The sequence below is a fragment of the Ammospiza nelsoni genome, chromosome Z (genome assembly GCF_027579445.1).
Source record: "Ammospiza nelsoni isolate bAmmNel1 chromosome Z, bAmmNel1.pri, whole genome shotgun sequence".
Classification (NCBI taxonomy): domain Eukaryota; kingdom Metazoa; phylum Chordata; class Aves; order Passeriformes; family Passerellidae; genus Ammospiza; species Ammospiza nelsoni.
In genome coordinates this window covers 11,198,882-11,259,829 of record NC_080669.1, presented here as the reverse complement: position 1 = coordinate 11,259,829, position 60,948 = coordinate 11,198,882, and the positions used below count along the sequence as shown (strand labels likewise).

Here is a 60,948-nt window from a genome sequence, read left to right as displayed (position 1 = left end):
GTACTAACTGAAGGAAGGGAAACCTAGGTTAGACATAAGGAAAAAAATTCCTTACAGTGAGGGTAGTGAGACACTGGAACAGGGCCCGAGGAGGTTGGGAATACTCCAAACCTGGAAGCGTTCAAGGCCAAATGGAGCTCTGAGCGACCTGATCTAGTGCAAAGTGTCCCTGCCTAGGGCAGGAGGATTAGGAATCACTGAGATTTCCAGTTTTTAACGTTCTACGACTCCATGGCTGACTGCTGCAATCAGCGTGAGCACTTTAATCGACGTTTTATACCTCTGTTTATTCATTCAGTTCTTACTGACTCTGCAATGAACGTTCTAGGATCTGCACGGCAGAACTCTCCCGACTCATCTCGGAGGGCACCGAGTTTGCTCTTTGCGTGCGCTCGGCCACAGGAGCCAGCCATTGCCAGCTACAGGGCCTAGGGGGACCCCGAAAAACTTTATCTGCGGACAACAGCGCGGAGCGGACATCGAGGGCCGGCCGCCACACGGCGGGAGGAAGGGGCGAGGCCGCGGCCGCGCTCCCCCGCCCCTTCCCCGCCGGACGCCCGTCCCGGAAGCGCTCCGGGAAGGCGCGGACGCTTCCGGGTGCCGCCGCTCGTCCCCTCGGCCACGCCGCGTCCCGCCCGCGCCTCGCAGCCCCGCAGCCCCGGCCGCCCCGAGCCCCTCCGCCCCTGCTCGCCTCTCTCCGCGCCGGGCGATGCCGCCGCGGGGCTCCCGGGGGCCGCTGCCGCCCTTGCTGCTGGTGTGGGCGCTGGCGGCCTGCGCGGCGCGGGCCTCCGAGATCACGTTCGAGCTGCCCGACAACGCCAAGCAGTGCTTCTACGAGGAGATCGCCCAGGGCACCAAGTGCACCCTCGAGTTCCAGGTACCCCTGGCGCCGCGCTGGGCCGCGGCCCCGAGCCCTAAGCCCGGGCCCCTGCCGGGGGCTCTCCCGTGGCTTCCTTCCTGTCGGGAGCATTTGGGAACAGCGCCCGGCCAGGGAGTAGCGGCTGGATCTAATGAGAGGTTTCCAGCCTGACCGAGGAAAACTCTGCGGGAGCGGATGGGAGGCTTCCGCGTAGTGCAGGGCTGAGTGAGTGGGACACAAAGTTGGTCCTGAAAACCGGCAGCGTCCGTAACCTGGTGGCTCCCAGTAGTGCCCATCCAGAACCGCGCAGAGAATACTTAAAGCGCGCCTGACCAACACGTCGGTGTGCCGCAGACGTAATTGCCTAGTGGTTTGTGAAGCATCGAGAGGATGAGCACGGTGCCTCTTAAGAGCTAATAGTTCGTGTTTCAGAGTACAATTCAGATTTGGCTTACATACTAAACAGTGAAAGGGTGATAGAAGAAGGGTGTGGTACAGCATCACTGTTTTGGTGCCTCTGAGTGTATCAGCAGGGCTGGAACTTTTCAGTCTGTCACTTTAGTAGATGAACTCACTGATAGTACAGCAGCAGGAGAGAAAACTCATGCCCACTGACAAAAATCACAGTTATCTTTGGGGGCTTTTGAAAAGATTGTGTAATTTTTATGAGCTGACTTTTCTGGCTGAAGTCCTGTGCTTTCTAGTTTCTCAGTTGCTGTCCCATCTCAAGTATATTTGGGGAATGTTGCTCCCACATATCAGTTCTTGTTACTCTGTCCTGTCTAGTCTAAGTTCTGGATATCTTTTTGTCTACCCAAATGTTTCTTGTCTCTGACTGTTTATTCCATACAGTCTTTTCTGTGCAGTACTTTACCCTGCAGTTTTGAAGTGGGTATTACTGGACAGGTAAGCATGCTGTTGCCACTTTTATTGGTGACCAGAACAGGATTAGCACTGCTAAAAGAAAAGTCTGGATTTGACCAGCCACTGGCAGCTTGAAGTGCTGTGTGAATGTCCTTTGGCAGTATGTCTCAAGGGCCAACAGGAGGCACAAGCAAGTTCAGTGGCAAGGAATCCTAGGGGAGCTTTAAAGTTCTGGCCAATCTTTACTACCTCTGTGTAAAAGCAATATTTTCAGGGTGCCTACACAACTGAATGCAAGTGACTTCCATGAAAAAGCACACCCTTATCAAATTGTAGATCATATTTCAAAAATGAAGAGCTGTGTTATTGCTTGCCCTCTGGATGCTTTTAAAATTTTGCCTTTGTGGAGGAGCTGCTGCTCCAGTCTTTTGTTTCAGTTGTACCACTAATGTAATAATTTTAATAACCTGGCACTTGAGTAAATTGATGAGCATTTAAATAATGCCATGTGGACTGAAGTGTAGATACAGAGATACTAAAATATTTCAGTGATTTCTGCACACATATGAAATAAGTCTCTTCCTCCTTGAAAGTAAAAAGTTTGCAGCAAGGATAAAGTGTACAACTGCTATGGTAAGAGTCATCAGATTACCAAGTTGTAAATACCTAAACTCCTGATCAGTCTTTCTGGACAATCCAGGTAGTAATACGCTATAGACAAACAGTAATCAAAGCTTCAGAAATCCCCTTGAAACAGTTGTGAAGTTTTGAGTCAGTTGCAGGCATTATCCAGATGTGCTCATTTTTGCAAGAGCTCATGTGTCTAACTTCAGAAGGGAGGCAGCAGGTTCCCCAGAGCTTGCTCTGTTGACAGCAGCTGACAGGAAAATGGACAGATTGAAGCCAGACAGTTCGAAATTCCTGTTATACTGGTCACACACCATTCCTGCAGCCTAATGCAGCTGAGATACAGCAGGGCAGTTACACTTTCCTGGCCACAAGAAGGGAGTGCCTTGCTGCATGTTAGCAGTCTCAGCTGGATGAATTAATTCCACGGAGGATTTGAGTGTACAGCAAATGTCAGACTGTCATGTTGTTGCTGTCCCATGGAGCGTCATCTACTGTAGACTTTGCTGTTGTACAGTTAGTAACAATAAAGTAACTAAAATTGTTCTCATAAGGGTTTGAAAATACAGTTGACATTGCAAATGCTGAACCAGAAGCATTTTTAATTATTTTCTGTGTGTCGTTCATAGGAAAATAATTTTGCAGACTTGCTTTGAAAGATTCTCAAATGAATGCATTATATTTTACAACACCTGTCAAGGCAAAAAGCTTTGCAGTTCCATCTGCCAGACCAGACTTCTTAGAAGAAATATATAGGTGTCCATATTTTTAAAAAGACAATTTCTTGGTTTTTGTTTCCAGGTGATCACGGGGGGTCATTATGATGTTGACTGTCGGTTGGAAGATCCCGATGGCATTGTGCTGTACAAAGAGATGAAGAAACAATATGATAGCTTCACATTTACTGCATCCAGGAATGGAACATACAAGTTCTGCTTCAGCAATGAGTTCTCTACTTTCACACACAAAACTGTGTACTTCGATTTCCAGGTTGGAGAAGATCCACCACTGTTTCCTAGTGAGAACAGAGTAACTGCACTTACCCAGGTAACTGTTGTTTTTGGCAAAAGTTGTTAAGTGAAGGCAATTTTTCTTCAAGTTCAGCTGCTTTAGTTATCTACATTGCTTTTGAAAATTCATTAAGTGAAGCTGAGTAGGAATCACCAAATGTTTAAGAGGAAATTAGGACAGAAACTTAAGGCCGCTGTTGTTTGGGGTTTTGTTGTTTGGGTGGTTTCTGGTATTTTTTTGATTGTTTTCCATTTGGTTGGTGGGATTTTTCTAAAGTTTCTAATGGAACATCCTTTCAATGACACATTATTGTGTCTCTTGACATGTGGATTTCACAAAATAGATATTGGTGGAATAGGGTTTAAAAAATTTCCAAGGTCTGGAGAAACTGTCAGAATTATTTCTATATTTAAAACAATAGAGTCTTTTTTAGCAGGAGAACTCGTGTAATTATTGTTTTTAAACTGGAGAAGGAAATTCTAGCAAAATAAATAAATAAAGTCAGCTATATTTATTTGGCTTCTAGATATTTGGGCTTTTTAAGTCTAGAAAGTGTCAGAGCATTATTGTTACTGTGTTTTCAGGATTTTATAGTTTTGTACCCCCTGTGCACAATCTAAATACCTTAAAACTTTCTTTGGATCATTTCATTAATTGCTGCAGTGCTTTTATTTTGAGTCCGGATTCTTGATACTGTATCTCCTAGTTTCTTTTTTTTGCTGCTTTGGAAGGAGATTCTTTTTGCAGTTCTGGTCAGGCTTATGGCATGACCAAATTTGGGTAGCCTTTCATGGAAGCAGTTAAAGGTAAATCCATAAAACCAGAGTGACCTTATGTTAGATCCCTTGTGCAGATCAGGATGTTTCTACAATTTACAAATAGCAAAACTTAGTTTGAAAAAACTCATTCTGAATTTTGTCGAGATTATCTTAGACTTGTTCAGACACATGTCTTGAAAGTCATCAGAATGTGGTTAGATACAGATTTAAGGGACTCAGAGCAGCCCTACAAGGGTGTTAAACATTTCCTTTAAAATAATTTGTGCTGTTTGATCTTCAGGAAATATTAATCTTAAGCCATTAAAGAGAAACTTAAGTTGTGAGTAGAAAATAAGTATTTTGAAGATCTAAGGACTGTCTCTTAGTGATCAAAACACAGTTAGGAGTACTTTTACTTAGAGCAGATAAACTAAAACTGCAAGAAGTTTATATAAAAAATTATCTAGGACTTGGAAAACCAATAATGCATTTTGTTTTTTTTTTTAATGAAAAATCATTAAATTGGCCAAGTTGGTAAGTATTTTTGTATGAATAAGGCATTGAGTGTTCAGGAGCACTGAAGGATAACAATTGTCCCTTCTCTAACCAGTTATGTTAGATGAGTAAGAGAATGGTCCCTTGACAACAGAGTACATGTTGTACAACTTGAGTGAGAATTAATCAATGCAGAATGTCATATTTATGAAAATTGAAGCACATAGTATCTGCTCTGTGTATCTTAATATTATAAACAACTGCTTTTTTTCCTGTGGAATTAACAGCTGGAGGATCAAGGACATTTCAAAAATATTTCCGAGGGTCATTTTGAATCCAAGTAGAAATTTGGAATTTGTTCATTAATTCTCAGAGCTTGTTGCTTTTTATTAGTTCTGTGGTTTTATCTGCTTCCGTATTTAACAGCATCACATTTTTGTGTGTAAAGTTTCATCAGTGTAAGTTACATTTTACTGTATTTACACTATTTCTGTCTGACATTGGTCTGAATTAATTCTTAGCTTGCAAAATTACATGACTCCATTTTAAATATCAAAGCACAAAATCACTAGAAGGGTTCTTAATTCTGTGTTGTGTGTTTGTTTCTCCAGATGGAGTCTGCGTGCGTTTCAATTCACGAAGCTTTGAAGTCTGTCATCGACTATCAGACTCACTTCCGCCTGAGGGAAGCGCAGGGCCGCAGCAGAGCAGAGGATTTAAACACAAGGGTGGCCTACTGGTCAATAGGGGAAGCAATCATCCTTCTTGTTGTTAGTATTGGGCAGGTATTTCTCCTTAAAAGCTTCTTCTCGGATAAAAGAACCACGACAACACGCGTTGGATCGTAACCAGTAGCGGCAATGCTTCAGGTGTGTTACTCACTAAGATTAGTGGTTCTCCAATTTAACTGTAGGTACAGAGGTCTGAATATATGCAACACTCAAATGTGTTTACTCCTCATCTCTTAAAAATCACAAAACAGATCCAAAAAGTTATGAAAGGGACACATAATTTGAAATATTTTTAAGGATCCTTCGGAACGTAAATATTTTAATTCCTGTATTAAAATATCTAGCAGTGTCTAGTGTCTCTTTATTTCTACTGATATTAATCCAAACCAAGTTTGATTTTTACCACTACAATTAGTCATCTGCAGTGTAAAACTTTAAAATAACACAACAGTCTAGTGTCTGATACAAGAGATCATATATATGAAAATCTCGTTTCATTTTAATTTTCAGGCTGAATATCTTGGATTACAAAACAGAAAATATTATTAACTGTAGTGCACTGGTTTGATTTGCTGTTTTAGAAAAATGGAATCATACCCATTGCTTTTTTGTAAAATCATTGAAAGCTTGGCACTACATTGTGGTACACATTCTTTATCAGCCTGGAAAGTCGTCAGAATTTGCTGAATTTTATACTTCATTATGATTGCTTAAACATCTTCTGTATTAAAATAAATACATTTTCTCTTTTGCAATGTTTGTTTTACTGAAGAAATTGTAAGCTGAGACTAAGACTACTCAGGAAATCCACTTCTGCATACAAAACAAAAAATCCAAGTTTCCAAGTTTATGTAAAAAATGTGCAGTAGAATAGGGAGTCTTCTAACTTTGTCATTGAACCTGTGCAGTACTATACATGCTGCTGCTGCTTTTTGGATTTAAGACCAGAAGTAGCTTGGCTTGTTAAGCAGCACAGCACCAGCACTGGATGAGGTTATATTATGTGTTAGGCACGTACAAAGCTTTTTACTAAATTGTTTTCCTAGTAAGAGGGCAGTTTGATATTGATACTGCGTTGCACAAGTGCTGTAAATATTCCTCTCTGTGTTGCACTGAGACATGACAGCCTTGTGCATCTAATTGCCACTCTATTTTGTTAGTGGTCAGGAAATGTTTTAAATATTTCAGGTTATCTTTTTGGTAGAGTTATTAGAGTTACATTGCTTTCACTGCTCATGTCTTCAGTAGCTTATGTGCTGTAAAATTCTCTTTTATTTCGTTGTTGAAGGTAGTAAATGTATGTACATGCCCATTGTTTGAATTGAGCTGGTCATAGTAAGGTTAAACTCCTAATTGCTCTGGGGAAAAAAAAAGTATGCTGACCAATTCTTTAATGCATACAAAATAAGCTAAAGTAAAAAATTTGTCATATATTACTAGTTCAATCAAAAGATGCTTCTTACACAAGTTCTTGGCAAGCAGAGAAAGAGTTCTACACCCTTATAATTGCCTATAGTATTTCTAGCAAAAACTTGAAATTACTTGTTCAGGTGACACTTGAGCAGTCTGAGGAATTGATCTAAGATGACTTGATTTTAAAATCATGTCATGGTTGAAAACAATAAAAGTGCCCCATCTCTGTTGTGAATTGATTGACTGCTCTTTTGGAAACTGAAGGAAAACATCAGACAGCTCAAAGACTATTTAGAAGGTCATGGAGGTATTAAATTTCCTTAAGTAAAATTCAGGATGTAAAGTTTTGCTATCCTGTACTGAGTTTTGAATACTGCAGTCTCATTTTGGGATGCACGTTCCCCAGAAATAGTTAGACCCACTAATACAAGAAAACAAAAGTCTGCTTTTGTCTTGCGATACAAAGCTGTGCCTGCATACAACATTCTTGATTGTACCTCTGTGCTTTCTTCTTGTGCTTCAGCAGCTGATGTCTAGTACTTTTTGTGCTGCATTGCACACAGTAGTAAAGCAAGTGGTACACTTCAGGTGCAAGTGTCAAATGAAAATATGATTTACTTTTGCTAGTGTTCATTATTTCTGGAGTTTGAATATTAGTTATGTAGCTTTAATCACAACAAAGGCATTTGGTTGAAGGCTTGAATTGTGTTGGGTTTTTTTTCTACTGAGTTGTTCTGTGTGCTGGCAAAAGTGGTAACTAGTGCTATAAAACTGATGATGATCAGCTATTGCATACATGTCTCTTTATTCTTTCACAATGTTTGAATGTGTGAAGTGGACTGTTCCATTCAATGTTACTCCCACAGCAGAGGTTTAGTGGACTTGACTTTTCCATTAAAGTTAGGTGTCTGAACCAGTGGTCTGGCATCCTGCTGCATAATGTGCAGCAACAGCTTAAAAATGCCTTCATTTTTGTGTTGTTAAAAACATGGCACAAACACACGTTTCAACGTAGCTGTATATAGTTTTTAACTGACTGAATAGGATATAATAAAACACACATGCTAACACGCAGTGGGTGAAGAAGTGCATTGTGACCTTTGGTTAAAGCTGCACCTTTTTAATATACGAGCAGTTTGGTTAATCTTTGGTGTGATACACAAGAGAACACCCTGCGTTAAAGGGGATATAACTGTGTTTTTAATTGCTAAATGCTCTGGGTTTCAGCTATGCGTTGGATGTTTTATGTTTACAAGACTTCTTTTTGTGTCCTGAAATGTCGGTTCTTTAGTTTGAGGGTATGGGTGGGGAAATTTAGTTTGAATAAGACAAAAAGCAGACCCTGTGAATATTGTACGGGAAAATAAAAAATTAATATATGAATGTAGTCCAATTGTTTTGTTTGCATATGGGATTGGGGAACATTATTCTTCAAAAAAATCTTTGAATTATAATTTGAATAGTCAGCTTGTGTTTTAATGTACTACAGTTAATCTGCCTCCTGACAGTTGATCATTACTTCAGCCATGCTTAGCAAGGTAGTGTGATTATTGGCTCTTTGCTCAGGACATCCTTAATGCAGGCAGACAGTCATAAATCGCTTCATGTTGGAGTAGAATTCGAGGTACTTAATTGCAGGTGCCAGGAATTATTTGGGACCTATTGCATGTTTTCACATTAATTCTGTAGATACAGAGTTACAGAGGGAGCTGGAAAGGTGCCTTCAATTACTATTTTCCAATTACAAAATATGAACTTCAAATAAATAGTGACTGAATGTGTGACTTAAGGTACTTTATATTGCATTGCATAGGTTTAAAGAACAGATATGGTAGGCATCATTGTTTTGTGTGGACACCTTCCAGAATTACTCTTCTTGCTAAGTCAGTTGCTAGATATTCAAAAATTTCAAGACTATACAGCAGTTGGATTAAGGAAAGCTTTTGTCTAGAAGTATGGGTAAATACTTCTTTCAGTGATGTGTTAATATTATGGCCAAGTAGTTGTCTGGGGCTTTTTAAGGTGCACTGCACCCAGCACTTTGAAGCACTTAGTTGTGGTCGGTGGTGCTTTTCTGCTGAAAGGAGATAATCGTACCAAAAAAAAAAAAATTAGACAAAGTGAAAAGATGAATCATTGGATCAAGTGACATGCATGATGATGATGAAGGCTTTTATTAGGAAGGGAGGAGAAATGTGCTCTGGACCCCCACAAATGTAAACAATTCCTGAACTACTAGGCCACCAGAGGGCACAAGTGCAGCAGCACAGTGCAACCACCTCCTTCCGGGGTGAGATAAAACCAAAAGTTTAACACAGGTCCTAAATGAGATGGATGAAAAGTCTTTCACATTCTTCCCTTGACTTGCATAATCAAGTTCCAGAAAAGCAAGGTTATGCTATGTGCACACTGAGGGTGCTACTGATTTCCATCAAGTTAAGTGTTGTGAGACATGAAGGAAAGTAGCGACTCAGCTTAGCTTAGTAGAAGCTCCAGACAGTAATAGCTCTCAAAAGACTCATTATTTGTATTAAAAAGGCCCGGTTGCACTCCACAGGGCAAGATGTTATGTAAATGTAAGGTGGTTTCACTTTTCAACACTTCTAAGCAGATTGATTTGACTCATGCCTTCTGACAGGAACCAGCATACACATGTCAGAGGCCTGGTCAGCATCTATTGTGTGCAGCACATTTTTAAGCACGTGGACTGCCTTGTGTGTCCATGTTTTATGTTTCTTATTACAGGCTGTTTTGCTAGTGAATTAACAGGAAAGGCAGTGGCATGGGTTGTCGTTTTGTTGCCAGCCTCCTGTTTCAGGATGGAAGGTCCTTAAATGAGTCATCAGAACTGTAGTTTTATCAGAGTGCAGAAACAAATCCTGACAGAGACACCAGGTTCCTTAATTTCACTGTTGATCATTGTGTGTTCAGTTGTCAGTAGATGCCATTGAACAGAACTTTCTTCTTTTTGTGATCTGAACATCATTGTGAGACACTGTCAAGTTCAGAATACAGCACATGAGACGCAGTACAGCAGGATGCCATCCCTTCAACAGCCTGCATTGTTCAGGTGCACATTCTGTAGCTGAATGTATTTTTTTATTTGTTTCCACAAGAAGGATGCAGTGACCTCCTGCAGACGTGTGACAGTGCATAGTCCCTTATCAGCTGCATATTTAAGAGGCCTCCACTTGATGGAGTATTCCTGGCTTTTTGTTAGGGATGGTTTCTATGCATATCTTGGACATTCTTTCCTAAATTATTGTACAGGGATTTTCCTGGCACCAAGGACAGTAAATTTATTCAGACTTTACTGTAAATGAGTATTCTTTATAAATAACCAAAACAGAAAGTATATTGATATATTTGATATGCAGGATATTAAAAACCAAAGACAAGCATCTTCTTCCTGGAAAAAAATCAAACAGGAAGAAAAAGGGGTTGGGAAGGATAAAACTGATGAGAGACAAGAGCTTTTTTGGCACAGCACTGGCTTTTGCTCTGGTGTTTGGAGAACACAATACCACTAGATGTCAAGAAAGTAACTTGACAGGGAGAGAAAGGGGGTAAAAGTGGGGAAAGAAGGATGAGTTAGGGTGTATTAAAAGGATAAAAAAAAGAAGAGATAGGACCCATGTGCTGGGTTTGTGAGGCTTAAGGAGTGTCTAGTTTGCTCCCTATGGTCAGGAGGTTGCTCCATCTCCAGGGGTGCTGGTGATCTTTGGTGGCTGCTACCCCCAGTACAGGTTTGCAGCACAATCTGCAAATAGCAGCTGAAAATCAGACAGAGTCAACTCTTCTAATGCATATTGGCACACACATAATGAGGAATTCAATGAAAATTACCCTGGGGAAACTCAGAAGAAACGTGTCAAAGGGTGGGTGAAAGTTGGAAGAGCAGGCAGCTGCTACAGGGAGGGAATGTGAAGAATGGAGCATGGTAACAACCAAGGAAGTGCTGCCACCTGTGAAATACTCTGCCTCGCCTAAAAACCAGTCCTTAATGCACTAACACAAACCCACAGTGACTCTTCATTTCTGTATCAGTGATTGTCCTGAACTACTGACTCAAGATAGCTGCCCACCCATTCTGCATGTCCCTTTCACTCACAGAGATGCCTAAGACATAAAAGACCTCACTTACCACCACACCACACTTCCCCTTCTCTGGAACAAAAGCCATCAGAATCCAAACATTCACAGAGCAGAAAATAAGTCCATATTTCATGACTTGCACTAATCCTTAGATCAAGCCCCTAGGGAGTTAGATTTCATTAAGTGGAATTGTGTAGCAAATGGAATTTTACCCTCCTGCAAAGAAATTTTTACCCTCCTAGAAAGAAATTGCTTGAATTTCAAAATGCAATTAACATCTTAAAAACATTGGAAAATAATGCTTTTAGGCAAAGTATGTGGCATTTCTGGTCTAAACATTGCAGTTTAATTTCAATTATAGACTGTTACTGTTTACAATATCTTGGGACACAGCACATGACAGGATGCCTAAAACATTTCTTTCCTCCAGGTTATAATATTTTCCTGCAAGAATATTCAAAACCAAAATATTCCTTTTACTTTTTACTCCAAAACTCCAAGAGTTGAAAGCTGAGCTGCTGGCAGCCAAGAGTCCTGCATGCAGTGTGGTCAACAGCAGAGGAAAACACTTGAGGGTGTCCTGGGTATCTGTATCACTCTGTAGGGTTGGGCTCCAGATATCTGTTTCTTTTCCATAATATTTTCTCATGACCTTGAGTGGAAGAAGGACTGCTATAAACTAAGATTGCTTCTGAGCACTTGACTGGAAGCAGTAATTTTACTGAAGCATATATTTGGAAGTACACAGAATGCAGAGCAATAAAGAAATAGGATGAATGGCACATGTCTGCAACTGTAGATCAATACACTTCATGAATGCCAAAACAAAACATTGCTGCCTACCTTCAGCTCATCTCTGTAGGACTGAACTTTCTTACCATAAGTCCTGACAATAGTGCATGGTAAAAAATCCAATTAAGTACAAAAATTAAATAGAAAAATTGAACTCTTGGTAGTCATACAGGTAAAATTCCATATGGGGAAGGATAACTGATTTAGGGCAGGGAGTGCTAATAGATGTATTGGTAACTCATCTTCTTTACTAATGCATAAAGAAAACCAGTGTCAGTGAGTGATAGGAACCAGGTTCTGGATTGGAAGGCATTCAGAAATTACAATATTGGGGTGTCTTGCTGTAATGTGAGAATTTCAACATCTGAAATCACTGCAGAAACTATACTTCTGCCTTTCCATTTACTGGTAGACCAAACACTGCATTCAGTCAAGAGATCCCTGCTTGGTGAATACAAACTGTCACTTAACAGTCTCACTGCCTTTAGCTGTTAGGATAGGAAAAGCTCTGATGGGCTTTTACCATATTCAAATAGTGATAATTATAAACCTCTTCATCTTTGTCATACCTGTGGTACATACTGATACAGCCTAAATTCCCTTGGACCAAAAGTAGTTCTGAAGTCATAACAAAAGCCCTCAGAGAGTGGGGCTAGCCTGGCACTTAAGCCAACTGGATGTGCCTTCTCTTCTTGAGGCCCTACTCCCTCCTCAGGACATCTGTGCATTTCATGGCACATAGAACCATCCACTTCCCATGAATTCCTAGGAATATATCAAGATAAAAACAAGGATCATTTGGATCACTAAATCACACTCCTTCAGGTGCATCAACCATGAAATGAGCATTTATGCAGGAAGGGCTCAAAGAACATCCTACAGCCACTACAGCCTTCAGCACTCAATAGCAAGCAAATGGCCTGTCATTAAAATACAAGCTCAAAAGTCTCAAGATTCCCCAGACGGTAGTCCACTGGAGAATCTTTAGGAGATCTTAAAGAAAGGTCACTGATGGAAAATAAAATTGAAGGAATGAAATTCTGAAAGACCCAGAGCCATCACACCTGCTCATTTAGTTCTTTTAGTGAGTTTTAGACGCTGTGCTGGAAATAGCAGACCAAACACAGCTCTGCACACAGATTTAGAACTCCATGCTTTTAAATTTTTTGTGGGTATCCTTCAGAGCTCTTAACAATCTTTGTCCACATCAACCAGATGTGGACACCTGGATTGTGGTACAAGATGGGCAGAAGAAACAGGTGCATTTGAATGGTTATTTCCTTGCCACATGATTAACACTAGCTCCTTTTATTGTGGATTTGGAGCAATAAAGGTTCTTTTTTTCCCATTCTGCAGACTAGGCAGTGGATCTGAGGAGGGCAAATCCTTCTGTCTCAAGTTCCTCATTGAACTTGTGGAAATAACTCCAAGGCAATACTTGTGTCAGGATATGGAGCAAGACTCACAACTCATGTCAACTTCTAGACTCCAGGACAGCACAGAAACCTTCCTACCCACCTTGTGAAACCTAATAACCCATGGTCTTGTTAATGCTTTCAGCCCACCCAGGCCTGCATGGCTGGTATCATGGAAGTGAAGGCACATAGTGGCCAGGGAAGAAGGAGAGGGAGATGGGAAGTGCAATAGTTTGCTTCCCAGCACTTTGCCATGCATGCAGGAATGTGGAGGATCTTTGAGTCTGTGGTGATTGATGATGGTTCAAAACTTGCACAGTGTCTAGTTCTAGCCTTGAGCTGCAGGTGTGGAAGCTGACACACAATCTAAAGGACAGAAGACAGCACTGGACAACCTGTTCGAGGTGCTGCACCCCAGGGATGCCTTAAGGCAGAGCAGGTGGCTGCTCATTAATTCCAGCTCCTCAAAAAACCCCATTCATTTGGAAGGTTTATTTTTAGTATGTCGCCCTTCCAGTTTGGCTGATTAGGATAATGGCTGTCAGGATTTTCCTTCACATCTTAATTTCCAAAAACTGCTTTCAAGTGTGAAAGAAACACAAAATTTTTGGTCTCTAACATTAGTACTGTAGGACAGCAAGTGGATGCAAAGAGTGAGCTACTAATTTTTCTGCCAACATTGAAAAACTTTCAAGGACAAAAACTGTTGCTAGATGGCTTATGCAACAAGGTCTGTGAGATAACACAGTGTGGCAGCAAACTCCTGAAGCTGAGTAGCTGGGTACTCTGAGCATATCTTTACACTTTCTAGACCAATAAATAATACTTCCTGCGCTCTACCAGGCCCACTGAGTAAAGGCAGGGCTCCATAGTTTTTATGTAGCTCTGAATTTGAGTTCCACATGAGTTCCCTTGCCCTTTCCCCTCCGAATAAGTGCTCACCCAAGCATTGAAGTTGGCTTGGGTGCTTCAAAACTACAGTGCCCTTACTGTAGTTTTGCCTGCCCTGTGGCTGGGCTGCAAGACTTCTGCTGTGAGATTATTGCACTGCATTTGGGACCCAAATGAAAGATAATTGTTTCCATGTCAGTAGCCTAAAGAAAAAGACTTCAGTGTCATTCTAGAAAGTGGAGAAGGAGAGCAAACAAGTCAGCCTGGCAGGTTTGTGTAGAGGGGCTGGGCAGATGGAGAACACAGGTAAGTATAGGCAGTGTAGAGGCTGCAAGGCCAGATCTTTCCCAGACCCAGGCAGAAGTAAAGGACAGTAACTGAGCAGCACTGGGAACCACAAACAGGAAAGTTCTATGGCCATTTGCGCCAGGTAAGGTGTGAGCTGAAGGGATAGGACAACAAATTAGCTGAATTGGTAGAACTACAGAAGTTCAGTCGACACAAGATATCCCCAGATGGCACACTCAGGCATTAAAGAAGATAGGGATCCCCCAAAGGTCAGCATTGCAGGAGTTGGGATTACTTCACAAGTGACAGTTTCCTATTGGTGGCTATGGGACAAGAATCTGCTGCTTGTGCAGAGAGAATATTTGTTTTCTCAGATGGAGAGCTCTCTCCAAATGGCAGCAGCTGAGAGAAATGCAGACACCTTCAGTGGCAGTCCTCTAAAACTTATGCTCTCCTTAGGCTGTCCTAGTTTCCTAGGCAAGAGAGCAAGGATTGCAGTGCACCTTGGAGGAGCAAAGAGCATAAGGAACAGCAAGAAGCAACTTGATGCTGTCAGAAAATTCTGTTACTAGACCTGGGTAGCTGTGCTTGGGAAATTTAATGACAGCCAGCTGCTGGTCACACAGGCAGCAGGCTTTGTGCAACATCAAGATGTGGGGCTTCAGGGTCACAAATTAGTATTTTGGTCCACGTTTGTTGCATTGATGCAGGTCAATGGAAGGGACCAAGTTTCAGCTGTCAGATAGGCAGCTCAGGATGAGGACGTGACACTCCATGCAACATTGTCAATTGGATGCATGAAGACAGGAATACATAGAAATCCTAGCTCTAAAAAAGAGTCTTAGTGCCCAAATGAGATACAGAGAGCAAGGTCCATGGAACAGGAGGAAACCACCTGGGACAAGAGGAGTTTGAACAAGAGGAAAAGACTGCACTTTGATCTTAATGAAGTGAGGTTTTTGGCCCTAAAAATTCAAAGGCTCCCAAAGTAATATTGAAAGTAGAAGCTGGGAGAAAGCAAACAGGCACAGAAGAGCATGTAGTGTAGATGATGTGATGTTAAAAAGTGGATACATCTAGGGTTCAATGCCTCTTGTGAAATACCAGAAAGGAAATGAAAATAAGAATTGCAATAAGTAAGGACAGCAAGTTAGACCGCCAATGCCAGTTCATTTTCACATGCAAAATTAAACGTTGGTGTCAGGACAAAACTGGCACATCCTTGCACGGAGCCTGGAGAAACAAGTTAGGGATGCTGAAATGGTTACCTTCACAGAACAATGGCCATCTCAGCAGCTGGAATATGGAGGATCAATGGCATTCGGTGTTACCTTGCTGACAGTTTTCACGGCAACGAAAGAGTCAGGGCCCTCCCTCCCCTCTGCAAAGCTGTGGTCAATGCCCTCCTATCTCCCTCCGTACCAGCAGAATACTCCCCATATCCATTGAGTGCTGTTCTGCCCCTACAGGAGCGCTGCCTGCGCCTTCAAGGCCCATTTTCCCTGGCACAGCTCCTGTGATGCCAGCTGGTGCCTGTGCCCAGCAGGACAGGAGCAGGTGGAGAAGGGGTGAGGGCCAGTGACCCCAGTGTCCACAGTTCCAGTGAGCACCTCCTTCTCTGAGCAGGTCTGGGGGCTTCCTGTGATGCAGGGTGGTAGCCAGTGCCCCCCTTGTGCAGCACTCCCCATGCCCAGGAGGCCCAGAGGGCTGTCTCTGGCCCGGGCGCCTACTGCATACAGATGAAGCCAGCTGGGAATGGTGGTGGGATTAAGTTACTGAAAGGCTTCAAAAACCTCCCACACACATCTCTAGTGAGTCAACTGACAAATGTGGGAAATGAAAATCTTCACATAAAAGAGCGGGGCCAGCAGCAGCAGGCAGTGATTGCCCCCCTATGCTCAGCATTGGTGAGACCACAATTGAGTCCTATGTTCAGCTGTGGGCCTGTTACCAAAAGTCAGTAAAAATAAAAACTCCTTAACACTAATGCAGCATTAAGAAGACAGCATTCTTTATTGAGCTGGAATGCATGAGGGGATAGCTCCTCCAAAATCTCATTCATGCTGAGTACAGAGCTCTAGTTTATGCACTGTATTTTACATACACATTGACAGGATTTCCTAGAAGAAACATACATATGAGAATCATTTCTCTGAAGTCCTTAACATATGTTCCCTCCCCTTTCTCCATGTGTTCTTCTGTCTTGGGGGTCTCTTTGGTGGTCCCTGGTGGTCAGGGACTCCAAAGTCATAGCTGACAGCCTAGTGAACTGGCAAAAGTTGGCACAACTGGGCTGGTTGCTTTCCAATTCTTCTTCCTACAGAATAAGCATTGGGCAGTTCCACAGGTCAACGGTTTTTGAAGAATAAGCATTGTATTAACCCACCCACTGCGCAAACAATTCTTCATCTGGCAACAGGCCCCTCTCTGCAAGAAGGATATTGAGGTGCTGGAGTGAGTCCAGAGAAGGGCAACAGAGCTGATGAAGGGCCTTGAGCTCAAGCGCCCTGAGGAGCTGCTGAGAGAGCTGGGTTGTTTAGTGTCAAGAAAAGGAAATTCGGGGGACTTACTACTCTCCACACCTGCCCGAAAGCAGGTTGTAGACAGGCAGGGGTTAGTCTCTTTCTCCCAGGTAGCAAGTGACAGAACAAGAGGACAGCCTCAATCTGTGCTGGGGAGGTTTATGTTGGACATTAGAAAGAATTTCTTCACAGAAGATCTGCCCAAGGGGGTGGTAAAGTCAGTGTCCCTGGAGTTATTTAAGGAGAGACTGGATGTGGCACTCAGTGCTATGTTTTTGTTTACATGGTGGGATTCGTGGGATCGGCCTCGGTGATCCCAGAGATCTTTTCCAACCTGCCTTCTTCCGTGATGCTGTAGCAGCTGAGCCATCACAGCGCACACTACACAGTCCGCGGTCCTGGCGCGGGGGCACATCGGTACCGGCGGCGCTGCTCGGTTGGGCCAGCAGGACGAGAAGGGAGGGGGAAAAGGGGGGATTTCCTTCAAGTCTCGTCTCTACCTGGAGGCAGCGCAGAGAGCGACTCCTGGGACAGGTCCGCCCAGCGAGAGGAACGCGGGCGCGGCTGCCGGCCCAGCCCTGCCCCTGTGGGCGGTGCTGCGGGCGGTGCTGCGGGCGGAGCGGCTGCCGGCCATGCCCTTCATGTGTGGCGGCGGCCATTCGCCAGGGCCGGTTCCGACATGGCGGCCAGCGCGGTGTCCAACCCGTCCCAGCTCCTGCCGCTCGGTAACGAATTCCCGGGATTCCCAGCCAGGGCCCGGGGCGGGGTCCCTCTCCGGGGGTCGGGGCGGCTGCGGGCCCCTCCAGGGGCCGAGCTGCGCCGGCGCCTGGCGGGAAGCGGGAGGGCGGGAGCGCCAGGCGGCGGGGCCCGCGCGCGGCCCGCGAGGATATCGGGGTCTGGGGCCCGCGGAAAGGGGGGTGTGAGTAGGGGATCGGTGTGGGGGATGAGGTGTGGGGCTGTGGGACTGTCTGAGGGAGGCCGGTGGGAGTGGGGATGGATGTAAAGATGTCGGGGGGGTATGGGAGAGTGTCTGGTTTGTGTGGGAGGGTGGAGGAGGGGTGTGTAAGGTTGTGTGGAATGTGTCTGTTTGTGTAAATAAACTCAAGAAACCCCGTAAGGCACGAAACCCTTGCTTTGTAGAACGTATACTTTTCTGTGTATCTGCAGAACTTGTGGACAAGTGCATCGGTTCACGTATTCACATTGTGATGAAGAGCGACAAAGAAATTGTTGGGACACTTCTAGGATTTGATGACTTTGTCAGTATCCTTTTATGGACGTTTAAGGCTGCCTGCTTTATGCTCTGGCCTAAGTAATTTATAGCTCTTCAGAGTTTTGGGTTCACTGAATAGACCTTTTTTTTTTATGGATCAGTTGTATTCTGATATTTTCAAATTTAAGGTAAAATCACATATTGACATAAAATGAAAATAGCATTAAATAGTCTAGTTGTAAAATCTGGGGCTTATTTTCGTTGAAACTAGATTTTCAGATATGGTGCTGGAAGATGTTACGGAATTGTAAGTATGTTTTCTGCCTCTTGTTGCTGTTTATTATTTGGTTCACTGAGACAAAGTACTGTGTAAGATGTGTAAAAAAGTGTTTTTACAGCTGTGGAATACTTACCAGTTAAGTAGTTTAACATTGCACTTAAAACAATAGAAAGTGATCTTAAAACAATAGAAAGTTCAGGACAGCCATGTCATAGAGTAGCTATTGTGTTGTTTATACTTGTATGGGGGTCCTATTCGTAGTCTTAATTTTGCATGGGTTGTGTGGGAAACTTTCCAGTAGTTAATTTGTTTTTACACTTCTTTAAGACCTAGGCTAAGATTCAACAAGGTAGCAAACTTCAATATTTTTACTTTGTCATAACATGTTGATATATCATATTCAAGAAGTTGTTAAGCTTTAGAGGGTGAATACACATCTCCATGTACTGAGTAGAAGAGACCTTTTCAGTTAGCTTTCTGTACCTAGGTGCTCCATTTATCCAGGTTATGCTGCCATGTAGCTGATTTATTTGTTAGTTCCAGCAATGGGCACCTTTATGCAGAGATTTCTGTCCGTTCTGTGGTCAAATCTGGAGCCATTGTCCCTGGTTCTGTGTTCTTACTTACTGTTTCTAATGCTCCTTCAGTGAGATCACACCTGAGGGCAGAAGAATCACAAAGCTGGACCAGATTCTGCTCAATGGGAATAACATAACTATGGTGAGTCATGCATGTGTTGACTTTCTGTGCCTGTAAATCGATCAGGGATTGTATTCAACTCCTTTAAGCCGAGCTTTCCTGACAGTTCCACTACATCAGCAAGTTTCAAGTAGCTTGCATGCATAGCTGTCCACAAAGCCTGGACTTCCAATACAAGGGCATTCCTAATTTTGTGGGAATAGGAAGGCTGAAGTGGAAAGATCTGAGTCTAATTTGGCTCTGTATGAATGAGGAATAGTCTCCATTGTGTTTTTTACCTATCTTGCATTGTGTGTCGGAGCAGGTGCCATTCTGTGTTAATTTTTAAGCCTTTTTTCTGCTTTGGTTATTGTTCTGCATGTTGAAAGGACAGCATATGTTCTGACTCCTTGTATGGGGTGAAATTCCTACCATCCAGTTAGGCTGGGCCTGTGTTGCCCTTGAAGAACCTGGTGAATTTTCAGCAAGATAGATACATTTGTGCATTAGATCTCATGTGTCTTTTGGTAATGTATCTTCCTATATCAGGAAGTCCATGACTTAGGCTTTTTTTTTATTTTGATCCCAAAACCAGTGAAGCTCTTTCTCTTTAGAAGTGCTGAGCTGATAATGAAAAAGATACCAGTAAAAGTAGTGGTTAATCCTTTTTTTCCCCCTCATGTTTTGTCTTTTGTATTTCTTTTTCTGTTCTTCAGTTCTTTGCTTTCTTCACAAGGAGGTGCTATGTTGATTTACTCCCTGCTGCTTTTTTGGTTTGTGCATTTCTGGCAATAACTGACTTCATCTGTTGGGAGAGTCTGAAAGCCACTTTTGTGGTCTAGCATGAAGTCTCCATGTCCTAAAATGTTTCTTGTAAAGTAAGAGCTGTCGTGTATGGGTTTATAAAGCTTAACTCTATGGAACTAATGGAAAAATGTCTTACTCTTTTATAGCTGGTTCCTGGAGGAGAAGGACCTGAAGTATGAAGACATGATATTCATATGTATTTTTTATATATATATGCAAAATCTAAATAGAGATTTTGTGGTAGAAATGTTTGGGTATGGATCGTTTGCTTTGCTTACACAATTGACATTGTACAAAAGACAACTCTTAAGGAAGAGTGCTGGTGGTAATGTTGATTTCGTAAATTGAAATCATGTCTTTCTTGTAAAGACGTCCGAACCTCTTCTGAATAAAAGGCTTTTTCTTCGTTGGTTACTGTGTTCTGTTATGTGAGTGCACACGTTTGATAATTGTATAACTACTTAATGGAGTAGAAAAATGACGGTTGTGTTTTGGTTGCCATCAGTCATCATTTTTTCTACATCTGTTGCATTTGTTGCCACGATTTTGCTGTGGTTTGGCATACATGCAGATACTGAACTGGATGTTTTGTTCAAAGTCTGTCACTGGAAACCATGTGGCAGAGTTCTGTAGAGTTCTGAAAGCCCTTCAGGCTGGGTGCATCTGTTTGATGCTCACCGGCACAGGGCAGGAGCGCTCAGAGCCTTCGGCGGCTGCAGCGAGAGCGGGGGTGTCAGAGCCACAGCGAGTGTTGTTCCACCTTGGCTGGCTCCAGCACCCGTTGTTCAAGAGCCCGATCCATCCACTGAGTGGAGGTAATTATTTACAGTTCTGTGCAGAAAGGGGGGCTCAGGGACAAATTCACAAATCCAGCAACACGAGAACCCAGAATGTTTGAGTATTTATACATTTGAGCAAAGAAAGGAATCAGTGTTCATTGAATGCAAGTTCCCTAGTTCTCTTCATAAGGAGTATTCTGTCTGCTGTTGGGTAATGATCCTCTCACTTCTTATGCTCATTAGTCTGCAAGCTCAATCTCCCCTTCTTCTCAGAGTTTTCTTGAGTAAAAAGCTGGAATGGCCTTTTACTCTGCTGGAGCTGATTCAGCACAGTTGCTGCATTGCCTTTATCAGTTTGTTCCTTTTTTCAAGGATTTGTCCAATTATTCTTGTGCCCATAAATTCTGCATTTTTTGCGTCCACCATCAGTGGTGCATCCTTCTGCCCAAGCCTTGCTGACCTGCCCTGTGTCTGAGGTCACTGAAGCCTGTCAGGCCCTGCACCTCCACAAGGCAATTCAGCCAAGAAGTCACCTGCCTTTCCAAGGCCTGGCCATCGCTTCCAGCTTGTTGGCTACTTCTTGTTTCATGGGAATCGTCTCCCTTCTTGTTGATGAGCCTTGGAAGCCACAAAGGCCAAACGTCCAGGAACATGTTTTCCTAAGAAAGATTTTACATTTTTCAGATTTTCAGCAGTGTGTGTGTGGGAGCGGGAGCAGCCGAGGCAGAGCGGGATGGCGGAGCTGCGGGCCTGGGCAGGATCCAGTGAGTTCCGCAGGGCCCCAATCCGCACTGCGTCCCGCAGGGCCCCCACCAGCACTGCCATGCCCGTCAGGGTGAGCCAGAGGTGCCAGGAGCAGCAGGTGAGGGGCAGGTGTGGGGCTGTGCGGGTTGGCAGCGGGCGGGGCTTGGCCATGGTGTTGGTGTCAGGTGCTGCTGAGCCCGCGGGACCTGTTGGGCAGGGCTGGGGCCCCTCTGGTGCTCCAAGGGCCCTTTGAGGCAGCTGCCCAGGGGGAAGCGACTCATGGGGATGGCACGGAGGAGGTGCCAGTGGAACTGGGAGGTTCTCTGATGGAAGTGGCTCTCAGGGAATGATATGGAGAAAGTGCCAGCGGAAGTGAGAGGTTGCTGTAATGGATTCAAGTGGCACTCAGGGATTACACGGAGGAGGTGCCAGTGGAAGTCAGATATTCTCCATGCTGTGACACTCAGGAAATTCATGCTCTGGATGTGGCTCGTGGCCAAAATGCATGGATTTCTCATAGTTCCAAGTTTGTACTGCACTCACTGAACATCTGTCATGCATAGTGGAGAACTGCACCCACATGCACACCATTTCAAAGCTTTTCTAGTTACTGGTGCACATTTAGTAAACAAAGACATTAATCTTCATTGGTTCTAAATTAAAGAATTCCTTCCATAGAGTAATATTCTGTGTTCTATTGGGTAGTGATGTCTCCCTTCTCATGGTAATTAGTCCACAAGTTTCAGTCCATTTATCATAGCTTTTTTGATTTTATCTCAGCCAATTTTGCCTTCAGAATGAAGCAATTGGTTTGCAGTAGTGGTTTTTGTTAAAAAATATGCTTATGCCAATAGACATTTGAGTGATTTTTGAGTTCCAATGGAATGTGTTACACGCTGTACTAAACGATGATTTCAGCCAGGCAACCAAATTTTGAATTAACTTAGGATAAACTATTTCCTATAACTTAGGATAAACTGTTTTACATCTATGGAAATGATTGCCTCTAGAGCTGAGGAAAAGAGAAAGGATTTTGGTGCCTGTTACAGCTGAAATTAATATTTTTGCAGTTGAAGTTGTTCTTGGAGTTGACTCCAGGATGTGCAGCTTCCTTAGTGCCAATAAATCCCAGTGTCAGGTACTGCCCTGGCTTTCAGATCTTTTTGTGAGCCTCTCTGGATTTTTAGCTTAGCACTGACCAGTTCAATTGTACTCAGGGACTTGATTTCAAGGGAAGCCTGTGCCTATAAATTCCAGCAATTGGGAAAGGATGACTTGCTACTCCAAGGCTTGGCTGCATTAGAGGCTGAGTGAGGGTGGCTCTCTCAGGGCACTTTTGTAACCAGCTGTTTTCAGAGTGAGAACTGTGTCAAAGCAGCCCTTTTTGGTGATGTGACAGCAAACCTCTGCAAATACAGCTCTTGTTTAAAAAGGAGGGCCTAGTTAATCAGCAGTAATGGAGAGTAGGCTGAAGATTTTACAGAAAATTTCTTTCCCATTTTAGACAAATGCCAGTGAGGTGTTGCACAATGGAAGTACACAGGATGTCAAATCGTGTAACCCACTTGGAGGTATGGCTGCTTTTCATATTTTGCTCAGTGTCTGTAAGATTTTCCACTTGGTAATTAATTTTTGTGGCATGTTCATTGGAAAGGGAATCTTTTGTGTTCAGAGATCTCAACCTGGAGGTGGTTTGCCCTCAGACCAGACTTGCAGTCTCTTGTCACAGCATTCAGCCACTGGTTTGTTTTCCCCCAAGAAAGTCTGCCAGTCCTTCCTTGTTCCCATACTGCTTGATGGGTTGGATTTTGGAGCATGGAGGTCAAAGTTTGGACCACCTCATGCACCTATATTCACAGTCTTGGTAGCTAATGTTTTGGTTTTGGAACACCTAGGCACTGTCATTATCCATTAAATCTAATTGGGAAATTGAAAGAAAATGCCCTTCAGAAAGTTGCATAAAGAATTTTATAAGGTCAGCATGGGAAAACCATGCTTGATTTAATTTTTTATCTTGGTCATTAATAGCTTTGTGAAATTCTGCATTGGGTTCTTTTGAGGAAAATAGAAAGGAAGATATTGATGTCATCTTGTCCATGGATTCCAACATTTCCCACAAAGCACAATGTGCTTAGGTGGTGCCATTTGTATTAACCTGTTCTGAGTGCAGTTTCCCCAAGGAGCCTGGCTCCAGGCAGACACCAGGTGCACATTCCCCTTCCAGGCACTCAGTGGTGCTGCCTGCGGCAGGGAGCTGAGCCAGGCACAGCCAGCTGCCCTGAGCAAAACAGGCTCTGACCTGGCTGTGGCTGCAGTCACCTGCCTGCAGGGACATCCCTGCCCCTGCGAGTGCAGCTCTTGCTCTGCCTTAGCCTAGTGCAGAGCATTTTAAGGCAGCACCATGGTGGCTTCTGAAGAGACAAAACTCAACTTCTGAACTTCTCATTGGGGACTTTCTTTTTCACATGTGTGATTCTTGCTGGCAATCTACATAGATCCTAAGGGAATATTTAACACTGAATACCTGGGGTGTTAGGACTGGCAGTAGTGAGAGAGTTGTGGAACTTGGTGCTGATTTTGCTTTGAGCTGGCACAGAGAAACTCAGGTGAGACAGGACTAGTTGCTGGTAGGGTACAGGTTTCCTTTCCAATATGCTCCCTACAGTACCAGTTAGGGACTGGGCTTTTTCACAGAATCAGACAATATGTGAGTTGGAAGTGATCCACAAGGATATTCAATATCAGCTCTGTCTCCAAGATATCCATCATCATTTTAAATCAACTGTTTTGCCTTCTGCCAACTTCCCATTTGACACTTCTTTTTCTGTTTTCCTTTCCTTTGGGAACACAAACAGATGTGAGAAGAGTCAAATCACACACTTCATGTCCTGCCCCTGAAGACAAGAGAAAAAGCCCATGAAGCCTGCAGAGAGGGAACAGTGCTGTTTATCAGCGACCCTACAGGGACAGGGTGATTCATTTACTTGCTCTGAGGGCTTACAAGAAGCCAGAGTTGCTTGCTCACTTGCAGAGAGATGGAGTAATGCAAAAGGACAAGGGCAGCCTTGCAAAGATCCTTCAGCAGGTGTGGAAGGATATATCCTGTGGAGTTTGTGACAGCATTATTTCCACCACACTATTCTTTTGTTCCTAATTGTCACTTGTTCCTCCACTCTTTAAATTAGATACTGATGAACAACTTAGGAAATGCTCCCTGTTAAGTTTTTCCATCAACTTCATCCAGAGGTCTCAAGCTGCAGGTCCATGTGACAAAAAGAAAGAAAACTTCAAAACTATTGGGGCATTGTTGTTTTTCTAGAATAGCTGGCAATGAGTAACAGTTTGTAATGTTGTTGCTCCTCTTGCCTTATTCCATTCTCTTTCTTTTCCCTGCACAGTTTAACTGCTTCATTGAGTAACTTCCCAGGGATTCCTTGATTGTGTGAAATGGTTTGTCATGGCACTAAAAATTTCCTGGGAGAAGTTCTGGAGCAAAAATTTCAGGAATTGCAGAGGCCTGTATTTCATTTGAACAGAGTGGGTGGCCTCTCAATAATACTTGGCTTCTGGTGGGATCTCTGGGGATTGTCTTCCAGGGGTGTTCTAGGCACATCCTCCATGACAGAGGTGGTAGCCAAACTTTGAGGAGAGGGTTTCTTGTCATATGAATTAAATCTCCATCTTCCTTGGAACTCTTTTATTCAGTAAATTCTGAGTGCTCCTCTGAATTCCATGGTTATTTTGTTATTACAGCCAGCAATAAGATGCACATGCATTGAAAGATGCAGTGGTTCTTTCCTTCCATTTCAATATTCACTGTTTCCCTAGTCTCTTACTGAATTATGCCAGCATTATTATATCAAGTAGAAACATTTCTTCTTTAGCTAGGAAACCAATTTTTTGAAAGCTAGTCAAGGGAGGAAAATTTAATAAAATTTCAGTTGATCCCACAGTGACTTTTAAGAACTCATTCACTGAACCTGTGAAGTGTGTTGCTGGGTTTGCCCAGGGCAGTGGCAGTGCTTTTTTACCCTGAAGATATTCACAATATAATGACAGCCATGTTCGGCTGTCCCAACTGCACGAGTCCTTTTAGATTTCAAGTTGATTATGAATTTTCAAAGCTCAACTCCTTAGAAGGTAATGAATGAAAACATTTTCTCCTGTTCCATTGCAATGTTTGAGATTTCCCTGTAGTCAATGTGCTGTAGGAGATGTGAACTGCCTCAGGGTCCAGGTTCGCAATCTGAAAGTTCTGTGTGAGCAGCCCTGCAGCCTGAAATGCCTTGCTCAGGCTTTTGTGGATATCAGAGCAAGTGGGGGTTTATTTTGTAGAAATCTCAACTGGGCAGTGTGAGCTTGCTGAGATCTGGTACACACACACTTGCTTCCCTTCCAACACAACCTGAGTTCTGCTTCTGAGGAGTGAATCCCTGATTCTGGGTATCTTTGCTACATCGACTATTTTTTCAGGTGTGTAAAAATAGACATCATCACACATGTAAATTATCAATGTTTATCGTGTTTTCCAGGAGAAAAGTCAAAGTTGTGACAGATGTTAGTGGTGTGTTATATGTGTTATTCAGTGTGTTGCAGGGGTCAAATAGATGAAGACTTTCCCAATGAGCTTTTCTGTGGAACTCTGAGCAGGTGTCAGTTGAAGAAGTCTAAACCTGAACTTTTGATATCAGTGGTCTTCAGGTTTTACTACTACAATTTACTTTTTGAGGTGACTTTGTCTTCAGGAAGATATGAATCTCATTTCATTTCAAAGGAATTACAGCAAGGCATGTGCATGGCCTTCTCATGGCAGAATTTTTCTGGAATGAACCCTGGCTCTACCACATGAAGAGGGACTCTGGGCCTATCCCCCTCGCCTTACACATTGTAGCTCTCAATGTTGTTTTCAAAGGAACACTTGGTAGATATGGATGGAGATCCTGGGTTGTTTCCAATTGGTGAGACATTAATATGGCTTAAAACTCATGTGACAGAGGAATAATCAAACTCTGTACAAAAAGATATAATTGGTTGAAACTGGGTTCTCACAAGCATCTGTTCAGGACCCATCATATTTCTGTAGTTTGCATGCAGCTAGCATGATAAAGATTTGTTTTGCTACATGTCTGCCTGTAGGTAGCCAAGTGGAATGCAAAGGATAATTCCTTCAGTCTGAAGGAACATCTCTTTCAAACCCTTCAGACTGATTGGCCTGGCTACACTGAAGTAGACAGACAGAAGTTGAAGTTAATACTCTCTGGGTAAGTTCAGTCTTTCAGAGAAAGGAAAAAAATATTCCTGGTTAATGAAGCTTAGATTGTTAGAATATGGTGAGGTATCAGGGACCTGCCAGGATCCTGGCCCTGCACAGGACACCACAAGAATCACACCAGGTGCTCAAGAGTGTTGTCCAAACACTTCTTGAAGCCTCCTGCAGTGACCACTGGCCTGGGGAGCCTGTTGCAGTGCTCAAGCACCCTCTGGGCCATGAATGTTTTTCTGCTATCCTGCCTAAAGCTCCCCCAACTCGGCTTCATGCTGTTTCCTTGAGTCCTGACACTGAAGGTCTGTCTCCCCTGCAAGGAAAGAATTTTGACAGTTGATATTTAGGCCTTGTAACATGAAATATTGGACCATCCATACAGAAAATCAGCTCCCTCTCAGAACACCACCAACACCAGCCAAGCGACATCTCCGGGGCCTTCTGAGAGAGATGCTGCAGTAAGACCTGCTCAGGTATTTTGTGCATTTTTAACATTCTGGACTGTATGGTAAATTATAGCAGACTTGCTGGTGGTGTAAAATTGTCATGTGAATGTGCAGGACCTTCCCTTTTGGGGAAGCCTTTGATGGAGCTCCTGAAGGGAGTGTCTTTCTCCCAAAGCATTTTAGCTACAGACTTGAAGTAGGATGGGAAAGTGAGAATGAGATAGAGTCTGTGTTTACCCACAGTACTTCCTGGTTTGAATGCCCTTTTTTGTGTAGAAAGATGTGTGTTTAAGCTGGGCCAGTTCAGAAAAACTACTTTTTCAGAATGGGAGGAAAATCTGACCCTGATTATAGGTTAATGACTGAATTGTTTTGTTATTGATGCAGAAACGGCCTCTGGCTTCTGACTTTACCAGTCCTGTGATGAGCAAGAAGAGGAGAATTGGCCACCAGCCCAGTCATGTCCAGCCAGCAGCTGGTGGCCACTTTTCTTCTTTCCTTCTGCCTTCCGCATTTCTGTTCTCTTTGGACATGTCTCCAAGTGCTGGCTCCACTTCCCCCTGCACTCATGTGGTGCAACCAACAGAGAAATTTCAGAGTTCCAGGGTCCCAGTACCTGCCAGGGAGCAGAAGGAGATCCCCAATTCAAACAGGGAGAAAAATGAATTGGGGAGGCTGACGCAATGGCACCGCTTGGATTTTGATGAAGGTATTGATGTGTTGGTTTTCCTGACTCCTGTGTGGATAACTGTGGGATAAAAATTTGGTTATTAAGAGAACCTTCTGCCCAAATGAAGGTGAAAGCATGACTCCTTTCCACAGTCAATAGTAAAAATGTTATTGAAGAGGAAATGCAAACTGGGAAGATAGAAAGAAATGAGAGAAGAGAGGGAGGGTGAGGGGAAGAGAGAGACATTACGTAGGGAGATATCATCACCACATGGACTCTCTGTTGTCCAGCCTGTCCTTCTTCACCCATGGTCTGCTCAGTGATGGGTGTCCCCAGGTCTCTCTGGAGGTGCCACCTTTAGACTGTCCAAGATTGGAGTATCCACAGGTTGGTCACAGCTGTCCCCACATCTTGGGCTAGAAGCCATGCAAGCAGTGATTTTCCTTACCCACAGTCTCTACAGTGGAGGTTTTGTCTGGTGTCCTAATTCCAAACCTTCTCTTCTGTTAGCCCAAGGCTTCGTGCTTTTCTTCTTGCCAGTTGTGCTTTTCTCACAATTCCTGTTGTGGTGGCTTATCTTATGGGAAAATGGAAAATCCTTCTTTAACAGCATTCTGAAATAGTTAATTGTGCTCTTGCACCTTATGAAAAGGGAGCTCTGAAAGTGGGCACTGGATGCAGGAAGGCACTGCTCTACATGACTGCTCTGCCATTATCCCTGCTGGATGGTCATGATAAATCAAGACTTTTTTTTTTCTGCCATCACATAAGATTTTGACTCTTGGTTTAGAAGACAATAACAGCAAAGCCCAGAACCTGTGCTGCTGGATCCTTGTGGAAAACTACAACAAAACTACAATTTCTAACCTCATTTTTATAAATTCTTTCTTTAAGTAGTGCAAAACCAATGAAGAACAATGAAATCTGAAATAGATTGCTGTTGGGAGAAGGTGGTTAAAAGGAAGAGCCAGGCACTAGGAAGCCAAAGGGAGTTTGTTTTCTTTCCATCTGATTTCTACTGAACAGAAAGTAGACTGAGACAGCACTTTTTCCATTAGAAGATTTTCAAGACTGCATGCTGAAGTCAGAAACCTGTCACACATTTATTGCAGACTAGTTCACTGAAACGTGTCGATCAAATCTCAGTGATTCCATGGTTGTTCATTGAACTCAGCCTTTTCATGGAAACCGCAAAAGCTGCAAAACATAGGCTGTGGTTTCCTGGAGTTCTACTTTGAACTGTGCTGGGAGTTTTCTCTCCATCCCTGCTGCAGAATTTCATTTTTCAAAACCTGTAGAAGTGGTACAGACTGGAAACAGCATTGAAAAGCTAAACAGAAATGCATAAAGAACACCTGATTTCTGATGACAGGGACACACCCAGAAGGGCAGAGTTCAGTTACTTTGTTAAATCTGTTGGTTGCCTCTTTTGGAGGTTGACCTTGCAAATTCCAAGTTGGGTTCAGCCTGGAGGCAGGTTTGGAGTGTGCAGATGCCTCTTGCTAGTGGTGGTGTGCTTGTAGAGACAGGTGCTTTGAGATGGTCTTTCCACATTTCTTCTGAACATAGACACGGTACCTGCAAACCTTGGGATGCCTTTGGAAGGATTTTTGCTTGAATCTATAAACTCATGTGAGCAGCATTCTTCAGGGGCCAGTTCCCAAATTCTGCCCAGCTTTTTTTCCAGTGAAGGAAATTCTGTTCTGTGTTTCAAGTTGCGGCTTAGGCTGAAGCTTTCTTGTGGACTGAGGCATGAGAGCAAACGCGCTTTTGGAAATGAAATGCTCACTGCAAAGCTGTTTTTCCAAGTTGTGTTGAACGTACAGTGACTATTGGTATTTCTGCCCAGTTTTATTACCACTATTACACTTCCTTTTATTCTTCTGCTATCCAACTAAAATCAACAAAAGCAAGTGGAACATCACACAACAGCTCTTTCCTCAAGAATTGAAGCTCAGGTAGTTTAAACATTGTCAAGAATGGCTGAGTTTTAACAAGATTACTTTGTGTAAACAATGGCAATGGAAGCTCATAAGGAATGTAATGGATCGTGTGGGATTTTTCTGTTTGGCAAAGGACCTGAAATGGAAAACAGAAAGAGATTACCAAGATCCTGAGTATTCCTTCCTGTTTCAGCTGACTATTCCTTATGACAGATCTTTTCAATATCATCATAATTCTTGAACATTTCTTTGGAAAGAGGGCTTGATGTTATATGTATAATGCTTCCCAATTGCCTTTGCCAATAGGCAAAGGACAATTCCCAAGTGCAGAGCTGTTTCCAACCCCATCTTGCCACGTTAGTGAGGAGCACTGGGTTTTGTCTGCAGGGTATTGGAGCCTTAGTGCCAGTAAGCCCTATAGAATGGAATTGGCTTTCCTGCTGACAAGAGTGCAGGCACTCATCCGAACTGTGGTCCTCTGGAATTGGCAGGGAAGTGGGGATAAAAACATTGCATGAGAAGAACTTCAGCTTTCTTCTCTATTTTTTGTTAGAACCTCCATGTTGATCTCTCTCAAGCTGTTGTCTTTTGTGAAGCTGCATCTTTTGCTGCATGACTTGAATGGCTGTGCAGATGCCGCCTCATGCCTTCAAATACGAAAAGCTGAGCTGGGGCTAACACTGTGGGAATGCACAACCTATAGAATAAAGTGGCCATTCCGTCTTTCTAATTTCCAGGAATGGGTTCTTTGGAGGTTGTGTCTGTTGTATTATTAAATGTTGTTGCTTCTTGTGAGTAATTAGCTATGAGAGGAACACTCTGAAGGACTTTTTCAAGACTGTCCAATGGGGATCTTTTGGCCTTTTAACGATCTCCTGATGAAGAGTGTCAAAATTGTGCTTTTCTGCCGGAGCAAGAAAAGAGACTTCCATTGTCTCCACATGCTCTGCAACAAGCAAACAACCAGACTATCTGAGGTGAGTAAAAGAACAATTTACCCTTTTTTACAAATTTACCCAATTTACAAATTACTCTCAGTGGGGTGCAGTGTCAATGTCTTTCCTGTGCTGAAAGGGTGAGTTTTAGCAGGTTGAGTTGGGCCTGGAAGGCTCAGAGCAGAGATGAACACCGAGGTGGGTTAGGCCCAGACGGGCCCTCCCTTCCTGCAGTGCAGTTGCACAGGCTCAGCTGCAGCAGTGCTGCTGCATCCCCTCATCGAATTTGCAGTGCAGGAGGGGAGAGAGAAGTGTGTGTGTGTGTGTGTGTGTGTGTGGTATAAAAGTCTGGAACTTGCTGCCAGCTTGTGTGAGAGCAGGGATGTTGGCAAGGGCAGTCAGGCCTCCTGCAGCTTTGGGGCAGCTGCAGCCTTTGGAGCAGGCGCGGCAGGGCCCTGGGTCACATTGCTCCGGTGCCTCCCAAAATGTTGCAAGCCACCTGTAGTTTTCTTTTCAAAATTATCCTGCACACTGGTCAGGTGTATCTGGCCTGGGATGCATCCTTGGCACAAACTGTTGTCTGTCCTGGGACTGAACTTCAACTTGTTGAGGATTTACTGCTTGTAAATATTATTGTCAGGATGGTTTGAATTGTTTCTTCCCATGTGAAAGATGTTAATGTCATCCAAAAAGAACCAGGTCTTCAGGCCCAAAGGAGCAGAAGCATTGGTGTGAGAGTGTTGGGAAATGGCATTTATTGTTCTCATTGCCACTTCATCTGGATTTTTATCATGAGCTTGATAAATGTCATGCCTGTTGATTTAAGGGAGAAGGGAATGAAGAAGGTTTGACCCCCATCAGTGGCTGTAGGCATTAATGAATTTTTCCCTCCTTAGGAGCAGATGCTGTTTGGGTAGTAGTTGTAGTTTCAGGCTGATATAGAGACTGTTTTTTTGGCTATATTACAAATGCCTCAGTTCCATGGTCAGTGATGTAACTGCTGTCCACTTGAAGAATCAGATATTATCATTAACTCTGCCATTAGACAGACAAGAATGTAGCTCAGAAGTCCAGAACTCTGTGCACTCAAGTCAGAAGTCAGAACTCTGTGCACTCAACTCCATAAATGCAGTCCCTGACAAATACGTTTTACAGATGTATTGTCACAGGTAAATGTAACTAATTTAAGCTTTTCCTACAGAGGAAGAGAATATAATTTAGTAATGTATCTCCTCTCCATGAAGCTGCTGTGTTTGTTTGTCCTTTGACATTTGAAATGAGGGCATATATTTTCTAAGTGTGCTCCACTTGCTAATGAAGAAAACCTCTACGATGTAAACTATTAGTAAGTAAGTTTCATAGAAATGTGGCAGATTCCTAGAGTTACCTGATTACATTCTCTTGAAGCACATGAGCTTGAAAGTAGAAACTGTCAGTCCCAGAGCAACAGACTCAAAACTTGGGTGTCTGTGTTTGACAATATCCTGTACTTGGTGTAAAATTACATGTGTTTTATGGACTAGAAACATACTGGAATGTTCTCTTAGAGTTCACTCATAGAAAAATGGCCTCATTTTTTCCCTTAGAAAATACGTAGCCATTGTTTCCTTGGAGCAACGCCAGCGCTACAAGGATGACTTCAATGCAGAGTATGAGGAATACGGGAATTTACATTCCCTAATTGACAAGACCACAAAGAAGTTCAGACAGTTTCAGGAGTAATGGAAGTCTTTGATTCCAGGCTCTGAAACCTATCAGGTAAAGAAGGATAAAACTATGAAGGCTGTGCTTCATCATCGCAGCACAGCAGTGTTTTGGATTCCCTGGAACTGCTCAGTGAAACAAAGTGAACCTGTAGAATTGGCATATATGCTCAGACACTGCTTGGGCTGGGTCTGATTTTTGCCAGACCCTGCCCCAAAACGCCTTTTTTGAGCTGTCTATGAAGAAACACTAAGGGGAGAGATGTCCCAAACAGAGTCTTAGACCATGGGCTCCTTCTGTTGCCTGTTGAGAGGCTTAATTGCAGATCTTGGGTGATGCTGGGAGAGGGAGATTTGTTCTTGCAAATATCCCAGAAGAGTGGTGGCTGACAGAGAAGAAAATGTCTAGAGTCAGACTGAATGAACTTTTAGTGTTTTACCAAAGTTTGCATTTTATGGTGGTGGTGAAACATTCCTCATGTTTTTTCTCTTGTAGGCACTGCATCATCAAATCCTAGCAGATTATCAGCAGTTACAACAGGTACGTGTGACATCAGAGCTGCAGGGCCATGGTAACTGCTGAGTTTGCCTCAAGACTATTTAAAAGCAAAGGACATCAGACTCTAGGGTCTGCAGAAGTGTTTGCATGCCCTAAGTTTTCTTTCTCCTTCACAGGGTAGCCCCAACTACTCTGAAATGAAGAGCAGGTGCCTGTACCTCCACAACAAGCTGGCCCATATTCAGAGCCGCATTTCTGAATTTGACCAGCAGTGAGTGGAGTCCTGGCACCAGACATCTGCTTCAGCCTCGTGACATCTGCAGACCCTGGATTTTTTATTTCATCTAGAAGATTAGGTTTTTAGGAATATTTAAGTTAGTATTGAACAGTAGGTTATGTTAGCACTGAGCCGTAGATTATTTCTTAAAAGTGTAGGATTAGTTCAAAGAAGTTTGGTAAGTTTAAAAAGTTGAAAGATGATAGTTTTGAACATTAACAATGAAGAAATCACACTATTTGTAATTCTTTCTCTCATTGTTGCTTGTATAATTTTTGGAGTGGATTTCTTCTGGTCTATTCTGTTCTTCAAGTCTTAAATTTGTCCACTGAAATAAATTTATCGGTAGAGGGTGGAAGCCCATTACGTGTACTAATGAAGCTGTGCTCCTTTTAAGAATAGATTTTGGCCGATGGAAATTCTTTATAAGTTTTGTGGTGTTTTTTGATCTTTCTTGTTAATGCGAAACTGGTAAAAGGCATTGAAGTTTGGACAACCCTGTCTGCAAATCGCTTTGGTTTGGAGGGTTACAGAGCAGTGTGCATGGGCTGCTCTCATCTGTCGTCTGAAGCAGCTCTCAGAACAGATTTTAAATAATGGCCTCCCTTTGTCAGTGAGCCAAGGAATATCCAGATCTTTGCAAGAGTTTTGTAAAACACATGGAGTAGTGTTGGAGGGAGGTACTTCAATGGGTTTTAAAGAGAAATTGGGTTCAAGTGTCCCTATGGAAATGCTGTCCATTTCTTTGCATATTTAAACCAGTCTGTCTCAACCAGCCTTTCTAGAGAGACACAGATGTTGATTTCTGCACAGACCTCTGGGAACTTGGAATAAAGTCCTTTTCCTAAGTTTTCTGCCATTTATTTATTTAGCTGAAACGGTAGATCTGTTACCAGAAAAGACTTAACCTTCCTTTGGGGAAGAATATGAAATTGTCTGAGGCAGGATAAAGGGAACACTCACAGGGGGCTCTGAATGCTCCTTTCTTCCTTAGAGAGGATTCTACAAATTCTCAATTGTCTCCATGCAATGATGTTAAGTCCCTACCTGAGAGATCTTTGAGTGTTTTCTGATTGAACACCTGAGCCATCGTTCCCCATCAAGTGAAGTTCAAGTAATGTCACCTCTTAAACCCTGAGACTTGGGTGCTTTTTTGCCAGGGTCAGGGGTTGCTCCTACAGCTCTGCAGTGCAGCAGCCCCACGAATGCTGCCGTGGGGGGCATGGGGTGAATTGTGCTGGGGAGCCTCCCCTTGGCCTGGTGGCTGCTGCTGGTTGACAGAGTGTGCAAGAATGCTGCTGGCCAAAGCGTGGGCTGAGAGTGGGGATTTTTCATAGTTACCCCTTCATGACCTATCTTGCCTTGTATGGAATTTCTTCTAACTAATTCCACACTGCATAAAGAAGTTATATTTCCATGCTTTTACAAGTCTAATCTTCATATTCCCAGCTGACTCTATTTTCCCCACCAGTTCCTTGTGTATTGGGGCAGGCTTCCCTAGGGGGAAGATGTGTGAATGCACTGGTCCCATCTCCTTTTACTGCTAGAAGAGTGTTTAGGAATACTTGAAATGGGTCCTTTCCACTTTCCTTTAAGTGCCTTGTTGTTGTGCTTTCTGGCATACACACAGTCCCCAGGTTGATTAGGATGTACCTGAGCATCCAAAGTCCTAAGGGATGCTCATACCCAGAATTTCTGCAGAGATGAGAGAACCTTTTGCAAAGAGGGTTAAAAGGGACTTTACAATCCTTTCTAGAGAAAGTTATGTGATAGGAAATGATAATTTATCATTTCCTATCACATAACTTTCTCTAGAAAGGATTGTAATTTGGTATTGTCTTCCTGTGAGAGTCTGTCTGAATTTTCCCTCATCTGCCTCACGATCGTCATTGGGGGGACCACTGAAGAGAAGATCCCCCCCTGTCTAGAATCTCTGGCTCTGAAGGAAAAAGTCACATGCCGAAGGCCCTGAGACTTGAAAGCTCAGTGTTGAGTTATTGTTTTTACATGTCTGTTTGCTGTATGCTAAGAAGGGGGCACCATGCCCTGTTCGCAACAATAGCAGCTCTGGAAGCTGTCCCACCTCTCGGCCTGGCTGGACTTCTCCTGAGTTTCAGGAGAAGTGGTCTCCCACAGAAGACCCTCACTTGTTTTACAACCACCGTGACAGAGAGACTGAGATGTAAGGAACCTCTCCATCAAGGACTGAGACAGGAGACCTCCATGTGAAAAGGCCCCTCTGCTCCTTCCAAGGACTGGGACTGAAACCCCCAGCCTGGGGGAGGCAAGCTGACCAAGCTGAGGTGTTTGCCTGCAGGTTGTGACCATTGCACCAAGAAAACAGTGGTTCTTGCCTGCTGCCTAGCTTGGACTCTGTGTATCCCCCTTTCTATCCTTTGTTTCAGTTGCGAAATTTATTCTCACTTCCCCCAACAAAAAGAGTATAATTGGTGTGCAATTCAGCCGTGCCTTTGAGATCTCCCCAGCGTAACAGGCGGACCCTTGACTGGACTGGACCAAAGGACTTCATCTCTGCATTGGTAGCTATATTCTCCCCCCTCTCTCCCTTTCTCTCTCTCTCTCCTTTCTCTTTCTCTATCCCTTAATCCCTCTTTCGCATTTTTGCTGTGGTTATTTCAATAAAACTGCACTTGTTTTGATTATCACTGCAAACCCCCTTGTACCATGTTGGTTTTTGCACTCTGAGATCACTCCTATGAACCATCAGGTCATCTGTTCACTAGGACAGATCCTGACAGAGGGTAAAAAAAACCCAGGAATGTTCCAGATAAATCTAAGTTTTAGAAACTTTCTTTTCAATCCTAATCTACAATCCTACTCTACTATCCAACTCTACAAAAGTACTCTTCAGTTCTACTCTAAGATGATTATGGAGTAAATGGTCCTGATGTGATTAGCACAGTGTTTACTTCACTTTCCTCCTCTTCTCTGAAATGGTGAGTGGCGCCAGGATGGATGCTGGCTTGGCTGATTCAAATGGATGCTGCTCACTAAAAAAACCCAACAAAAACCAATGAACCCTGACTTTCCAAGCTCAATACTTCACAGGTTCAATCAGGATTCCGCTGGTTCTTAGAAAGACCCAGAAAGAGGAGCGATTGGACCATCTGCTCCCCAGTTGTTCCCAATGTACAGGACCTTGCCATCGCAGGCAAACCTGGCCCAGAGTCCCACTCATCTGTTTATCGTGATGTCTTCATCTTGCTGGGATTTTTGCCCTGCCAGTGCTCTAGAAATGGTACTTTCTGTCCCTGGGGTTTCTTCCTTTCAGGAAACTCCAATGGCTCACATAGGTGCCTGCCTATGCAAGACAGGCACTATGTTGATTTCCACAGGGAGACAGAGCAGTGTCTACCTTTCCATGCCCTGCCCCTCGTGTGCTGGATGGCACCTTCCTTCCCAGCAGGGCCAGCCCAGTGGCACTGGGCCCTGCAGTTCCCTCTCTGCCACACAACCTGGCACTAACCCTGGCACAGTTCCTGTCTGCTTGAGCGTGCCAGGCAGCAGATGGGGCTGGTACAAGTCCCTCCCAGCTGTCCCTGTTGGCGTGGCAGAAACCTCTAAGGGTGGGCTGGGGGGCACAAACCAGGGCCCCCGGGAGGCTCACAGTGAGCACCCCAGGACCCATCCTGCCAACAGCCAAATCTCTGACCCCTAGGCTGGGACTGGCTTCCTTGGGTTCCTGCACCACCATTTCATGTCTCTGTACCCTGCATTGCTCTACTTCAATTCTTTTGCCATTAGATAAAACTGAGCACCCCACCAAATGACAAAAGAGGGTGACAGAAACAGTCAGAGGAGCTCTCTGACTCAGGAAATGCAGAGAGAGGTGGAGTTACTCAGTTTTGTGAAGAACAGGCCCCAGGGAGACTTTATTGCCACTTTCCAAGACTTCAGAGTGGCTTTGAAGAAAGTGGGGGACATATTTTTTTAACTGTTTTGCGGAGAAATTCTGTCTCATTACAGGGCCAGTTACAATAGGATGTGGGTGAATATTTTTAAACACAAAGGAGATCTAATCAGAGTAGGTCTAATCAGAACTTGTTTACTCGGAGCATGGTGCCACCCTGGCACAGGTTGCCCCAAGAGATTGTAGGTGCCCCATCCCTACAACCATTCCAGGGCAGGTGGGAAAGGGCTCTGAGAAACCTGATCTCATGGAAGATGTCCCTGCTCATTGCAGGATACTTTCACCAGAGGACCTTTACAGGGCCCTGCCAGCCCAGCCCAGTCTAGGATTCCTCATCATTTTCATTTGAAGAGCACCAAGAATGGAGGTGAGGAGGAAGGGGGCTCATCTGATGCCTTGGACTTGAGTGGAGGAGGAGCCCATGCCTCAGAACCTGTTTCACCTGCAGCCCCTTCCCATTTTACCTGCAGGAGCTCCCTGGCAGACCAGCGCTGCTCCTCGTCTGTCTGCAGGCAGCAGCTCAGGAAGTCACGCAGGCAAGGCGAGAATCGGTTGGGCTGCTGCAGCCGTGGGGTCCCTACTGTGGCTATCAGTTGTGTAGCCTGGAGAAAAAGGAGACACCAGGCTCCACTTGCTGCTTTCACATCTCTAAGTGCTCTCCCACCTCCCTTTGTTTAACCTCTGTTCTTCAGTGGCAGTTTCTGCCCTGGCAGAGACCCAGAGATCATTTTCCTTTACCAACCAGAAAACCCAAACCCGATGCAGCCACAGCTTTTTCACCATCCCACAGATCTTGCCTTGGCAGCTGATTTCATTGACTGTGCTAGTTAATAGGAACTACATCAGAAAACGCACATTTGCTTCCATAAGGATTCACACCAGCTTGAGAGGCTTTTTGGAAGAGGGACTGTGCTATACAAACTAATTTCAAGGGTTACTACATGAAAGGCATGTCTGCAGTGCTTGTTGGTCCTTTAAGCGCACGTGCCCAAGAACAAAACTCATCATACCTTTTGTGCTTTTTTTGAAAACAATGGTAATTGGAAGGAAAGAAAGGGAATCCATCAATTAATCCCCAGGTAAGGAAATAAACATTTGCAATCTCATCTTCAACAGAGACACATTTAGATGCCTGCACAAATGTATTGGGATGAAAATTGCTGCTTGGGCACAAAGGAGCCACCTGCAGCTCTGTCTCTCAGCAGTCTGAAAATTGCAGCTTCCCATTTTGCAGCAAAAGAAAAATTGTCATGGTCAGAAGAAGGAGAGGTGCCATCCCTATGGCCACCCTCTGCTCATTTGGCTACTCAAGTCAATGCATTAATGATAGGCCCATGCCAGAAAGGGCCTGGAAAGAAATGGGAGGTTTTGGCAGGCTCTCCGCATCACCAGGCTCTGGCTTGGTGACACAGAGAATGTGCCTTTGGCTAGGAGAGAAACACAGTGACTGAGTGTTTCAGCAGCACTGTACAGGAAGCAGAAGAGACTCAGTGGCCTTTACACTCTCATGCCCAGGTTTCAGGCATGTTTCCCAGTGAGAAGAAACTGTACAGGGAGTTAGGTTCATCTCTAAAGACCACAGTTTTAGAAACTTTGTTGGGTTTGTGTTGCCTTCCTTCATTTCTGGAAAGATAACAGCAGTTGTCAGATGCTTCTTTTCTGCTATTAAGGCCATCTCCACAGCCAAAGGACTGGAACCACTTAAAAGCCAAAGGAAAGTGTTGCCTGAGAAGAGAGTTTGTTTGGAGTTTGTTTGCATGTGGTAAGGCTTGAGTTCCCCCACTGCTGAAACCAAAACTACAGCAGATGCTGATGTGTTGCAGGCCCATTTTTAGGAGGGGACCTTGGTGGAAGTAGTTCAGGCAGATGGCAATGGGCTTTTGTCCAATGGCACGCAGGACAAGGGACAGGTGAGAAAGACAGTGGGATCAGTGAGTATTTGCTCCTTACCGTGATGGGACTTTGGTTCCAGTAAGGAGGTTCTTGTTCGATCATTTCAATCCCCACGATTCCAAAAGACCATATGTCCACTTTGGGACCATATGGTTGACTTGTCAGCACTTCTGGCGCCAGCCACCAAGGAGTCCCGACTACCGAGCACCGTCTGCTCTGCTCAGGGCTGAGCTGAGTAGAGAGGCCAAAATCACCTGAGGAGAAAGCAAAACTCTGTTTCTATTTGAATTCTGTGCAATTAGGAAAGCAAGCCAAAGAATTGCCCAGTAGAAGTTGGAAAATGTGCTGTTGAATCTCCTGGCATTGGCGACTTTTAAACTCCCCCCATTTTTTACACTGTCGCCAGTAGTGTCTTTTGTTCTTTGGAAGCTTTAGACTTGTAACTCCCTCCCTCTGGAAGGGACACACACAGAGCAAGGCCACTCTTGACTGCTTGTTCCTTGTCCTACCTCTGTGCACGTTGCAACTGTGCCCTCAGCTCACAGCGGGTGTCCCTGCGCTGCCACCAGCCCCATTTAGGGGAGCTGGCTGTCACTCCAAGCAGCCCCACACCCACATCCCTGGAATGCTGCTCCTGACCAAGAATACACTGACCCAGCTTGACAGAACCGTCAGTTCTGAGAAGGATGTTGTCACTCTTCACATCTCGATGGATCACATGGTTTGAGTGAAGAAAATGCAGTCCTTGCAGGCACTGAGAGAGAAAACAGAAAGAGGAGGGCCAAAATGAGTGATGTGATTTCATCCCACAAGAAAGACAACAAAGAATCTAAAAGATTCCCTCTGCAGGGGAATGGGCAGTAATGGCAGAACACAGTGCCACTGAGAGGAAGAGCTTGCTGCTCCAGCACTTGAAGAGCAGGACCTTTCTGAAGGAAAGGCATGTCAGCTTCTGAAAGAGCAACAGCACCTGCTGTTATAGACTGTGCCCTGCAAACCAGCCAAGATGACTGCTGCTGCAGTGCATGTGCTCAGAAGCAAAGAGCCTTTTGGCTGCACTCCTGTCCTTGTATGCTGAGGCCTGAGAGAAACGAGTCTCTCTCTTTTTTCTTTGCTGATCATTTCAAATCCTGCCACCAGCACCTTTGCTTTCACAGGCAAGGAATGCAGTGAAGACAGACTCCAGGCAAACATTTAGAGAGGCAAGGTGGAGAACAGCAAATACAAATACATGAGCCAGAGCGAGAATACAACAGCAGGAGAGAAGAGTACTGGCACTGAGTACAGGGAGTGCAGGAGCACTGGCAGGCCTTGCACTTGAGATGCTTTTTCTTGCCCATAGCACACCAGCAACACAGAACCAAAGCTTGGCACAGGAAATCACTGCAGGTCTGAGCCCCTGTTTCCCAGACAATCCTGCCCAAGCCCTTGGAAACACATATGGGATTGCTGACCTCCCGACTGATGACCAATTTGAGCCCAGACAAACCCTTGGTGACCTGTTTGGTCAGTGTGCCAGTGCCAGCCAAGGAATGGCCAATAGCCAATCGTGACAAATATTGGTGTGAGGCTGCCAACGAGACCAATCCCATAACCAGCTGGCATCATTGGGCCCCTGATCTGCTTAGAGCACCTTCTGAACCTCAAGAATTGGAATTCTCTGTTCATTTCTAATGGAAATTTGTGCTGCCTTTCAGTACCAGGGAGACCCACAGTTAATTGTTACTCCCTATCATCCTGTGGACAGATACTCAAGTTTGTGGTGCAATTGTACTACCCCAGTGTCCCCTAAGGGTGAAACTGCTGACAAGCAGATGACCTAGATGAATCCCCACGACAATTAGTAACAGAATATTGGCTCATTGGTGGAGATGAAGCCTGACAGGGAATTCCTCAAAAATTAAAGGTGGCCCATCTAGCATCAGACAACTCACTGGGATAGCACCTATCGTTAAAAAAGCCATCAAGAGAAAACAGAGAAAAAAGATTTGCCCATCATTATAAAGAAAAGTGTAATAGCAATTTCAGACCTAGGGCCCTGCTAAATGAGTTACATCAAATTTATTTCTGCATCCACTTGCCTCGGGTGAGGCATTGAGACCATTATAGCAATTGGGGTGTTGGCTGGAGAAAGAAGACAGTGCTACTTGCGTTGCAATTAGTGACGTGATGACTGGTGTTAGTGTTGTCAGACATGCAACCTTACAGAACAGAGCAGCAATTGATTTTCTTTTACTGGCACATGGACATGGTTGTGAGGAATTTGAAGGATTGTGTTGCATGAACCTGTCTGATCACTCTGAATCCATGCAGAAAAGCATACAAAAGCTGAAAGATTTGACAGCTCCAAAAAAGGAAGACGGTGGGTCATGGTTAGATGATTTGTTCTAAGGATGGAGCTTTGCACCTTGGCTAAGGGGAACTTTGCAGAATAGGTCTCTATGGATTGGGTGTTTTGGTAGTGGTACTAGTAGTAATACCTTGCATACATTGGTGTGTGTGACAAATGATGGACAAAATGATCAAAGAAGTTTTTATCACACAAGAGAGAGAGGTAGGGAATGGTTTCACAGAGAGTTCTTGAAATCTCACACAGATGGTGGATGAAGGTGTAGACATGGAGGGAGGTTTTGAATTAAGACCTTGGAACAGGCGAGACTTTTTTGGAACAATGACTTGTAATTGCTATCAGACATGACTTTTGCCCTTTGAACTGACTGGACTTTCACAGCATTAAAATTGCTGTGTTGGAATGTAGCAATGCTTAATGCGAGCAAAAAGGATGATTTAAGCAAGTAATAAGCAGGTATGCTGCAGTAAAGCTATGAAATGCAAGGTAGTTAATAAACGACATGGATACAAAGGTTTCTTTTTAGTTGTACTGAGAGGGGGAATTGTGGGAATCCTTCAAATCAGGGGGTTTTGGGAAAGCTACAAAAGGCAGAGCTCAGAGAAAGCGGTTGGAGCTAAGCAGCAGCCATAGGATTTGTCAGCACAAGAGTTATAGAAGTAGAAAAGTAAGGAGAAATAGCAAAATGGCCTGTGTGTTAGTGCTTGGCTAGAATAACTCGTTAGCCTTCAAAAAAGTATCTCTAGCAAGATTTTAGGAACTTCTCAGCTTAATAATGGAGCTCAGTGCATTGTGTTTTAAGGCTTACAAGCAGGTATAGTATTCAAAAGAAGCAAGCATTGTTTTAACAAAAGGTACGTGTGCTTATAGTGGTTGGATAGAACTACTGTCAGTATGCTTCTGCTTTGTGTGATTGGTCAAAAAATTTTTCAAGTAAGCTGTGCCATTAAGTTCTTTGCCTGCTGCCACAGATGTGAGCCGCTGGCATCTCCCCATAGTCAGACCCAAGTAATGAGACTGATGCTGGAAAACAAACAGCTCGAGGCGCGTTCCTCAGCAGTCCCGTCCCGTTCGTGATTTGTACAGGGACCCCCGGCTGGCAATAGTGTATAGATGTTAAATTACATCCATGATAAATTAATAGGTATTGTTTCATTCATTTTGATACTTTTTCATTTCATATAGATTTATATATTTTAATTTAATAAAGATTTGATTTCTTCCTCCAGCTTGGGAGAGCGAAGAATTACAACAGTGCAAAACCTTCTGCCCACACAGCAGTCAGCCCCCAGGCGTGTGCATGCACACCCACCCACTGCGCTTGCTCTTCTCAGCATCTCAGGGCTGCTGTTTGCACAAAATTGGGATGAATTTAACTCAACAGAGCCACGGCTGGTGTGTCCAGCTTGTCATGAACACTCATGTGGCAACGAACAACACAGAGCTCTCAAATCACATGATCACAGGTAATTTCATTCCTGCTGGGCACTGAGGACATCTTAAAAGTGCCAAAGACACAGAAAACGGGGTGGAAAACACTGGCATCATGGTACTGCTGGTATAATCATGAAGGATAATCTCTTGAATTTCTTAAGGTGGGAGCTTTCCAAAAACTAGGAAAATTGCTCAGCACTGGCTGCCCAATTGTGAATGGTTTTCTTGACTTGGCAAAGCTGGGGTGTTAACAATGGACTCCGTCCTTGGTTCAAATCACCTGCCCTCACCTGCAGACAAAAGCACCACCACCAGCAGCAGAAGCTACTTCAGTCAATTTTCTCAAAAAGCTCTGTTAAATTTGGGAGAGGAAAAGAAAACAGATCAGACACTGTGGATTAATGACAAGACTCTGAGGAACAGTTCCAAAGCAAAGGGCAGCAGCTTCTCTCTGGGCCCCTCCTTGTGCTCCAAGGCAGCCGGGCTGCCCTGGCTGCCCAGGACCCTGCGCCCCGCGGGCTCTGCAGAGCTGCACAGCGGGGAGGCAGCTTCGGGCACCTCAGCCCTGGGCAGGAGTGGCTGCTTGCCCTGCAGGGCTGCCTGTGGGCAAAAGCAGGGTGCTGGCCTTCTGCTCTTGGCCCTAGCCTGGCCTTGCAGGGTAATCCTGTTCCCTGTCTCAAATGTGCTACAGACAGACTTGTTTGTTTCCAGCTCTTCACAGCATTGATGTGCACTGCAAAATACCAAAGGACTAAGGCCTGAACAACAGACCCTGACTGAAGCCTCCACAACAGGACCTGAGCCAAAGCTGCTCTCTAGATGATCTTTCCAACCCAATGTTCTATGTATCTCCTCCTTAACCAAGTATTACTGTCAAATATATTGTTGCCTCCATTCACTGGTGAAGCATGTCTGCATCTTTCTGCATGAGGAAAATGGACAAGGCCACACCTGGCCTTGGTTTCTCCTTGAGCCCTGGGCAGGCTCGGGGAGAAAACCAAGAGGAGAATGAAATCAGCTGTGCCCCAGCAGAAGCTCTGGCACATTGCTCGTCCAGCACTGTCGGAGCCGGGCTACTCTCACAGCGCACTCGGGAGCCTCGTGGCCGGCAAAGGTGGAGGCACCGCAGCATTTCCCCGTTCCCAGCTGTGGCTCTGCAGGGCTTGGCTGGGACAGCTTCCCCCAGCTGATGTGCAGCTCTGGATGAAGGGGAAAGCATTGGGGTACCTGGTGATGTATCTTCCTTAATAACCAGAGGCACCCTTTTGTAATAATGCTGAGGTGCATTGCTTAGCTTATTCTTTCCTGACTCTTTTTTGCTCTTTTGCATTACAGAAAATTACACTGTTCCTTCAGATGGTGTCTGTGTCTGCATGTCTGACCCTCCCCAATATCAAAACAAACACACAGCCAGTTTAGCACAAGACCTGCCTCTCTGCCAGCACATCTCTTGGCAAACACCCCTGGCGGCCATCTCCACAAATGAAATTCCCACTTTGCAACTTCCTTTTCTGCAGGCAAGTGAGAAAAGGAGCCACTCCCAATTCTGGACACCTCCAAAAACCTGCTGCTTTCAGCAGTCACAACCCTGAAATATCAACCTCCTTCCTTAAGCTGCCACAGGGAGCTCCCACCAAGAGGCCTTTTGTCCAAGGATACCCACAGAAGAGCTGGAGAAGGGAGCAGATTGAAACACAACTGCTTCAGAGTTTAAACCTGCCTTTATCAAATGAGAACACACCAACCTGTCCCAATGGGAAAGCAGGCAGGAACGAGAAGCTCCTCTCCCACAACAGCAAACTCTGTGCTTCCTTCTGTTCCAGCTGGAGAGTGGAGGCCATGGGCTACACCTCACTTTGGGAAGGAGCCCTGGGAATTAGCCTGATCTGGGAGGGTAAATAAAGGAGCTCTCCAAAAAGCAGGAAAAGATCCTCTGGAAGGAATAGATGATGACAATATTTCTGCAGAAAAGCGGAAAAAAGGATAATTGAAGCATTTCAAAGTGCCCAGACTGAAATTTATTTGCCAGTACGACAACCCCAAAGTCTCTGTGGTGTGTCAAGAAGCTCAGGAATGAACTGCAAGGCTTGGATAAACATCATTGGTGTTGTTAGCCTTAAGAAACACATAATCCCATAAGCGATTATATGCAGGTGCTTTTATTAAGACCTCTGGGTTTCAGGAGTATTCAATTCAAATCTGACTCCAACCATATATTTGAGATGATCATGCTTTTATGTTCTATCGTTACATAACTTCCATGTTAATTATTACACTTCTATTGTTCTATTGTATACATAGACTTCAGCCAAGCATAGCCCTCCCTAAATTTCCAATATAATTTTTCATGATTCTTCCCATGACTATATAATAATTATATTTAATTACTAAACAATCATCACATCTAACAATTATATAATTTTTCTTACTGCTTATGCAGGTGCAGTTGATCTGGGAAAACACAAAGCCTAAAATTTTCAGATTCAATCTTTTACATTTTCCAGGGCTCCACTATCAGTGTCTGTCCCCCAGAGCACAAGCAGCTCCCCAACAAGACTAAGGGACAAAGCTTCCCCCTTCAGCTCCCCACAGCAGCTCTAGGGAATCTCTCTCCATTGCAAGATCTCCTTTGTCAGTCTACAGTGACAGGAGTTGGTTGCAGGAGGCATTTGCATTGGAGCTCTCCCCAGATGGGGGGAAGAAAAGGAAAAGGTGATTCATGAGGAAAGAAAAGGGCAATGCTGTTTGGGAAGACACCAGTGTGAGTTTGCTACAACTCTAGGCCAGAAATGCTTTGGAGAAAGCAACATCCATCCATGGGGCAGCACTTTGGCTTTGATAGCCATGCTGACAAAATTGCTGCCCCTTCCTGCTGCTGCAGCTGACTCCAAATCACGAGAAATGCGCCAACTCTGCCAAAGACAGGAGGACATGCTGAGATGAAACCAGCTAGTCTGCAAAAAGGAGTCCTAATTAATGTTTTAAAACACCCTCTTTTCACCATTTCTGCAGCCAAGCCAGAGCAATGTCCTTCCTCTCTGTCCCCGATGGTTACCCAGGCATGGGATGCAGCATGGGGACAGAGCCTGTCACTGCTCCCAGTGCCCTGCCCTGCCCTTCCCTGCCTGCCTTGCCCTTCCCTGTCCTGCTGGAGCCTGCTGTGCTGTGCCGTGCCGTGCCGAGCCTGGCCAGCGGTCGCGTATTTCGGGAATGACTCTCCCCTGTGCCGGCCGCCAGCATAATGAACATAGCACTTTCTAACTTTGACTAGTTCGAGAGCCTTTGTCCATGATTTTCAGTTTGAACAATTCAGGGAGCTTTTGTTTTCCCTGACAGAAGCACAGTTGCTGCCAAGGGAAGCACACCCAAAGACCAGTAGTGACCCAGCCTTCCCTTTGCTTCCGTTTTCCTTCCCTCACTGCTACACAGTGCTCTCATACCACGACCTCAGTGCTGCCTCACCCAAGCATTTAGAGCTGCCTCCACGCCATTCCAGGTGAAGTGCAGGTGCTCATGATTCTGAGGTTTTCCTAGCTTCTTGGGAGAAGGTGTTTGCTTCATCTGGACTTCTTGGCGTTTCATCAGAGGAGCCAGGAACAGGCAAATTTCATCTCCACTGTGAGCTCTTCATTCCGCTTGTTCCCATGGAGCTTAAATGCCAACCTGAGCTCATCGTTCCTCTGGTACCCATAGACCATCACAACCCTTCCCTGGCCTCTCCAGAGAGGAGCAGCTGCACATCTTCAGAGCAGCACTTGCCAGCCCGCAGCCCATCAGGGAGGGAAAGAGCTTCTGCCCTTGCTTTCCAAGCAGCTCCTTGTTAATGACCCTTTCAAGTGTTTTCCTGCAGTGCTCTATCATGGGTAGATCTCAAGTGAGAAGCAGGCAGAAAGTGTCAAGTTGCCTAGGAAGGGGGACCTTGAAAACAGGCAGATTCTCTGCCTCATTTTCCTGTCCTCACTGCAGATTTGGAGGATGTTCTGGACATTTTTTAGACAGACTCTCTTTAGGGGTACAAGGGCACGGTGAAAGATATTGCCTAACAAGTGGTCAGTGTTAGGTGCACTCTCCTCTTTCTTTGAATGAAGCCAAACTGGGACTCTGATAGGACATTGCAGATGTTTAAGACTGCCTGCCCTGCAAATCAAGCCGTGCCATTGAAATGAGCTCTGTGTGCCCAACAACAGCTGCAGCTGAAGAATATGGCCTCACCCTCAAGGCTGTTTATAGAATAAACTCACAGTACAAGTTTAGCATGCATGTCTACAGATCTGGGCTCTTCCTGGGTGAATCCATTTTCTGTGGTCTTTTGTGATGAGAAACCAAATGTAGCCAAATCCCAAAGCTGCTGGGAAGATGCACAAAGCTGTGATTCTAGGGTGTTGGGGTGTGTGTGTGTCTCTGTGTGTGTCTATATCAGATTTCCAGTTCATGCTTTAATCTATGTACTTGTCAATTTGGATAAATATTTTTAAGAGGAAGAAATCACTCCTTCAATCCCCTGGGAAGTCTGAATACATTTCTGGAACGGAGGTTGCTGTGTGCTTCCTGTGATGTTTGATCCAAGGCAGGACTAGAGCTCTGCCTCCCAGAGACACATTTTGGAGCCTGACCAATGTGTTTGGATTCTTGCAGCCAGGCCAGACACTTCAGCCCCCAGCACTCAAGCCACCAGTGTAGATTCTGCAGCATGGACAGCCACAGCTGGCTGTGGAATACTCCTGGGAAAGAGGAATTGCCACTGCTGGATCTGGACATGGTGTTTGAGACACTGGAGGAGATGTTTTCTCCCTCTGCTTGGGCAACTGCATTGGGCAGTGAAGAAAGGGGCTGGACTGAGAACTTGTGAATGTTGTTGCATGGCTGAGAAGGAAAAGCTTCTTGAGTTCAGCTGTGAATGGACAAGGAAGTATTTGCCTGGTAAAGCATGACTTCCTAAAGAAGAGGGAATGAAAATGTCATCCATGAGTAAGGATGGAAAGGTGTGAGCAGCTCTGGGAGGAAGCGCCTGCAATCCTGCAGTTCTGCACTGAGCCAGAGCAAAGGTGTGAGATGCAGATTGTTTGGCAGAAATATTCAGGCCCACCAGGCCAGCCTGCTTTGTGCTCTCTGGCACACAGCAAGCGCTGTGCAATGCAGCTCTGAGCTCCTGAGAGAGAGGGAATCCGGGATGTGCCTGAGGTGAGTCAAGGGGTTAGCTGAAAATGTAATTAGGATAATTGAAAAGTGCAGATGAGTTGAGGGGCCAGCTGGGACTTGAATTGGGATAGTAGATGATTGTTGCTGTGTGTTTGTTAAGTTTATTGTATTGCTCCCCCATGTTCTGTATTGCTCCCCCCATTTTATGTAAATGGTTCTGCCCTCCCCAGTTTTCCCGCCATAGCCCTGCCACTCATTTTGTTACTATAGTTACTCCCGCCCTTGGTCCTGTCAATCCCTCAAGTTATATAATTCCTCCTCCCCTTCATTTCCTTATATGTTTACTTGTTCTCCTCCCTGGGTCCAGTCTATAACCCCGCACTCCACCTAGTTTTCCAGAAGCTTCTTCACTCAGGGGGCAGTGATTGGCTGTGGTCCCAGGGCCCCTCCATAACTTTGTATCAATTGGGTTTTCCCTAATGTCTGTCATGTTATGTTCACTCCCTTATGTTCCCTTATTGGTTCTTTATCAACCCCTCCCTGATACACCTCCTCCCATTTAAAACCTTGCTTCTCCTGGCAGTCGGGGTCACTCCCTGGTTGTCGTCTTGGGATCTGCAATAAATCTGAGTTTGACCTCAGAGAGTGTCCAGCTCCTTCTTCCTCGTCTTGGCAGCAGCGAGCCCGTCCACAGCAAGCACAGCCCGCGGCCATTAGATGCTGAGGGGTGCTTGCAGGATTGCAGCTGGGTGTTGGCCAACCTCAGCTAGCCAGACATTCGACCTCAAAGGCCAGACACCTCGCCGCAGATAATTGCGTATTTTAGTTAAGATTTTAAAATGAGGTAAGAAGCTAAGTTAGTAATATAACTAGCAGAAATCACACACCTTAGTTAAAGAGTACCAAATATATTAGGAACATAAAGCTAGCAGTGACAGGGATAGATGAAGCAATTTGTGAAGGAGCAGAGACCGTAGAAATACCTTGCTTTAAGAATAATTGCACAGTTAGGAGAGGCTTGGACCATGACCAGCAGGTCAAAAGTCTTGCCAACTGGCTATGGGAGAAGAGTTCACCATGAGGAAGACGGCTTTGTTCCTCCCATACAACCACTTCCTCATTTCAAAATGACCCATTCTAGGTCTGCAAAAGGGGGAGTGGCCCAAGCAGCACCCCTGATAAGGTTCAGCAAAGCTTTAATGCCTTTATGTTTTCAATAGCACATTTCCAGGACCTAATCCTCCAATTTTAGGCACTTTTCAAACAGCACACAGGCAAAACTGAAAGAAAATGCTCCAGTTTTGATCAGAAACCTTGAGTTAGGACAAGTTGTAGGACCATTTGCACTAATCACTTGGGGCAAAGGGTATGCTTGTATTTATTTGCACAGGTGCCAGACCTAAGTGGGTCCCCGCGAAGGACGTGAAACCATCTCATACACAAGAGCGCACCGACAATTCCACCAGCAGGAAAATGAGTACGCAGATGTGAGCCACACAGAGAAACTACAGTTCATGCCAGACGTTCCCTGTTCAACCTGTGAAAGCTACAAATCTTGAGTTTGATTGTTGATTTTTGGACTGTGAAAATTGTTTGTATCATAGAGCTCTTTCAGCAAAAGCGTGGCATCCATTTTGTTCAAAAGACTTCTAAAATATTCAGATTTGTAAAAATTAAAGGTTAGAGGGACAGTTTAGTGCCCTATAGTCGGCCAGTCCCTGAACAAGTGCTAAAAGATTTGCTTGAGAACTGAAAGAGATGGGGAAGCTTTTGCTGAAAAGCAGCTGAACAGAAACATGGAGTTTGATCAAATGATATACTGGCGCTTGTTGGTTTTGCTTGCTTGCTTTTGCAGTGCATATATGCCTGTAGATCAACCAAAAATGAATGTTTACCTTGCTTTAGCCAAGTCAGCAGGCTCAGACACCATATGTTTGACCAATTTGAGCCCAGACAAACCCTTGGTGACCTGTTTGGTCGGTGTGCCAGTGCCAGCCAAGGAATGGCCAATAGCCAATCGTGACAAATATTGGTGTGAGGCTGCCAATGAGACCAATCCCATAACCAGCTGGCATCACTGGGCCCCTGATCTACTTAGAGCACCTTCTGAACCTCAAGAATTGGAATTCTTGGTTCATTTCTAATGGAATATTGTGCTGCCTTTCAGTACCAGGGAGATCCACAGTTAAATGTTACTCCCCATCATCCTGTGGACAGATACTCAAGTTTGTGGTGCAATTGTACTACCCCAGTGTCCCCTAAGGGTGAAACTGCTGACAAGCAGATGACCTAGATGAATCCCCACGACAATTAGTAACAGAATATTGGCTCATTGGTGGAGATGAAGCCTGACAGGGAATTCCTCAAAAATTAAAGGTGGCCCATCTAGCATCAGACAACTCACTGGGATAGCACCTATCGTTAAAAAAGCCATCAAGAGAAAACACAGAGAAAAAAGATTTGCCCATCATTATAAAGAAAAGTGTAATAGCAATTTCAGACCTAGGGCCCTGCTAAATGAGTTACATCAAATTTATTTCTGCATCCACTTGCCTCGGGTGAGGCATTGAGACCATTATAGCAATTGGGGTGTTGGCTGGAGAAAGAAGACAGTGCTACTTGCGTTGCAATTAGTGACGTGATGACTGGTGTTAGTGCTGTCAGACATGCAACCTTACAGAACAGAGCAGCAATTGATTTTCTTTTACTGGCACATGGACATGGTTGTGAGGAATTTGAAGGATTGTGTTGCATGAACCTGTCTGATCACTCTGAATCCATGCAGAAAAGCATACAAAAGCTGAAAGATTTGACAGCTCCAAAAAAGGAAGACGGTGGGTCATGGTTAGATGATTTGTTCCAAGGATGGAGCTTTGCACCTTGGCTAAGGAGAACTTTGTAGAATAGGTCTCTATGGATTGGGTGTTTTGGTAGTGGTACTAGTAGTAATACCTTGCATACATTGGTGTGTGTGACAAATGATGGACAAAATGATCAAAGAAGTTTGTATCACACAAGAGAGAGAGGCAGGAAATGGATCTCAGAGAGTTCTTGAAATCTCACTCAGATGGTGGATGAAGGTGTAGACATGGAGGAAGGTTTTGAATTAAGACCCTGGAACAGACAAGACTTTTTTGGAACAATGACTTGTAATTGCTATCAGACATGACTTTTGCCCTTTGAACTGACTGGACTTTCACAGCATTAAAATTGCTGTGTTGGAGTATAGCAAGGCTTAATGTGAGCAAAAAGGATGCTTTAAGCAAGTAATAAGCAGGTATACTACAGTAAAGCTATGAAATGCAGGGTAGTTAATAAACGACATGGATACAAAGGTTTCTTTTTAGTCCACCTGTGAGGGGGAATAGTGGGAATCTTTCAAATCAGAGGGTTTTGGGAAAGCTGCAAAACGCACATCTCAGAGAAAGCAGAACCGCAGTTAGAGCTAAGCAGCAGCCATAAGATTTGTCAGCAGAAAAGTTATATAAGAAGTAGAAAAGTAAGAACAAATAGAACAATGGTTTGTGTCTATTACTGTAGAATCCAGGATGTTCGTATGTCTGAGATGTAACACACAACAGAACTCCCTTTGGTCATCAGTAAACAGCTTCGTTTATTGCCTTCAGCACCCATAGCCCATTTAGCCCAGTCAAAACTCCCAGGCCGAGACATCTCATTGGTCTATCTCTGTGCCCCCAGACTCTGAACCAATGCAATGTCTGTATCTTAGGAGAGCTCCCATTGCCTGGGAACTTCTGTCAGTCAGTCCAGAGGCTGCTCCGTGGAGCTGAATTGGGCTCCTCATTCTAATTTGATTGATACTGACCCACCAGTGTATTAACGCTTGGCTGGAATGACTCCCTAAGCTACAGAAAAGTATCTCTAGCAAGATATTAGGAACTTCTAAGCTTAATAATGGAGCTCTGTCCATTTTGTTTTAAGGCTTACAAGCAGGTATAGTGTTTGAAATAAGCAAGCAGTGTTTTAACAAAAGATACGTGTGCTTATAGTGGTTGCACAGAACTGCTGTCAATATGCTTTTGCTTTGTGTGAGTAGTCAAAAGACTTTTAAAGTAAGTTGTACCATTAAGTTCATTGCCTGCTGCCAGGGATGTGAGCTGCTGGCATCTTCCCACTGTCATACCCATGTAATGAGACTGATGCTGGAAAACAAACAGCTCCAGGCGCGTTCCTCAGCAGTCCTGTCAGTTTCGTGATTCGTACAGAGACCCGCGGCCAGCAATACTCAGCTGAGGACCAGAAGAGACCGGAATAGCCCGGGCACTCCAGCTTTAGTGCAAGGCATCCGGCAGCCTTGAGGGTACAAAGCGAGTACAGGTCGCAGCTCCTCGTGTCCGGAGCGAGCCCGGAGCAGCTCTCACAGGCCGCAGCCCCTCCCAGGCCCAGCTCCGGGCTCAGCCGGGGCCGCTCCGACTGTGCGGGGCCGCTGCCGGGGCGCTGTCGCGGCTCCTCCCGCGGGGCGGAGCTGACGCGGCCCCGGCGGCCCCGGCCCGGCCCCGCTGCGCTCCGAGCGCGGCCCCGGAGCGGCCCGGCCGAGGCGGCGAGGGACGGGCGGCGAGGGGCCGGGGGCATGGGGCGCTCCGGGAACGGGCGGACATCCCGGCAGAGGGGAGAGAGACCTGGCAGAGGGAGGAGTGAGCGGGAGAGGGGAGAGATGCTGGGAGGAGGGCAGAACTCTGGGAGAGGGGAGAAATCCTGCAAGAGGGAGAAGCCACCGCGGAGAAGGGGGAGATCCCGACCGAGGCGAGAGAGTCCGAGAGAAGGGGCAGCTCTCGGGAGAGACGGGAGGACCCAGGAAGATGGGGTAGAGCACGGGAGAGGAGAGACTCCGGGAGCGGGGAGCGCCTTGGCGCAGAGAGAGAGCCCGGGAGCCGGGAGATCCCCTGCAAGGGGTGAGCCAGGGAGAGGGGGAACAGGCTGCGACCGAGGAGGGTCCAAGAGAGAGGAGATGCCGGGAGCGGGGACAGAGCCCTGGGAGAAGGGCGAGAGTCCGGGGCACAGGGAGGAGAGCCCGGGTGAGGGGGCATCCCGGGAGAGGGGAGACAGCCCTTGGAGAGAGGGCAGAACCCGGGGACGGGCTGAGCCTTGGAAAGAGGGGAGGTGCCCGGCTCGGGGAGTCCTGCAGCCAGGCCGAGAACGGGCGCGGGTCAGTGCGGTTCGGGAGAGCGTGGCTGCGGGGCTGGCTCCGGAGGCGGAGGCGAGTGGAAAGCGCTGCTCGGCAGCCCCGGCGGCGCTGAGAGCACAGCCCTGCCCGGGGAGGCAGCACCACGGGCGCCGCTCGGCTTCCCAGCCAGGCCACGGCACCGCTCGGCTTCGCCGCCGGATCCGCGGCAGCTCGGAGCATCGCTCCCTGCCCGGGCCCGAGGCTCACCTGCGCCAGGTGCACCAGAGCATCGCCTCTGCCTGGACAACCCACAGCGAGCAGTGCCCGGCAGGGACTGCAGATCCCCTTTGGTGGCAGAGAAAAAAGAGCAAGGAATCTTCCGTGGGAGAATAGAGGCAATAGGATGAGGTGTCAGTGTCCAGTGTGTTCAGATGCACTCACAAGGATACTATTGCTCTTGGCTCAACTTGCTCTTAGTTTTTTAGAACATGGAAAAGAAGTGAGCAGACACAAGTCACAAGCTGGTTGCAGTGTTCAGGCACCAGCTCTCTGGATAAAATGCTACACAACTGCTGGAAAGCTGGATGCATGACTAATTACCTCTTGCTAAGTAAGCTGGACTTGTTAGGGGCAGCATAGTTATCTCCCAAAAATTACTAAGGAGGCATGATTGAGAAAATTCTGAAGAAGGGCTCATACACCTGCTTTTTAATGCAGTTGCTGTGGGTCTGATAAATGGAGTCTGCTTTTATGCCATGAAGGTTTGTATTGTAGGGTTTTTTTGCATGCAGGCATGCATTCAAAATTTGGGTATCTAAGATAAAATCCTTTTATAAGGGATATGGAAGACACTAACCTTATGTGAGCAATATGTCAGCTAGGGACAGCTAAGCCATTATTGCTGAGAGGATGAGCAGCCCTGCAACACAGGTGTGAGCCCTGGCTGATACTCAGTAGAAGCAGAACTTAGGCAGTGCTCAGTTAGAAGGTCCTGAAGAGAGAAGGGTCTAATCCTTTGGTGCAGTATTGTATAGACTTTGGGATCACTACTCCATTCCAAATGGCTTTCCCTTCAGTCACAAGAGGCTTCCATCTCTTCCAAAAATTGCCTGCTGAAACTCTTCTGCTCCCTTCCAAATCAGTTCCCTAGTCCAGCGTAACCTCTGAAGCACAGACAGATGACTCTTCAAATAATTATAGTAGAAAAGAAGGGTATTTATTACAGCGCTGGATACATGTGAACTAGTTTCCAAAGACATGCACAAGGAGTTGCAGACTCCTGCTCTCTATTTCTACAGAAAAGGTATTACATCAGGTTTTTAAGGACCCATAATACATCATTATTACCGGCCTGAATCGTATTTCTATCAGCTGAATATCTATTAGAGCTGCACAATTTTACTCCCTTAACTGGGTTGGTGGGATTTTGAAATGAGGAAGTGGTTGTATGGGAGGAACAAAGCCGTCTTCCTCATGGTGAACTCTTCTCCCATAGCCAGTTGGCAAGACTTTTGACCTGCTGGTCATGGTCCAAGCCTCTCCTAACTGTGCAATTATTCTTAAAGCAAGGTATTTCTACGGTCTCTGCTCCTTCACAAATTGCTTCATCTATCCCTGTCACTGCTAGCTTTATGTTCCTAATATATTTGGTACTCTTTAACTAAGGTGTGTGATTTCTGCTAGTTATATTACTAACTTAGCTTCTTACCTCATTTTAAAATCTTAACTAAAATACGCAATTATCTGCGGCGAGGTGTCTGGCCTTTGAGGTCGAATGTCTGGCTAGCTGAGGTTGGCCAACACCCAGCTGCAATCCTGCAAGCACCCCTCAGCATCTAATGGCCGCGGGCTGTGCTTGCTGTGGACGGGCTCGCTGCTGCCAAGACGAGGAAGAAGGAGCTGGACACTCTCTGAGGTCAAACTCAGATTTATTGCAGATCCCAAGACGACAACCAGGGAGTGACCCCGACTGCCAGGAGAAGCAAGGTTTTAAATGGGAGGAGGTGTATCAGGGAGGGGTTGATAAAGAACCAATAAGGGAACATAAGGGAGTGAACATAACATGACAGACATTAGGGAAAACCCAATTGATACAAAGTTATGGAGGGGCCCTGGGACCACAGCCAATCACTGCCCCCTGAGTGAAGAAGCTTCTGGAAAACTAGGTGGAGTGCGGGGTTATAGACTGGACCCAGGGAGGAGAACAAGTAAACATATAAGGAAATGAAGGGGAGGAGGAATTATATAACTTGAGGGATTGACAGGACCAAGGGCGGGAGTAACTATAGTAACAAAATGAGTGGCAGGGCTATGGCGGGAAAACTGGGGAGGGCAGAACCATTTACATAAAATGGGGGGAGCAATACAGAACATGGGGGAGCAATACAATAAACTTAACAAACACACAGCAACAATCATCTACTATCCCAATTCAAGTCCCAGCTGGCCCCTCAACTCATCTGCACTTTTCAATTATCCTAATTACATTTTCAGCTAACCCCTTGACTCACCTCAGGCACATCCCGGATTCCCTCTCTCTCAGGAGCTCAGAGCTGCATTGCACAGCGCTTGCTGTGTGCCAGAGAGCACAAAGCAGGCTGGCCTGGTGGGCCTGAATATTTCTGCCAAACAATCTGCATCTCACACCTTTGCTCTGGCTCAGTGCAGAACTGCAGGATTGCAGGCGCTTCCTCCCAGAGCTGCTCACACCTTTCCATCCTTACTCATGGATGACATTTTCATTCCCTCTTCTTTAGGAAGTCATGCTTTACCAGGCAAATACTTCCTTGTCCATTCACAGCTGAACTCAAGAAGCTTTTCCTTCTCAGCCATGCAACAACATTCACAAGTTCTCAGTCCAGCCCCTTTCTTCACTGCCCAATGCAGTTGCCCAAGCAGAGGGAGAAAACATCTCCTCCAGTGTCTCAAACACCATGTCCAGATCCAGCAGTGGCAATTCCTCTTTCCCAGGAGTATTCCACAGCCAGCTGTGGCTGTCCATGCTGCAGAATCTACACTGGTGGCTTGAGTGCTGGGGGCTGAAGTGTCTGGCCTGGCTGCAAGAATCCAAACACATTGGTCAGGCTCCAAAATGTGTCTCTGGGAGGCAGAGCTCTAGTCCTGCCTTGGATCAAACATCACAGGAAGCACACAGCAACCTCCGTTCCAGAAATGTATTCAGACTTCCCAGGGGATTGAAGGAGTGATTTCTTCCTCTTAAAAATATTTATCCAAATTGACAAGTACATAGATTAAAGCATGAACTGGAAATCTGATATAGACACACACAGAGACACACACACACCCCAACACCCTAGAATCACAGCTTTGTGCATCTTCCCAGCAGCTTTGGGATTTGGCTACATTTGGTTTCTCATCACAAAAGACCACAGAAAATGGATTCACCCAGGAAGAGCCCAGATCTGTAGACATGCATGCTAAACTTGTACTGTGAGTTTATTCTATAAACAGCCTTGAGGGTGAGGCCATATTCTTCAGCTGCAGCTGTTGTTGGGCACACAGAGCTCATTTCAATGGCACGGCTTGATTTGCAGGGCAGGCAGTCTTAAACATCTGCAATGTCCTATCAGAGTCCCAGTTTGGCTTCATTCAAAGAAAGAGGAGAGTGCACCTAACACTGACCACTTGTTAGGCAATATCTTTCACCGTGCCCTTGTACCCCTAAAGAGAGTCTGTCTAAAAAATGTCCAGAACATCCTCCAAATCTGCAGTGAGGACAGGAAAATGAGGCAGAGAATCTGCCTGTTTTCAAGGTCCCCCTTCCTAGGCAACTTGACACTTTCTGCCTGCTTCTCACTTGAGATCTACCCATGATAGAGCACTGCAGGAAAACACTTGAAAGGGTCATTAACAAGGAGCTGCTTGGAAAGCAAGGGCAGAAGCTCTTTCCCTCCCTGATGGGCTGCGGGCTGGCAAGTGCTGCTCTGAAGATGTGCAGCTGCTCCTCTCTGGAGAGGCCAGGGAAGGGTTGTGATGGTCTATGGGTACCAGAGGAACGATGAGCTCAGGTTGGCATTTAAGCTCCATGGGAACAAGCGGAATGAAGAGCTCACAGTGGAGATGAAATTTGCCTGTTCCTGGCTCCTCTGATGAAACGCCAAGAAGTCCAGATGAAGCAAACACCTTCTCCCAAGAAGCTAGGAAAACCTCAGAATCATGAGCACCTGCACTTCACCTGGAATGGCGTGGAGGCAGCTCTAAATGCTTGGGTGAGGCAGCACTGAGGTCGTGGTATGAGAGCACTGTGTAGCAGTGAGGGAAGGAAAACGGAAGCAAAGGGAAGGCTGGGTCACTACTGGTCTTTGGGTGTGCTTCCCTTGGCAGCAACTGTGCTTCTGTCAGGGAAAACAAAAGCTCCCTGAATTGTTCAAACTGAAAATCATGGACAAAGGCTCTCGAACTAGTCAAAGTTAGAAAGTGCTATGTTCATTATGCTGGCGGCCGGCACAGGGGAGAGTCATTCCCGAAATACGCGACCGCTGGCCAGGCTCGGCACGGCACGGCACAGCACAGCAGGCTCCAGCAGGACAGGGAAGGGCAAGGCAGGCAGGGAAGGGCAGGGCAGGGCACTGGGAGCAGTGACAGGCTCTGTCCCCATGCTGCATCCCATGCCTGGGTAACCATCGGGGACAGAGAGGAAGGACATTGCTCTGGCTTGGCTGCAGAAATGGTGAAAAGAGGGTGTTTTAAAACATTAATTAGGACTCCTTTTTGCAGACTAGCTGGTTTCATCTCAGCATGTCCTCCTGTCTTTGGCAGAGTTGGCGCATTTCTCGTGATTTGGAGTCAGCTGCAGCAGCAGGAAGGGGCAGCAATTTTGTCAGCATGGCTATCAAAGCCAAAGTGCTGCCCCATGGATGGATGTTGCTTTCTCCAAAGCATTTCTGGCCTAGAGTTGTAGCAAACTCACACTGGTGTCTTCCCAAACAGCATTGCCCTTTTCTTTCCTCATGAATCACCTTTTCCTTTTCTTCCCCCCATCTGGGGAGAGCTCCAATGCAAATGCCTCCTGCAACCAACTCCTGTCACTGTAGACTGACAAAGGAGATCTTGCAATGGAGAGAGATTCCCTAGAGCTGCTGTGGGGAGCTGAAGGGGGAAGCTTTGTCCCTTAGTCTTGTTGGGGAGCTGCTTGTGCTCTGGGGGACAGACACTGATAGTGGAGCCCTGGAAAATGTAAAAGATTGAATCTGAAAATTTTAGGCTTTGTGTTTTCCCAGATCAACTGCACCTGCATAAGCAGTAAGAAAAATTATATAATTGTTAGATGTGATGATTGTTTAGTAATTAAATATAATTATTATATAGTCATGGGAAGAATCATGAAAAATTATATTGGAAATTTAGGGAGGGCTATGCTTGGCTGAAGTCTATGTATACAATAGAACAATAGAAGTGTAATAATTAACATGGAAGTTATGTAACGATAGAACATAAAAGCATGATCATCTCAAATATATGGTTGGAGTCAGATTTGAATTGAATACTCCTGAAACCCAGAGGTCTTAATAAAAGCACCTGCATATAATCGCTTATGGGATTATGTGTTTCTTAAGGCTAACAACACCAATGATGTTTATCCAAGCCTTGCAGTTCATTCCTGAGCTTCTTGACACACCACAGAGACTTTGGGGTTGTCGTACTGGCAAATAAATTTCAGTCTGGGCACTTTGAAATGCTTCAATTATCCTTTTTTCCGCTTTTCTGCAGAAATATTGTCATCATCTATTCCTTCCAGAGGATCTTTTCCTGCTTTTTGGAGAGCTCCTTTATTTACCCTCCCAGATCAGGCTAATTCCCAGGGCTCCTTCCCAAAGTGAGGTGTAGCCCATGGCCTCCACTCTCCAGCTGGAACAGAAGGAAGCACAGAGTTTGCTGTTGTGGGAGAGGAGCTTCTCGTTCCTGCCTGCTTTCCCATTGGGACAGGTTGGTGTGTTCTCATTTGATAAAGGCAGGTTTAAACTCTGAAGCAGTTGTGTTTCAATCTGCTCCCTTCTCCAGCTCTTCTGTGGGTATCCTTGGACAAAAGGCCTCTTGGTGGGAGCTCCCTGTGGCAGCTTAAGGAAGGAGGTTGATATTTCAGGGTTGTGACTGCTGAAAGCAGCAGGTTTTTGGAGGTGTCCAGAATTGGGAGTGGCTCCTTTTCTCACTTGCCTGCAGAAAAGGAAGTTGCAAAGTGGGAATTTCATTTGTGGAGATGGCCGCCAGGGGTGTTTGCCAAGAGATGTGCTGGCAGAGAGGCAGGTCTTGTGCTAAACTGGCTGTGTGTTTGTTTTGATATTGGGGAGGGTCAGACATGCAGACACAGACACCATCTGAAGGAACAGTGTAATTTTCTGTAATGCAAAAGAGCAAAAAAGAGTCAGGAAAGAATAAGCTAAGCAATGCACCTCAGCATTATTACAAAAGGGTGCCTCTGGTTATTAAGGAAGATACATCACCAGGTACCCCAATGCTTTCCCCTTCATCCAGAGCTGCACATCAGCTGGGGGAAGCTGTCCCAGCCAAGCCCTGCAGAGCCACAGCTGGGAACGGGGAAATGCTGCGGTGCCTCCACCTTTGCCGGCCACGAGGCTCCCGAGTGCGCTGTGAGAGTAGCCCGGCTCCGACAGTGCTGGACGAGCAATGTGCCAGAGCTTCTGCTGGGGCACAGCTGATTTCATTCTCCTCTTGGTTTTCTCCCCGAGCCTGCCCAGGGCTCAAGGAGAAACCAAGGCCAGGTGTGGCCTTGTCCATTTTCCTCATGCAGAAAGATGCAGACATGCTTCACCAGTGAATGGAGGCAACAATATATTTGACAGTAATACTTGGTTAAGGAGGAGATACATAGAACATTGGGTTGGAAAGATCATCTAGAGAGCAGCTTTGGCTCAGGTCCTGTTGTGGAGGCTTCAGTCAGGGTCTGTTGTTCAGGCCTTAGTCCTTTGGTATTTTGCAGTGCACATCAATGCTGTGAAGAGCTGGAAACAAACAAGTCTGTCTGTAGCACATTTGAGACAGGGAACAGGATTACCCTGCAAGGCCAGGCTAGGGCCAAGAGCAGAAGGCCAGCACCCTGCTTTTGCCCACAGGCAGCCCTGCAGGGCAAGCAGCCACTCCTGCCCAGGGCTGAGGTGCCCGAAGCTGCCTCCCCGCTGTGCAGCTCTGCAGAGCCCGCGGGGCGCAGGGTCCTGGGCAGCCAGGGCAGCCCGGCTGCCTTGGAGCACAAGGAGGGGCCCAGAGAGAAGCTGCTGCCCTTTGCTTTGGAACTGTTCCTCAGAGTCTTGTCATTAATCCACAGTGTCTGATCTGTTTTCTTTTCCTCTCCCAAATTTAACAGAGCTTTTTGAGAAAATTGACTGAAGTAGCTTCTGCTGCTGGTGGTGGTGCTTTTGTCTGCAGGTGAGGGCAGGTGATTTGAACCAAGGACGGAGTCCATTGTTAACACCCCAGCTTTGCCAAGTCAAGAAAACCATTCACAATTGGGCAGCCAGTGCTGAGCAATTTTCCTAGTTTTTGGAAAGCTCCCACCTTAAGAAATTCAAGAGATTATCCTTCATGATTATACCAGCAGTACCATGATGCCAGTGTTTTCCACCCCGTTTTCTGTGTCTTTGGCACTTTTAAGATGTCCTCAGTGCCCAGCAGGAATGAAATTACCTGTGATCATGTGATTTGAGAGCTCTGTGTTGTTCGTTGCCACATGAGTGTTCATGACAAGCTGGACACACCAGCCGTGGCTCTGTTGAGTTAAATTCATCCCAATTTTGTGCAAACAGCAGCCCTGAGATGCTGAGAAGAGCAAGCGCAGTGGGTGGGTGTGCATGCACACGCCTGGGGGCTGACTGCTGTGTGGGCAGAAGGTTTTGCACTGTTGTAATTCTTCGCTCTCCCAAGCTGGAGGAAGAAATCAAATCTTTATTAAATTAAAATATATAAATCTATATGAAATGAAAAAGTATCAAAATGAATGAAACAATACCTATTAATTTATCATGGATGTAATTTAACATCTATACACTATTGCCAGCCGGGGGTCCCTGTACAAATCACGAACGGGACGGGACTGCTGAGGAACG

General features: G+C 45.3%; 3 protein-coding genes across 3 annotated transcripts; all 3 read left to right on the top strand.

The window, feature by feature from the left end:
- The first annotated feature begins 620 nt into the window (after positions 1-620).
- On the top strand, positions 621-8,145 carry TMED7 (transmembrane p24 trafficking protein 7). Its single transcript, XM_059491859.1, has 3 exons — positions 621-877; positions 3,152-3,397; positions 5,226-8,145. The coding sequence occupies exons 1-3, from the start codon at positions 710-712 to the stop codon at positions 5,460-5,462; spliced, it is 651 nt and encodes a 216-aa protein (XP_059347842.1). The 5' UTR covers positions 621-709; the 3' UTR covers positions 5,463-8,145.
- Positions 8,146-17,380: 9,235 nt separating this feature from the next.
- Positions 17,381-20,153, top strand: LSM5 (LSM5 homolog, U6 small nuclear RNA and mRNA degradation associated). Its single transcript, XM_059492445.1, has 5 exons — positions 17,381-17,486; positions 17,929-18,024; positions 18,254-18,281; positions 18,902-18,974; positions 19,886-20,153. The coding sequence occupies exons 1-5, from the start codon at positions 17,441-17,443 to the stop codon at positions 19,916-19,918; spliced, it is 276 nt and encodes a 91-aa protein (XP_059348428.1). The 5' UTR covers positions 17,381-17,440; the 3' UTR covers positions 19,919-20,153.
- A 1,098-nt stretch (positions 20,154-21,251) lies between these two features.
- On the top strand, positions 21,252-33,035 carry LOC132087025 (RNA polymerase II elongation factor ELL2-like). The gene is given in 7 exon segments (XM_059493051.1): positions 21,252-21,380; positions 24,216-24,347; positions 26,399-26,523; positions 32,106-32,237; positions 32,549-32,555; positions 32,719-32,763; positions 32,898-33,035. Coding segments are annotated over 7 exon segments (708 nt in total).
- Positions 33,036-60,948: the final 27,913 nt, after the last annotated feature.

Coding starts and splice junctions, on each gene's coding strand:
- LSM5 (XM_059492445.1), top strand. CDS start 17,441: ATGGCGGCCAGCGCGGTGTCCAACCCGTCCCAGCTCCTGCCGCTCG. Junction 18,025..18,253: donor AGGATTTGATGACTTTGTCA/GTATCCTTTTAT, acceptor CTAGATTTTCAG/ATATGGTGCTGGAAGATGTT. Junction 18,975..19,885: donor ATGGGAATAACATAACTATG/GTGAGTCATGCA, acceptor ACTCTTTTATAG/CTGGTTCCTGGAGGAGAAGG.
- TMED7 (XM_059491859.1), top strand. CDS start 710: ATGCCGCCGCGGGGCTCCCGGGGGCCGCTGCCGCCCTTGCTGCTGGTG. Junction 878..3,151: donor AGTGCACCCTCGAGTTCCAG/GTACCCCTGGCG, acceptor TTTTGTTTCCAG/GTGATCACGGGGGGTCATTA. Junction 3,398..5,225: donor GAGTAACTGCACTTACCCAG/GTAACTGTTGTT, acceptor TTGTTTCTCCAG/ATGGAGTCTGCGTGCGTTTC.